Genomic DNA, 72,089 nt, shown 5'->3' with positions numbered 1-72,089 from the left:
ATAAATTCCCATTCTTCTTTGAGGACCCATTTTTGTGCGGTGAGGTGGAGAAATGGGTACATAAATTGCACATCCGAACGTCCTTATATGGGAAATATTTGGTACATGGCCGCAAACCAGTTGAATAGGGGAGAACTTATGATAACTAGTTGGCATGATGCGTATAAGTGATGCCGCATGTAAAATTGCATGTCCCCATGTCGATGTAGGAAGTTTAGAATGCATTAGTAATGGTCTTGCAATTAATTGAAGGCGTTTGATTAACGACTCAGCTAAACCATTTTGTGTATGAACATATGCAACAGGACGTTCAATAGTTATCCCAATCGACATGGAATAATCATTAAAAGCTTATGATGTAGATTCTCCAACATTGTCAAGTCAAATTTCCATAATTGGGTAATCGAGAAAATGTGCCCTTAGGCGGATTATCTGTGCTAGTAATCTTGCGAAAGCGAGATTACGGCTAGATAACAAGCACACTTTTGACCATCTAGTTGACGCGTCAATTAAGACCATAAAATATCTAAATGGTCCACATGGTGGATGAATTGGTCCACATATATCCCCTTGAATTCTTTCTAAAAAAAACTAGGACTTTCATACCCAACTTTATTCAATGATGGACGGGAAATTAATTTTCCTTGAGAACATGCAATACAAAACAATTCATTAGCTTGAAAAATCTTCTAGTTTTTCAAGGAATGTCCACTTGAACTTTCAATTATTTTGCGCATCATAACTGATCCGGGATGGCCCAACCGGTCATGCCAAACTTTGTAGATGTTATCATACCTTTTATTTTCAATAACATGAGATTCAATCATTCTAATATTTGTATAATACAATCCGGAGGACAATACGAGTAATTTTTCCAAAAGACTTTTCTTACCCAAAATCATTTTTGTAATATCGAGATACTCTTTATCACCATCATTGGTTGTTTCAACATGATATCCGTTGGACCGAATATCCTTAAAACTTAATAAATTTCTTGATGATTTTAATGAAAATAATGCATCACCAATTGTAATTATTGTCACTTGTGGTAATACTATATTCGCTCTTCCGGAACCTTCAATCTTAGTGATTTAGAGGAAAATAATGCATCACTAATTTATAATTAGTGTCCCTTGTTGTAATATTATATTCGTTCTTCCGGAGCCTTCAATCATTTTTGCATTACCTGTTATTATATTAACATTTGCTTCTTTAATTGACAAGTAAGCAAAATACTTTTCATTATTAAAAATGCTATGTGTTATTGCATTGTCCTCAAGAAATATATCTTCATTATTTCTTTTGCGAATATCCATGTTTCTTTTCAATAAATAAATAATACATAAGAAACATTCGACTTAGAGAAATAAATTCATATTTTATTAATCTGGGAAGATTGTGACGAGATCATTTCTCATGAAACGAATATGACATAAAAACATAATAAATGTCATGAAACAAAAACTATACATTATTCTGATAAATCACCATCCATATCACCACTTGTACCTTCGGGGTAGACAAGAAAATCGACAACATCCAAATGTGTCATTTCTGGTTGATCTTCATGAATATCACTTTGAATAAAATTGGTTTCAATATTTTTCTTTATATTTTAAGAAGCTTGATAAAGATCAACAAAATGTTTTGGTAAGCGATACAAGACCAATGATTGGTCATTCCACATCAGTGACAAACATTTTCAACTTTTTTTTTTGCCTTGACCACTTTTATCATTAGGATGTGGATTTTTGTTGTTTTCCAACTTCTGGTGGTTACTTGTAATCTTGTTATTTTTATAATAATTATGATAACCTCCACGACCTCGGTTAGACTCTTGACTATTATGATTATATGAGTTGCATTCACTTCAGGGAATGTACTAGAACCGGTCGGGATTGATTGATAATTTTTCATCAATAACTCATTGTTTTTTTTAGCCACAAGAAGACATGAGATTAATTCATATTTATTTTAAACATTTCTCATGATATTGCTACTGCAGGAGCATGTTAGTAGTATGAAAAACTAGAGAAAGTTTTCTCTAGCATTGTTTTCCATAATGAAAATAGAAATCAAAATAAAGACTTGTAATGTAAGGAGTTGTTAGTTAAGAAATTCCATAAAATAAGTTGTAAGCATTGTACATGTAAAATTATAAAAAATACATACCTGAAAATGACAAGACCAATAAGGAGTTAGAGCTATATGGTAGAGTCGTGCTGATAACGTGTTATGAAATATGATCAAATAACAATATAAATTATATAGTAAAGAAAGACAAGAGTAGAGAGAACTTTTATTTCAATACTTGTGATGAAATCATCAAACTTTACAATACATAACATTCACTATTTATACTAGACAAAGAAGATGAAAGGTGATGTATGATATGAATGCTCATTATAGTGGTGCATAACTACACTCATAAAACTCATAATAATGTTTGCTATAATGTTCACTAATTATGGAGAGTAATGGGGGGAATATGGAGAATCCAATAGTCATTCACTAAATAATAATTCATAACACACACACACACACACATATATATATATATATATATATATATATATATATATATATATATATAGGGGACGGTTTACTTGAGATTAAAAAAAAAGTATAGATCTTGAGATTCAACCTTAGCCACATATTTCTCATTTGTCGCTCTAATGCTCCAACGTATCGGCAGCAACGGGGTATGCATAATCATAAATGATTATACATATATGTTTGTTCACAGATTGAGTAATCATAAATGATTATGATAGTTGGTGGCAGAAGAGGTGGTGGTGACAGAGGTGGCGGTGGTATAAATAACGAAAATAATAGTGGTGTGGTCGGTTGGTGTCAGAGGTGGTGGTAGTGGTGGTTATGGTGGTGGGGATGGTGGCAGAGGAGAAAGGAATGAGTGGCGTTGTATAATCATTTATGATTATACCAGGCCTGCCGCACCAGTACGCAGGAGGCTTAGAGCAGCAAATGTGGAATACGTGGCTGATGTTCATTCTCAAAATCTCTATTTTCTTTTTAATCTCAACGGAACCTCTCTTTCTCTCTCTCTCTCTCTCTCTATATATATATATATATATATATATATATATATATATATATATATATATATATATATATGGCTTAGGGAATATTTGACTGTTATGTACCTAATATTAGGTATAGAACCCTCAAAAACTACATAGTTTTAACAAAATACAATCAAATCTCTCTACCATCTTTCTTGTATCCTCTATAAGACTAGATGATAGGCTTTGTACATATTTTTATGGAGTTTTAAATATTTGATTTTACACCATAATCCATGTATAAGATTACATTATCAACTACCTATAAGTCTTCATATCCAAATTTAATATAGAAAACAATAGTGAAAGATTGAAATTGTTCATTAAAATACCAATAAATTTTTTCCCATAACACATCAAAAAGAACCATACAAGCATATATATGGTAGGTGTCAAAGAAAGTTATAAAGCTTACTAGAGATCTAATAGGCATTCGAAATATGTTAGGGATAAATTATAATCATAAGAAGCTAACAATGGATGGTGTTCATTCTTTAACTTACGTGGAGTTGGTTTTCTTTCCTCCTCCACACCACCTCAATTAGCTGCGTCAAATCGAGGCACTGTCTATTTTCTCATGCTTTTCCGTTTTCCCGTCACCTCCTCCTGCTTGGTTTTGCGCACCAACCACTGGGTTCAATAAACAGCATCATTTGGTTGTTGATGAAGGTACCTACCTGCTTGCTTCAAGTTAGCTAGGCGTCACGATGAGGCAAAAGACTTGGCTGTGGGTTTTCCTTCTTGGCGGTGACGTTCCCCCCAAAGTTGCTTACCTTTTGGATCCCCTTTTACCACCACCTCCCATTGATTGTCGCTGAGTCACCCGTTTGACTTCCTCTTCATGCCGACTCCATGTTTATTCTGTATTTAAGGTTCGTATAATTTCACATGTTTATTGTTAGTTTTTTTTTTACAATTTAATATTTGATTCTTCTTTCCCTACATAATCGGTTTGTTGTTGTTTCTCTCTTAATCATTTTGCTTCATACTCACATCTCCTTGCCATAATGTTTCTAACTCCTCAATACATCTCAATTCCTCTTTCTCTCTTTAGGGTTTTGTTGCTTCATGATTGATGTTGAAGAGGACGAAAGGGAAGGCCTGATGAAGACAGGATTTAGCCTAAAGACCGTTACTAATGACAAATCGATGCCATGGAACCTTAAATTAAGGTAATAGGTTTTTCTCATTTTCTCTTTCTCGATTACTTATTGACGTGCATAATATCCACCACCATGACCAGCTTCTATTCCTACTCTCACCTTTTGTTGACTGTTAGATAAAACAAAATTTCCTTTTTTTTAATAATTTAACATATACAATGACTTTCTTGATTCTCTTTTGATTTTAGTAATCGTACAGAAAAAACCATCATGAACACCTTCAAAATGTAGTTCTTTTAGCTCTGGGTTTGCTGGATCTATTCTCAATGCTAATGATGTTGAAACAGGGAAATAAGAAATGGTTTGGGGTTCAAATTTGGGAATTTGTTTGTCAATTTTTGTGGTAAACTTTGCTGTCAGTTGGCACTGATTGAACAAGGTATGTTCTTATCTAACACTAAATTTATTAATCAGATTTCTAATATATCTACATGCCCTTCCAAATCATCTTTCTTGATGTTTTTTGATAATCGTCATACCCATGGTATTTGTAGTCTCGTTATGGTTCTACTTAATTATGATTTAGAAGATAGGTGTAAGACACATTTGTGAATCAAGGTAATGGTTTCAATTTTAGTATGCCCTTTAAAAGCAAAGTTGTTCTTGATCAAAAAATAAGATATCTCAATAACCCATTTATAGCAGTGTCATCCGAAAATATACAACAATGGTAGAATATCATTCCATCTTAATGTTTAATGGCTATTGATTGCATGTGTATCATCCGAATATAAACGTCATTGATGTGCTAGAAATTGAAATTTAGAATGACTAACAATTCTTGGAGGCTCTTGAAACCTTTTTAATTGTGTGGGTTGAAATTTTGCATTGTGATTACTTTGTTAACTCAAGTTAGTGTGCTAGAATATGGAGATTTGACTGGAGACACGTTTCTGAACCTTTAGATATCACTCGATAGATTTGTCGGGGATGAAAATATACTTGCAGGTAAGGATATAGTATCTCATTATATGAGATATAATGAGATTATGATGAGGACTTATTTGTGTTGAGAATTTAGTCGCATTTTCCCCAAATGTTGGTGGACTAGCTCCAAGCTCTAGCGTTTCATGATCTTTTAATATTTTTGTTAGGTTAAAACTAACAGTTTATTTGTTATTTTCATCGAAAAAATGAAAGGGATTATTTCTTTAAATCCTTTTGCGAAAATGAGAAACCTAGATTGCAAGTCGATCTCAGACCCTGTGGACTCATCAAACACTTGCACTACTCCGTTCCAAAACAAAATACTTCTATGGAGGTTATTTTCCAAACGCAATTTGATTCAATTTTTTGGGTTTTGGAATTTGACTTACTATTATCTGATATGGGACGGGATCAAGGAATATAAATAAGAGTAAATACCATTAAATTTCTTGATTTTAAAAAGAATGGATCTTGGTACTAGCATAAAAAGATATGAAATTTAAAGTTGAATCCTACTTTAAAGTTAAAAAAAAATGGCAACCAAGATTAGTAAGTTGATATTTTCAAATTTAAAGTTTGAATTTATGTCTAATTGGAACCTGAAATCACAACCTATTTTTATGTTGTTAAAGATTTGAAAGGGTTGTAATTGAAGTTATACGTGAAGAGCTTTTCCTTCAACTTGCATCTCAAACAACGGCCCATGTTTCTTCATTTCTTCATTAATGCTCTAGGTGATCAACCAAGGTTGTTGAGATCTTATAACCTTAAAAACTAATGTTAGCGAGTAATTGTGATAGGGGAATGAGCATTGTACTTCCAAAGGTTTTTGGCTTCAAGTTGTTAGGGACATAAAATAATGGTGTAGAAGCTATTCATTGCGCTTTTTGACAGTCACCCAAAGGTTGAGCTTTATACACGAATAAATATAATTATTATATAATTTACTTTATAAATCAATATCTTATCTTATATGTTGGAGTTCTTTTATGTATGCATCATGGTAAGAGTTGCTAAGGTCAGCATGATTTTGATGTGGGTAAATCAAGAGCAAAAGGTAAGACCATTAAATTGATTTAGGTTAAGTTCTTGTTTATGATTTTGTGAAACTACAATATAAAAGTTAATATTTGATTTTTTTCCTTTCTTAAGCTTTTAGCATTGAATTTTTTTTTTCAGGAACATTTTATGAGAGTTCTATCTTTTTTTTTGGAAAAATAATTAAATGAGAAATAGGCCATGATTATCAGATTATGTGAATACTTTATTTTAATCTTTGGACAAGCAACTTGTGTAAAAAAGATGCTTTATTGTAAAAGAAGTTTTTTTAGTCGCCAATTGCAATATAAAAAAATATAAGAGGAAAATTGAAAAAGCTCCATTTTCTTAAAATTTTGCTGGATAAACCAAACGTTTTTTGATTTGAACACTCAACCAATAGACATTTTGTCATAGACGATCCAGAGACATGTTGTCATACAGATGATCCAGAGCCAAGATTGTTACTAAGAAATAACTAGTAAGAAAGTAACCAAAAATTAAATATACCCACAAATTTCAATGCATAGAAGATGGATATCATTTCCGTAACTTCATATTTTTCCATGTGAGAGACCAAATGGCTCATCCATCATTGCTAAAACCAGTTATTTAAGCACTCGATTTCAGGGTTTCCAAATTTCAGCTTATTTTTTATTTTGTTTTAGGGTGATGCTAATAAAACACCTCTTAGATATTTTATTGACCCCTTTATAAAAAGTCAATCTATAATTAACTACTTATAATTAGTTTTTTCGGGAAAAAAAATGTAATTTCAATCAATAAAAGTATTTCAAAATTTAATTAGGGTGTCTATATGGTAAATGTAATATCTTTTTAGCCAACCCCACGTTACACCACGATTTTAAATCAAAAGAGAAATTTCAAGAACTGACAAATTTATTCACTCTATCAATAACCGAATCGGTTTTATTATGTTTTTATGCAAGAAGGTCAGATATCCCATTTCTATAACTTCATTTTTTTTCCATGTTTGTTTAGGGAATTAATTATTGGAAATTGATATCATTTTAAATTATAACCACCTTTTTCAAAAAAAGATGTCAATTTAAATTTTTAGAAATCCGACAAAATGTATCAAATATGGTTTTATAAGCTTTTTTTATAGCATCTGGAAATTAATAAACTTGTTTCCCTTTGAAAGTCTTGAACATTTCTTTTAATAAACTTTTTTCCCTTTTGGAAGTTATTGAGCATTTCTTGTTATTACTTCTTTCTTAGTCACATTAAAATAGTGCAAAATGTGTTTTAAAAGAAATATATTCATTTGTTGCATAAATGATGATTTATGGGTATTGTTCATAAATATATGTTAGATATTATTTTACTATTTTTTCAGCTAAATTGTATGTTGGTGTAAGTCACACTTCACAATCCGCTTTATTTTGATGATTAACAAACCGAAAACCATAAGTAAATTAATTTTTTAGCAAACAACTCAAAGTTTGCTGCATTCTGTAAGAATTGATAAATTTAAAAGGTCGGGTGAAAAATTAAAGTAAAAAACCAATTCGAATCAAGACTTTGATATACCAGTTAAAGGAATTTCATTATAATAAACAAGTTATCTAATATTATTTCAAGTTTTAAAACACAATCATTTTATATATTATGTCTCATCCAAATAAAAACATCATGATCTAACATTCCCAATAACATTTACAAACGTTAACATTTCCAGGAAATAGTGATTCATGGAAACACTCTGCTGCAATATACGGATTATGTCTTTCCCCACAAGCATCCTAGCAGTCCACCGATACTCGTGGCCCATCACACCAATTCGGCTGCATCGGTATTAATTCAGAGCATGCTTTACGACCCATTGTTGGTGTCATCATTTCGGCTACAAAATTAAGTAAAAGAGTAAATATTAGGTTTTCAAACGCTTTTTTATAATTAATTTCTTTTGAATTCTATAAATAATTAATGTGTTAGATATATTTAGAATCATAACGATTATGCATTTGAATAGATTATTAACATGTTTGACACAAATGACATTCTATTTTAATCATGTTTTTTACTTTACTAATTTGACCCATGAAATAATAATAACTCAAATCAATACCTGATAAGACGAGGGCCACGAAAAGCACCACATTAAACAAAACAATTGTCATGGATCGTGCCGTTATAAGATCGTGGAATAAGAAACAAACAAATCAATTAAGCTAATTCGAATAAATATTGAAAATGTCTCAATGAATATATAATGAAAAATTAAATGTGGCACGACAATTTTTAATTAATGATATTAAACTTATATTAATTTGTCAAAAACACACTTTTACGTTTTATTAATAAATTGTCCATATTTAAAGCAATTAAATCATGTTAAGAGTTTTCAATTAATGTGATCAGTTTTAGAATTTTTAGTTAACTCAATCATATTAACATTTTTAATATTTTGATGAATTCAAACAAAACACTTTTTATGGATCTTAAAGAGCAAAAAGTTAAAGGACCAATGACACTAGAATACCATATAAAAAGAATTAATCAAAACAAAAGGGTTCTTAAAATACGTAAGAAATCTTGTAGTATTGTGACCCTACTACAAGATATATTATTAGATATATCTTAGATATATTATACTTATTAATCACCGAGTTGGCTGAGTTTTACTACACTGCTCGCTTCAGTAAGGGGCCGATCGAAAAGTACTCGGATTCTGTAACTCGCTTCGGTTAGGGGCGGGTAGGGAGTACTCGGACGAGTAATCATCCAAATCGCTGAGTTTTACAACACAGATAACAAAACACAAAAAATTTTCCTTGGTCTGAACATGACACGATACCGTGTTTTTCCTCAAACATGAAAACGTCCCAACTATAAAAACGACAAACACGGCAACACAACAAAAATAAGATTATATATATATATATATATATATATATATATATATATATATATATATATATATATATATATATCATAGTATATTATAACTAAAGTATTTTTCCTTTCACCACATTCATTTGAAACCCCTATAACTTTTCAATTTATTTCTCATAATAGTTATAAGTGTGTTAATAAGGTTAAATAAATATCAAACCTAAACCTAAAGTGTAATCATATATAAGCTAAATTTTGATATTAAAATAATATATTTACTTCTACTTATTAAGTGATTTTTTAAACTTTTAACATGTTATCACTACAAAAAATGTCATTTAGTGGTATACAAAAAGTGCCATTAAAAGCTTCTAATGGAATCAACATCACAAATAATAAATGTCACTAGAAATGTTTCCACTAAAACCCTTTAGTGACACTTTTTGCTTTTATCGCTGCAGTTTTTAGGCTTTTGGTGACACTTTTGTATTTGCCACAATAAAAGAAAAGTTTTTTGTGGCACATATTTTGTCACTGATAGTACAAAAACATGTTAAAATCCCCTTCATCAACAGATGGTACGACAATTTAATAGCAACCTCATGCTTCCTTGATTTCAAAAGGATATTTGGATCATCATTAGTACATTAATTTTTTTTTTTTCTAAATATTTTCTAACTCGAAACCAGGAACAAAGGCTCAGCAGAAATACATGACACCATTAGTTGATCCAAGAGTTTTATATGACTGGAAAAATATATCCTTTATGAGGATATCAAACCCTGAGCATAACATATATATAGTAAGTAGTACTACATGAATCATAAATGCATATATTATATCGAGCACATACCAATTGTTCGATATAATGCTCATGACAATTCTATTTCCTTATGATCTCAATTTTAATAAACCTATACATATACTTTGCAAGAAAGGGAATGTTTAGGAGAGTGAGTTTTCTCCACAAGTGATCAAAGTATTTATGAATATTATTTGTGTTTGCTTATCTAACTGTTGGTTATCTTCATTTGACTGAAGTGTGTCACGTGTAATTTTGATACCTGTAAAAAGTTTACATTTTGATTACTTTTTTTTACCTTAAACTTTACTGCTCATAGAACATACAAACCCATTTCATTTAGAGCTTCAAAAAAACGCAAATCGAGGAAGAAGATGCATATGGGAGAAACTTTCAGCCATTAAAGGCAACTGTGGAAATGGACTTGTTCTTGATGAATTTGTTGTAATTTTAAACATCATGAATACTTAGAACTATTAGGTTTTGCTGGTTTTGATGTTTTTCATTTGACTTTGGCCAAACATCCTCCCCTTGACAGTGGTTGTTTATAGCATCCCCTTGACAGTGGTTGTTTATAGCAAATACCAAGTTGGTATATAGAAATTTAGATATTTATTATTTGTATTTACAGTTTATTTTCTGTATTTGATTATTCGTTTGATCAAATAATTCTGATGGTAACTGACAACAAATTCAAGTTTCATCTAATATCTCACCCTCAGCCAATGCACCTTTGCAAGATTGTCATTAACATCAAATTTAAAGTATCTATATACCCACATAACCATTATACCCACATAACCATTATACCCTCGCAGTCTACCTATATTGTCTTATTATAATAGTACATTGAAAGCATTTTACCTCATACTATTTCAAGAATTTAGTGTTCAAATATAAATCTATAAACACACTCCAAATTACCAAAATTGTCCCTCAACCACACTAAAACGCCACATCAAATCAAGTCTCATGACATATAATCACCATAGCTTTCAATCTAACAAGTCTTGAAAGCATAGGTTACATTTTCAAACTACACTGCATAAACAAGAAAAACAATCCATAAACAAAATTCCATATATCTCTATTTTACACGCATCTATCCCCAAATTATTAAAATGTAACTTTCGAAATTCCCAAATTACCCTTCACGTGCATGGCCCTCCTAACTTCACTAGTATATATATCCGTTAGGAACTTAGGATATTATAGTTTTCGTTTGTTTTTTTTTAATTTATTTCATATATATTCCGCGAAAGGCCGCAATCGTTACCTACAAATATGATATGAACGTTAGCGTCACCATAAACCCCAGGGCATTCAACTAGAACGCTTATAAACCCTACCTTTCCCCCAAATTTCCAACTTTATATACCCTAGAAACATACCTGAGGAAAACGCCTTCCATGGATAAGATCGAAAAGGCTCCGAAGGAGGTAAATCTATGTATTAATATGTAATTTGTAACAATATTTGCTTATCATATGGTCCTAACTCGCAGTTTATTCACCTCTTAATACGAAAATGGAGCGAGCATACTATTCCTTTTCATAATGTAAATTCAAAATTGATCTACTAGAGAAAGTTAAAGTAAGAATCAGATGTTCATGACGCTTCCTTATATCTAAACTGTTAGGTTCTGATCGACATTGTGAAATTGGCACAAAAGCGTGGAATGAAAGGCAGTAATGGAGTCTGGAAGGACTTTTTGACTGTTTATGACAAAAAAGTTGGTGTCAGCTTGAGTGATCCTGCAAGAAGGTCTCCTGAAGCATTGATTGCTTTCTTGTATACATTCAGCGATGCTGATGATTTGAAGGTTAGTGGTTTCACTTTTTAATTTCATATTTTCATTCTATATGTAACCAAATGCAATGGAGATTCTGATGATAACAAAGGATTTTTTCCCCCAGTTTTTTGATAAAGTGGTGGAAAAGCATGCCAGCATTGAGCATATCCTGAATAAAACAGATAAATTGTCCCTTGAACAGGTTTGTTATGATTTTTCTCCATTGTCTTTATATGAAATGCTTATGTCTAATAAGATGAAAAAAAGTCAACTATAATTTTTGTTGACTTTTGTAGGTCAAACTTGATGAACTTGTTAAGCCTGAAAAAGCAGTTGCTGATTATAAAACTAATATAACTGGAGTTTCTGCCAAAGATTTGAAGTTACTTGTTCTATACAAGATGTACAGGTGAGAGGGTAAAAATGTAAATTTGTAAAATCGGAGACTATATGGTAATTTACTGTTTTGTCCCTGAATCTGATGTGTTTTTCAATAGGATTCCATGAAGAAGTTGCTATCAAGAGGAACAATTTTGATTGGGCATAGTTTAAATAATGATCTACAAGGTAATAATAATAATAATATATATGAGTGTTTCTTTTTTATTTAATTAAGAAATTCAGGCTTTTTACGAATTTACCCTTGTGTAACTTTTTTATGCAGCATTGAAGATAGATCACACAAGAGTAATCGACACCTCTCTTGTCTTCAAATACTGGAGTGGCTCCAATTTCAAAAGACCATCTTTGAATGATTTGTGTAAGGCAAGTCTTGAAAAAGACATAAATACCCTTATTCTTTTCACAACACATGACATATTGTACTATGTTCCTGATACAAAATTTTAATCTTTTTTCCCACCCAAAAAAGGTGGAACAGGGGCTTGTTTGAGCAAAAAACGAAAATGCCCTTCCATTTATTTTAAGTTTTCTTTCCATATTTTGCAGTCACTTTTGGGATATGAAGTACGTGCAGCAATGAAACTTGTACTTGCCAAAATAGAAGTGGGGTTGATAAAAATGAAACTTGCTTCCTATATTTATTTATTTCCGAAAATACCCTTTGATTTGATTGATTCATCTATTTGCAATACATTCACGTGGTTGAAACAGATGCAATGAAGTTACTTTGTCACCGGATACCAATTTCCATTACTGAAGAAAAATTACTTGAAATTATTCCTGGAGATTTCACAATTGAAGTAAAGATTTGTTAAATTAAAATAAATAATTATTATTTAAAATATAGGGCTAAATGTGACAATTTGGTTGCAGGAAAATAAGAAAGGTAAAGGAAAGAGATATTCGGTTGTTTTCAAGAATAAACAGGAGGCTGATGAGGTGTACAAGGGTCTTAAGGGTGATGAAATTAAAGTAAGTATGTTTTAAAACATAAATATCATTTTTTTTTTATATATAATTTTTAATTGAATATATAATAACTTAGTGTTGTGAAACCGTTTTTATCAGGATTCATTGGGGCGTCCACAGAAGTTAATTTTATTTAACCTGGATTCAGGTCTAGCTGGCAGTTTGTATGTCCGAAAGATGGTCTAAGCTGGCACTGATGTCCAGGTGGCATCGAAGATGAGGTGCCAGCTCAGCATAAGAAGGTAACGACACAAAGAAACAGTTGTATGTCAACAATTAGGTATTTGACTCCCACAAAAGGTGATTGCTGTTGAATATTGGAATTTTGTTTAGATTTTGATTTTATGGGTACTTTATTAAGTTTATTTTATTTTATTTTAGATATGAGGATAGTGGGAATTATATGAAGATAGTGTTGTTTTTTTTTTCTTCAAAAAACCACACTATAAATACAAACTATCTATTACTACATTTTTTTCACACACAAGCCACCTTCGATTTATACAATTTTTGAAACCTTTGCATTCCAAAAATGAATCCAAACAACCCACAATTTACTGCTCGTAGTAAATCGCGTGCAAATATTCATCCGATTGAAGTGTCACCTTGACCCCAACAATTTTTCTACCAAGAAATACCACAATAATTTTACACGATGCAAACTCTCAGCACAACCACATTTCAAAAATTTCCTCCGCTCCCCGAATATGTTCATTTACCGGAAGTCGAATTTGTCAGGGAAACTCAACCCGATCTCGAATCGATAGCCAAGCTTGATCCCGAAATTGTTCGGAAAACCCAACCTGAATCATCTAATCCCAAAAACGCGGAAAAGCAAAAACAGCGGTTCGAAAAGAGAAGATGGCGTCTCAACAATGGCAACCGGACGAAAAGATGGTTTTAGCCCAATCATGGGTCGCTATTTTGGAGCAGTGGCGGAGTTGGGGGTGCTACAGTACCCCCAAAAAATTATTTTATATATATAAAAAATATTATTTATAACCATTTTTCATTTTATTGTACCCCAAACTAAAAAAATTATAACATGTTTTTTAATGTCCGATATTTGATAACTACATATAATATATATATTGACAATGTTTGTACCCCATATCAAAATTCCTGGTTCCGCCACTGTTTTGGAGGATTCCAAAAAAGGCAACGTGCAAAAAAGATGATCATTTTTTGGCGATGCATAAATGAGCGTTTTCTTAAGGTCATGAATTGTGGAGAGTGCCGCATTAAAAATTAATGTACTAGCAAGTTTCACGAGATTAACATATTTGTTACTAAATTTAATGGCATTTACAACAATTTGTTAGTGCAACGAGGGGAAGGCGGTGAACAAATTTTAGAGACGACCCTTAAAATTGATCTTGTTGATAGTAATAAGAAGTTGTTCAAGTTTCTTGATGTTTAGAGGTTTTTATCCAAGTCCTCAAAATGGATAAAAGAGTATGGTAGAGAAGAAGGTGGTTTGAAAAGAACCAAAGTTTCTAAGACGTCTTACACTACTTCATCAGATGCGTATTTTGGGGTAAAGTTCACTATCTAACTCTGTTAAGTTTCTATTCTAAGATTCTTATTACATGATGTGACTGGGTCACGTGTGTATGTTTAAGAATCAAAGGAAAGTGAAGAAACTTAAAGGAAATATATGTTGATTCTGATCGTGAAGATGGATTTCGATAACATGGTTTGGTGATCAGAATTTTGAGTTGTTACTTAGGAGTTATGATATATTGCTTGGGAATAGATAACAACAAGTTTTTTCATATGCTTTTGCACTGTAAGGATAAGTTTTCTGCAAAGTTTTAAAATAAAATGGGAAAATTTTTGATTTTATGTATTTATTTTAGATATCCTTACAATGGAATGTGTGAAAATTGTTGTTTATATGATTCCATTGATAACAATGTTGGAAAATAGATTTGATTCTTTCTTTTGTGGTAGTGTCTAAGTTTACCACATAAAGAAAGATTCTCATCACCTAAGTTTCAATTGGACCGAAACTTGGAATCATGCAATTTGTATAGTATGATGAATGATAATTTCCATCTTTGGAAAAATTAAGATTTATTCCTTGTTCACATGTATATGTGAGTCAAGTGAAGGACTAAGGGATTAAGTGCACATACTTGTGCACTGATCAAGTCCACCACAAAAGATCATTAAGACTATTCGTCATGATTTACTAATGTTTAGTAAATATGGTTATACTTACAGGCTTAAGTATAATTATGAAACATTGAAAAAAGTTTCAATGTATGACAGAACGAATGAGAAGAATCAACTTAGGCAGAAAGATAAAAGTCTCTCAAATCTGAAAAGATGGAAGAGTACTTTAGTATCATGTTATATGATCATCTTAATGATTAAGAGACTTTATCACAATTCATCCTCTAAGTGCATTCTGATAGCTAAGAAGAGGAGTTATGAATTGTTGAAGTGGTTAAATCAAGAAGATGATTCATACTTCGTTCCAAAACAAATCTTAAAGTCATACTCCAATATTGTAACTTGAGTGACACATCTGAAAGAAGGTTTATAACACTTGGAAAATGTAAGAATAAAAGTGTCCTTCTGCTGCTGCCAATCTACGACAATTGACCTTTTTATGGCCCTTCTGATTGCAATGAAAGAAAATCAGGTCTGACATTTGTATCGCCGGAGTAGGGGCAATACAATCCCTGCCGAAATGCCCAACCTTGTCACACTTATAGCAGCCTGAACCCGACCCAGTGCGACAAGCTCCCTCGTGTGACCGACTGCATTTTCCACAGCGGTCCCGCCCTGACTGGCCTTTCGGCCTACCATCGGATCCCTTAGGTTTCTTCCCCGAAGCCCTCGCCGTTTGCTTCTCCTCTGCAATCCTCTTCCGGATGTGATCCAGATCAATCTCCCTCTCCCTAGCCCTAGCAATCATGGAATCCATGGTAGGGCAAGCTGAAAAACTGACATGCTCCCGGATATCAGCTCGTAGCATGTCGTGGTAGCGGGTCCTCTTCATGTCCTCATCACCCGCATACTGGGGCACCAACAAAGCCCTTTCCCGGAACTTGGCGGTGATCTCCGCCACAGTCTGTAGTCTGTCTCATATCCAAGAATTCCCTGGCCAGGTGCTGAAGCTCTACAGCTGGCGCAAACTCTGCTCTGAACCGGGTCATGAAATTTGACCATGTCATAGCCTCAACAGTCGAGGCTCCCAGAGAGTCACCAACCGACTCCCACCAATCCCTAGCCCGGTCCCTCAAACACCCTGGTGCAAATCGTACCTTCAACCCCTCGGGGCAGAAGCTGTTCAACTATGCAGACTCAATGTCCGCAATCCATCGTCTGGCAACAATGGGGTCCTGTGCCCCGTGGAAATCTGGCGCACCACTCCCTCTGAAGTCCTTAAAGGACAGTGTGCGTAGTCCTGACTGGCTAGTCGCCATGTCACTCCGGAACGCCCTGAGGCGATCCTCCATCAGCACAATGATCCCCTCCTTGATCGACCCGAAGATAACCGGCGTTGCATCAAGGATACCCCTCGTGATCTCGGACGCAATGAACTCGCGTAACCCATCATCCACATGCTCGGATCCTGCCCTCGAGCCCGATCCTGACCCGGATCCTAAACCTCCTGCTCCATGTCGCGTGAACACCATTCTGAAACAATAACATACGAATGTTAGGGTCACATATACTTTCTGGAGATCTCACACACTTTCCAAGCTTCCCGGTTCCATCCAGGCCCTCCTTGATTCGAGTACGGATCCTCTGCTTTTAGTAGTATGGGCCCATACTACTTTCCACATCTATCCGTACTTTCCTCAAGAATTGCTTCGACTTCACCAAGTCCCTTTTACGATACCCTTTCCACTGACCTCATCCTAGGCTTCCCTAGGGCACTCTCCGACCTACTCTCCGCCATCAGCTACACTAGGAGTCCCCACCACCTCCCCTAACTAGCTCACGGATACTGTTACATATTTGCTCCTTATTTAGTTGAAGTTGGTCAGAACCCCCATAGCACAAAGCAAGCAGCATTCGCGCTTTAAGTAACCAAACCAGGCATAACCTACACAGGTCATCCTACAGTTGACTAAACATTCCTAGCATACAGCTCATACAACAGGCACATAAAGCATCCTTCCTAGATCCTTAGCCCTAACTAGCATGCAATTCTCAGAATCATATATCAGGCACACAAGGCATCCTCCTAGATCCTTAGTCCTATTCTAGCATGCAGTTCTCTGAATCAAAACCATATAACATAACATAACAAGTATGGGTATCTTGGGGAAAACTTACTTGAGTCCGGTCGGTCGTACACATCACATACTTCGTCTTTCTTAAAAATTTCGCAGTTTAGACTTTAGAAAACCATTTTTCCTTAAAAGATCATTTAGTCCCTCGGTTTGAGTCCAGACACCCCCGAGGGTGTGTCCGAATCCCTCAAACTAGGGCTCTGATACCAACTTGTAACGACCCAATTTTCAAGGCCAAAAAATTCATTTTTGAATTAACGCATTTAGCAAACATTTACCAAAACATTTTCAATAAAACATTCATTACAAAATCATAATGTTGTATTTCAAACCATAAGATCATAAGTATTGAAAATCATAGTATAGTCCCAAAAACTTCTTACGGAAACTTGTGTGTGTGTGTGTGATGCGCTGCTACACCGCCAACTCTTTCCCCTTCGACGAAGAGGTACCTGAAACCAAAACCAAAATTGTAAGCACAAAGCTTAGTGAGTTCCCCCATCATACCACATACCATACAATATCGTCGGCATCTTTCAACCGGTAACCGTCATCGGTATCTTTCAACCGGTAACCGTCATCGGTATCTTTCAACCGGTAACCTTCATCGGTATCTTTCAATCGGTAACCTTCATTGGTATCTTTCAACTGGTAACCATCATCAGTATCTTTCAACCGGTAGTCAACATCGGTATCTTTCAATCGGTAACTATGGACTATTTCACCCCCTACTACTAGCATACAATCAACAGATATAAGCATACAGTCATGCATATCCAGGTACTAACCTACCCTTGGGTCCTAAGGACCACTGACACTGTCAGGGAAACTAATCTCTACCACACACATAACATAAACCCAGTTAAACCCCATAACCAACACATAACCAGACCAAGATAATTATCACGAAGAACATTATCTTCTAAATACCCCTTTTTGGTGGGCCGACATTGTGGCCTTAGACCCACCCCTACTGGAAGGTAACTCACCTCAAAGTCGTGCAGTGTCTGAACTATCCTTGGTGCACAAGTCGACTCCCAACAACTCCTTGATCCCTACACGACAACCTTCGAGTCAACACATATCATATACAACCCTAAACAGGGTTAGCCTACATTCAGCCAAAGTCAACATTGGTCAAAGTCAACATTCAGTTAACCTGACTCGTTGAGTTGGCCTACCAACTCATCGAGTCCATGCTTCTCTAATCCCACAAAAACCCCGGCTCCACTCGTTGAGTCTAGCAAAAACTCAACGGGTTCTCCTTCAATCATAACATCGGGACCATCTTCATCCGACTCGTCGAGTTCCTTCTTGAACTCGTTGAGTTCATCTCCAACTTAAGACTTGTCCAGTCTATGACACGCCGATTTGTATGAACAACTCGTCGAGTCCATCTTCAAATATTGGGAGATTGCTATGGAATCGCCGAGTCTGCTCATACCACTCGTCGAGTCCCATGACTCCCAGGTCCCTTTTTCACGTCTAAACCCACAAGGGACTTCCTTCCTAACACTTACCCGTTCACATAAAGGGTTTGGTGCATAATGGTCACCAACTCGCCGAGTGCTAAGAACAACTCGCCGAGTCTGACCTTGACCAATTCCATACAGTCGATTTAAATGAGGTCTAACACACCAAAACCATAGATCTGGCCTCCTAATGTCCATTTTATACGTAAAGTTCCAAACTTGATGCACATGCATGGGGTTTTTAGCTCAAAAATCCATATAAATTGTCCTACAATGTGCATAGGGCTCTCATGGCCCTAAAGTTGGCACCTTTATGCCATGAGACCCCTCTTAAGGCCCAGATCTGAAGGCTAGAGTCCACATAACACTTCTTAAATCCGAAAATGGCTTGAAAGCCCTAAATGCACCCAAGATCTACAATCTAAAGATGAACAACCAAATGGAAGACCAAAGAAGGAGCATTTTACCTTGACTAAGTTGAAGATGGAATGATATTTCTGGATCCACAAGCCCCAAGTCGAATACTCAAGCTCCTCTTCTTCCTTCCAAGCTTCACAAGTCAACAAAAGCACCAAAATGACCTTAACACACACACACACATAATCGGCTAGGGTTTCGATATGCAGCTCTAGGAGAGTCTTAGGGACATGGGAGGCTGAGTTAAGGTGTTTATATAGGGTGCAAACCCTCATATTAGGGTTTTTATCCAGACAGCACAGACTCGTCGAGTCCGGTCTCTAACTCGCCTAGTCAGCCACTTAACTCCCGTGTCCAATCCGCTTCTACTCGATGAGTTGGGCTACCAACTCGCCGAGTCCCAGGCCAAAATGCAAAATACTTAATTTAAAAATACGTACCAGGAACCAAGTGCTACACCCTTATAGATCAGCTTTGTGAATGAGGCCTACTAACGGTAAGACTAACCATGTTCTTATACATATATAATAATTAATCTTTTAATATTACTATATTATAAGGATTGAATTTTAACTTTTAAAACTTTCTGGGTTTTATAATTTAAATGTTTCAAAATTAAACTTTTAATCAAAAATTTAAATTCCAAAACTTGAGGGCAAGTTTTCAAACTTTTCAAAACATTAGATAAAATTTGAAAAATAACTAACTGATCATACAGTTTATATTTATCACATAATTTGACCTAATTTATTTTCCTTCCAAGATAATTCAAATCAAAAATACAAATAATTAAATTTATCTTATAAAACAAGTAATTATCTTATTTATGACAATTATCTTCTATTTGGGTTAGGATAATCATCCCAATATAATAAAAATTAGATTATATCAATAAAAAGACATTTTTGGCAATTATCCCAATCCAAAAAGATTCAAAGTCCCGAAAAATCAGCCACCATACGAGCCGACTCGACGAGTCACAGACCTGGACTCACCGAGTTCATCTGGTGACTCGACAAGTCAAGTAGTGAGAGGCTAGATTTTTTGAGTTTTGAGCTTGAACAAGTTACCAATGCATTAAATACAAAAGAGAAACGATATAGGCTCTAATACCACTGATGGGTTATGAGGAAAACAATATTTCTATAATGTTTGTGCAAACCCTATTTGCTTGGATCTAGTTTTTTCTATTTGTACATGCATAATTGTCCAAGACTTACAAAACCTAATCTAGCATACAATATAATTGAAATCTACGTCTAATGAAGAGTTAAGATGATACCTTTGATTGTTGCTTGAAGATCTTGAGCTTTTGAGAATCATAGCACCCCAAATGTTGTGCCTGTAAAGAATCACAAACACCAAAGCAACTGGAGAAGGCAAGAGAGAGAGGGAAAGATAAAATCGGCTCTAGAACTCTTAGGGTTAAAGGTGTAGCCGATTTCTTATGCCCAATGGTCCTTTATATAGGTGTGAGATTAGGGTTTCAATCATAGTCCTTATCCGGTTACTTAGCCACCAAGCATCCTATAAGAATATTCTGGAACCCTACTTTGGACGAAATCTTATGGACTATCCATAAGGATATCATCCACCCTATACCTAGGGTTTCTCAACCTACTTTGCAACTATCCAATAATTACAATTCAGTCCCTAAAGTTTAATTAATCTCTTTTGTTCACAAAATTAATTCTTAATTAATTCTTGACCAATATTAATTAAACAAATATGATTTCTCCTTTAATATATTATCCATATAATATATTAATAAACCATAATAACCTTTTTCTCTATTATTCATTCAGTCAAGTTGCTCTGGTGTAGCCAACCCAAAAGGACCATGCTACAACTAGGTCAAGTACATACCAAATATAGTTATCGACTTAGACACTACTCCAACATGTATAACGGGCTAAGTCCATTTATATGTTGGCTTGGGCCCATATATTAGGAAGGGCTAGGCCTATTGTATGTTATGTAGGCTGCTAGCTATCTCTGCGACTCTTGTATTTGTATGTCGGGCTGGGCCCATTGGCTTGGAAGGGCTAAGCCCATTATGGTAGGTTGGGCTCAACGTGAGGGCTAGGCCCAATGATATGTATGGTATGTGGTATTTTGGGGAACTGACTAAGCTTTGTGCTTATGGTTTTATGGTTATGGTTCCAGGTACTTCCGATACGAAAGGGAAGGGTCCGACTTGATCGCAACGCATCCACCTATGTTTCCGCAACTTTATGATTTTGAGATAGTACTTTGATAACTATTTTTACTTTGATATACATTTGAATGATTGAAAATGCTAAATGTTGTTTATGGTTTAATTAAAAATGAAAATTTTACCTTACAATTTTTGGGACGTTACAACAATATATTAAAATATATAAAAAATACAAATAAATATGTAAAAAAATATGTTTATACATTTAAAATACATAAACTATGTAAAAAAATTTATATAAAAAACTTAAAAATACACAAAATATGTGAAAAATGCTCCAAAATACATAAAAGTGCGTAAACATACTTAAAATTTTATATAAATACATAAAAATACATTATATATTTAAAATACATTAGAAAACATAAAAGACCTATATAAAAACTTTAAAAATTACATAAATACGTAAAGAAATAGATAAATATGCAAAAATACTTTACAAAAATACATAAAAATACGTTTATACATTATATACAAATTTTGAGAAAAATATGTAAAAAAAAGTCACATTATTTTGAAAAAATTAATGATTTGGTCTCATGACCTGCTGAATAGATCAAAAAGAGACTAAAGTGAATAAATTTGTCGGTTTTTTGGGCTTTCTATTAAATAAAAAGGGACTTAATAATTAATATTTAATAAAAAGGTTACAATATTTTTTTGAACGGATGAATTTTATAAAGAAACACAAGCAAGAAGCTATAAATTTACAAAGATAAAGCAAGGAAAGGGTTTAACAACCAATGAACCCATCTAGCGGGAACATTAGAGTTTCTAAAAATAAAGCAATTAAAAGAAATATCAACTAAGTTATCAAAAATCATATCCCTTTTCGAAATATTTTCACAAAATATCAAGTCATTCCGAAATCTCCATATAAACCAAAGCCACACAACAATAATAGATTCCATGGTATCTTGTTTCTTCACTCCACCTGATAAGTCATAAATCCAAGCAAAAATATCCATCAACGTCCACGAATTCGGTTTCACTATATCACACCATTTAAACACTTTGGTCCATAAGCTAGAAGCAAATTCTCAAAAAATAAGAAGGTGATCAAATCTTTCTACTGCCATCGGACAAACATGGCATAATAGGGAGTGGACTTCGACCATTTGAAGGCTTAAATTCCATCTAGTAGGTAACCTGTCAAGTAGTCCACGCCATAAAAAAATATTAACTTTCTTCGGAAGAAATCGATTCCATCTAATGGGAGTATTAGTTTCCGGAAGCGTAACATTATCAATATATCTTCAAGTCGTGCACACTTTAAAGTCTTCTATGTCATCTATATTCTATTTTCAGCAATGACTATCATTAGAAATTTGAAAATCACCAATGAGAAGATTTAAATCATCCAGTTGAGACTCATCAACTCCCCTTGTAGTCTGTCGAATCCAAGCCCAACTATGACCACTAACTACGTGATCATGAACTAAACAATCTTTTTATAGTCTCCAATTGAAAAAGTCTATGAAAACGGGACTTTAGAAGTAAATCACCAATCCAAATATTAGATCAAAAACTCGTAGATCTCCCATCTCTAATTCGTATTTTAAGGGAGGATAAAGGAATAATACCTTTCTCATGCATGGTATTAATAGAACCAACTATACATGCCCAAACACCACCACCGTGAATAAGACTATCATCAAATGGATTTTTATTATTTTTTGAAATAAGTTTCACCCATAAAGAACCAATCTCGTAACAAAATTTCACCTCCATTTCAACAATAAAGCATGGTTTAAAGCGTCAAGACTACCGATTTGGATTCCACCTTTTTCTTTATAAGCAATAACCAAATTCCAAGAAATCCAAGGGATTTTTATAGAATTTTCTTCTTCTCCCCAAAAGAATTTAGATGTAAGGGTTCTAATTTTTTCTTGACTTGAATAGGCATGCAAAAAGGGACAAGTGGTAAGTACCTAACGAGCCCAAAACCGAAATAATCAATGTAGCATGACCTCCCATGGAAAGCATATCTATCTCCCACCTGGATAATTTAGACTTAAACTTGTCAATAATGAGATTCCAATTTCGAATCAAAGACAGAGAAAAGCCCACTTGATAATTTAGACTTAAACATATCAAAAAGTTTACAATAAATTCAAACTTAAAATACGACTTAATAAAATAAAACATGAATTCATACTTAAAAACATGACATAATACCTAAAATTTAAAATACGCCTTGATACTCGACTTAAAACTAGATTTAAGACATAAATCTTACTACTTATCACTATTATATTGTTTTACAATCTTAGTATTTTCATTTGCCATAATCCGACGATCTTTTTCGGGCAACTTCACTTCATTTTGGAAAAAAACGCTTTACCACACGATTCATTTCTCTTTCCTTTCCCCGTTCCAAATATTTATCAAGCTTATTGTCCAACGCTTGCATCCCGTTCCTCATCGCCTTCATTTCACTCGATGAACTTTGAACACCTTTTAACTTCTTCTTTTTTGTTTTATCTCGTCCCATAGGACAAGTTGACACTTCATATGGATCATCGTTGTTGAGGTCAATCCCAATATGCGCATCAGAATATTGGCTATGGGTTGACTCGGAAATTCTACGTCATTTGGACATACACGCAAAATATTAATGCTTTTTGGAGCAAGTCATTTTGGTTTGTTCTTCACAACTTCCTAAACCACCTCATTCGCAAAAGCTCTACCGACTTTTATCTTATAAAATTGACAAGCATTTGCTATGACATCCACCTCGTTTGCACCACTTTGCGGGTTGCAGATCGCATTCATGTAGATACCATTGAACTTCATTGGATTTTTGTTTGTGGTCCTCCATTTCGAGTATACTTGATTAGTAGAGCGGTACTCCTTATTCATTCGGGCACAAAACTTTTCCAAACTCCAATTTTAAATGTCACACCACTTTGGTCGTTTTTCTATCGTCGGATCCTCTGATACATCAAGTAATGCTTTGCACCAATGCCTTTTCTTCTTTATTCGTCTATCCTTGGCATTTTGTTGTTAGCTGTTCTTTACCTTTTTCTTTTTGGGTCAACTTCGGTTTCTTGTATGGGTTGAAAATGTCCTTCATCGAAAAAATCGGTTGACTTATCGACTAGGCGGCGAGGTTTGGATTGGAAATGTGTTTGGGGTTGGGATTGGAATAAGGTATATGTTGAGATTGAAATCGAGAAGAGTATGGATAGAGTGGATACAATTGTGGAGCTATAGTCTATGATAGTAACTAGGTGTTGAATGGATGAGTTGATCGAGTAAAGGTCGATAACAAGTCGATGATGAAATGCTTGATGGAGATGTGTTGTTGGGGTTTGAAGGGTTTTTTTTTTTTTTTTTTTTTTTTTTTTTTTTTTTTTGACTAGGTGAAGACATGATGTTTTTGAAAAAAAAATTTAGAGATAAAAGAATGTATTGTGTGTGGTGAAATGTTGAGATTTAAGTGTCTATTTATAATGGTTAGAATAAATTTTTTAGATTTGATTTTTCTTAAACGGTTTTTTATATAAAAAAACATTGAGTTATAAAAAAATGTGGTCCATAAATGCCTAGGTCAAAGTTCAACCACCTTGTAACCATCACCTAAAAAATGGTTATGTTTCTTTTTCCACCACCACCTACGACATTCCCACTTTCCCCAACATTGTTGCCACTATCACCACCATCATCACAATTAACACCTCAATCGCATCGCCACCGTCTTTTATTATCATCTAAAATCAATATGGTTAATAAGTGTACGTACATCTAGTTTGTCGATTTTATATCGTTTATGATCAATATAGTTTAATATCATTTATACCGCTTCTCGATTTAAAAATAAAAAGTCTCTTTTTCACAAACTATACATTTTAGGGAGAATTTCATATATGCCCCTCTTAAACCTCAAAATATCATATTTATCCAGCTTAATTTCTTAATATCGTATTCACCCTTTATAAACCTTCAAAATATCATATTTGCCCAAATCCTTTCTTATAATGTTTTTAATATTTTATAATCATTTTTTATAACTTAAAATTACTTTAATAATTAAAAATTTTAACGATATTATCCTTCCGTCTATAATAATGGAATGTGAACTTCTAAATTGTTGAAATGTCGTCCTCTTGACAAATAAAAATATTCATCTTCAACCCTCTCTATGAAATGTATATTTTGATTGTTTAGTTTTTTTGTTGATTATATTGTAGATGAAGGATATTTTAGATATTACCATTGATATTTTGATGTTTAAAAAGTGCATATGCGATATTTTGATATTTAAGAAGGGCATATATAATATTATGATGTTTAAAAAGGACATATATGATATTTTGAAATTTTATAAATGGTAAATATGATATTTAAAAATTTTATGAAGGGTAAATATGATATTTAGAAATTAAATTGGATAAATATGATATTTTGATATTTAAGAAGGGCATATATGAAATTCTCCCTACGTCGATATCATATTCTATAGACATTGGAAAAAAAATTATGGATATTTTATATTTTTTAAAATAAACAACACTTAAATCTTACTCATTTAAGCCATCACATGTTGATTACCATTAATCTGTACTCATAAACTTATATCTTTTTTTCTACTATAAATTTTGAAACCCCAAAACTAAAAAGTATCCTTTTGTTAAAATAGAGTTAGGTACTCTTTTAGTTGGTTGCTTCTGATATTTCAAGTATATAATTTAACAACCTAACAATTATTTTGTCACATAAAAAGTTATCCTTACCGGATTGGACAACAATGGCGGCAAGATCTCTAGCAGACTTTCCCACTAACCGGAACATGGCCTTTCAAGATAAGGCGCAGTTAACAACGTCCCTCGGAAATGATTTTCTTTATTTTTATTTTTATTATTTTTTATTTTTTTATTTTTCCATGAATCATCATCGCCCTTCTGCTCTGCTCCCTCATAATAGGACCACGTCATTTTCCCGCTAAAACTTTATTTGACTGACACGCTGTCACCTTCCCCTGCTGCCACCTCTCCTATAAGAATCTACCTTCTAGAATTTTAAATAACCTCATAAAATAAATTTTGAAATTAAAAAAATAGATAAATAAATAACAGAAATGAATCAAGCTTCACTTCTGAACCAAAATCATAGTCAAGTTCATATCAATTCAATCTAACAAATCTCTCAATGTGATTTATTTATTATTATTTTCTAATTCTAATTTTGTATGAACTTCATGGTGAGCCAAAGCATGGCCAGATTCAATATAGTCTTCTATTTCACAAAAACCACAGCCAAATTCATTTCTTCAATTTCATCGGTTTCAAATGATAACATGTGATAAAAACTATAAAATCCTGGAAAAAATAATCAAATTAGTTAATTTTATTAATTTGTTAAATGATTAATCGCCAACCTGATTCTAACATATTAAAGCCAAAGCTGGCAGGGGTGGACGCAAGAATTTATATTTTGTGTTGCCGAGTTCAAGTGAGTGTTGCCAGTGCAGGAAAAAAAATATTAAAAAATTGAAATTTTTTCCACTGTGTACAAGAAAAATAGACGTTGTCTGTGTCACACCGTGCAACCACTACAAATCCGCCCCTGAAGGCTGGTCATGAGGAGGTGTCGGGGGTGTGATCTGGTACAGGATCCGCATCATGAAGGGGCCCGAAATTATAAGTCATAAATTCATCACTAATCTGTAGCTAATATATCTCTTATCTATCTATAATTCGTTGTAATCGTAGCAATTTTGTTGCTATATGTTGCTAATTCATAAGTATTTGTTGCTATTTATCGGGGTTCTAAAATTCTATGAATCTATTTTTACTTTTCGTATAGAACCTTTAAAATCAACAAAAATGCCCTCCTTTAAACGTAAAAAAATCTATAAAACCCATGGATCGGTTGTATATTTATACTATATTTTATATGTGTTAATTGTAAAAAAAAACAACAAATTAATGTTTTTCTATTACTATTCATAAAAAGTATTTTTATTTTTACATTTTAATATAATAAACTTTCCTTTTATTATACAGTTTAGTCATTCGTGTAACGATTTACGTGACATAAAAAGATTTAATTTTTTGATTTAAATAAAAAAGTTGATATTAGTTATATATATTTTTTATAATAATAATAATAAATAACTTTTTTGCATATATTTTTTTTCAATTTTACTATACGTAGGTGAAAAGTTAGTCTATTTAAAGCCAACGGGATCCCTTTACGTCTTCACAGCCCTATTCTTTTCTCCTTCATAACAATGGCGACAACAGCTGCAACTACGTATGCCTTTCTCTTCTGTCTCATTTTCTCTCAGACGTATTCAACAAGTAACATCTCCGGTGAATTTCGTGTAGAGAAATCGCCACCTAGTAGGACAGAGGAGGAGATCAGGAGTACGTACGAGTTGTGGCTGCTCCGCCATGGAAAAGCGTATAATGCGTTGGGAGAGAAGGAGAAGAGGTTTCAGATCTTCAAGGATAACCTCAGGTTCATCGATGAACACAATTCTTCCGGCAACCGGACTTACAAGGTCGGGTTAAACCAGTTTGCTGACGTCACCAACGAGGAGTATCGTTCCATGTATTTAGGCACGAAATCTGATCCTAATCGTCGGATTGCTAAGGTGAAGAGAGGTGGGATTAGCCAACGGTATGCGGTTCAGGAAAACGAGATGTTGCCGGTGGAAGTTGACTGGAGAAGAAGTGGCGCCGTTGCTCCGATCAAAAATCAAGGAAGCTGCGGTATGATTTGTTAATTAATTAATTAATCTGAGTTTTTTTTTTTTCGATTTTCATCCAATTTTCTGTAATCATGTTAACCTAAATGATGTTATTGTACAGGGAGCTGTTGGGCGTTCTCAACCGTTGCGGCGGTGGAGGGAATCAACAAAATAGTCACTGGCGATCTGATTAGCTTGTCGGAGCAAGAGCTTGTTGACTGTGACAATAAATACAACAGCGGTTGCAATGGCGGGACGATGGATTACGCCTTCGAGTTCATCGTTTCTAATGGCGGAATTGACACCGAATCTGACTATCCTTACAAAGGTGTAGGCGATAAATGCGACCCGATTCGAGTAAGTAACTGAATTCCATTGACAACATTACATGATGAATACATCGATTTGTGATTTTTGATTTGTCTATAATCATAATGTTGTTAAATTGATGTGTAGAATAAGGCAAAAATTGTTAGCATAGATGGGTATGAAGATGTTCCGCCTATGAACGAGAAAGCTTTGATGAAAGCAGTAGCTCATCAACCCGTTAGTGTCGGAATCGAAGCTTCTGGAATGGCTTTTCAGTTATACACAGAGGTTAGTCGAATCCATCTGCAATTCTGCATGCGAAACAGTTTGATTTATTTATTTATTTATTTTGTTTTTGTTTTATTATTAAGATACTTCCACAACATCTTTTTAATATATACCATAAAATGGATTAAGTAATCTCAAAAATTTCTTTAGTATTTAAATATATCTAAAATTTCTTTAGTATTTAAATATTTTATATTATAGTTTTCGGGTCATTAAAAACTATTTATCTAGATAATTTTTTTATTTTTTGGATTAATTATCTAGACTTTGATTTTTTTTTTTTATAAACAAACCTTTATAATATTTTGAATTCTATAAGTTGTTTCACTCCTTTGAGACAAAGGTCGAGGTTTCAAAAAAATCAGATTACATTTATATTTTATAATTTATCAAAAAAACATTGTCATGCTTTTTTTTTTGATACAGCAAAAAAAATATTGTCATGCTGTTTTTCTAATCTTAATATATCTTTCTCAATATATGAATATCTTTAAGATATGTATTTTCTTTTTTGCATTTTGTCTTGTATTATAGGCTATTGAAAAGTTATCGGATAGTTGAAAAGCTAGCAACTAATAAAAAACTAGTTGATAGCTGAAAAGCTATTGATAAAAAATAATATTTAGTAAAACTAGCTGAAAAGCTAACTAAAATATATAAAATTATATAAAAGCACATGTAATAATACTCGTTTTTATAATTAATTAAAGGGTGTATTTGGAAAATTTTATAAAATCTCTTAAAAAACCTACTAAAGTAGCTTTTTAAAAAGCTATCTACCTTATAAACTAGTTTTTGGTTTACCAAACGCAACAACATAAAAAAGCTGTGGTGCGCTAAACACAACCTTTATCTTAACTTTCTCAATATATAAATATCTTTTTCAACCGTTAACAAAAGATATCACTATTTATACAAATTTCGCAGGGTGTATTTACGGGTAAATGTGGGACTTCATTGGACCATGGTGTGGTTGTGGTGGGATATGGTTCCGAAAATGGGAAGGACTATTGGCTTGTTAGGAACTCATGGGGGACAAATTGGGGCGAGGATGGCTACTTTAAGATGGAGCGTAACGTGGTTGGGACACGCAGTGGTAAATGCGGGATTGCCCTGATGGCTTCTTACCCGGTCAAATACAAAAATGAGAACCCTAGTATTTCAAACAGCGTTAACAATGATCAGATAAGCAGTATCTAGTTAGGAACGATTTCATCAATGGATACCAAAATGGAGCGAATGAGTTATGTTGGGGTGGATAAACATGCATCCTCTCAATTGGTGGCTTATGTTAATATCAATGAGCTCATGGCGGGTTCTTGATATTTATCTATTATTATTGTATTGTGATTTCAGATAGTTTGATTGGTTTTTATATGTATGTCGGAAAGTAATTTTTATATGTATGTCGGAAAGTAATTGTATTTCTCTTGTGGCAAAATTAGATATAAATATAGAATATGTTTGAATTGAATGATTGTTTTTTATAAGTACAGTAGTACCATGACAATGTTTATAATCACAAAATTTTGTGCTTTGTCGAAATGTAAGTTTAGACTTTAGATTCAACACCAAATTCGGTGTTGTTTTTACTTTTCTAAAGTCTAAGCGAGAGACAAGCAAGTGCTAGAATCTATCTTAAAAATTAAAGAAAAAAGTTAGTGTGACTGGTGTTGTTTTTTGAAAAGAAAAATTAAAAATCTAGTGTCAAAATTGAAAACTTAGTGTCTTGTACATTTTTCTTAAGTGTTGAATAATGGTCAACATTGCAACAAAAAAAATAATTATTTCCATAAATTTTGTGCTTTTTTTACCATATTTTTTTATTAGATTAAGAGGAGTGGGGATCGCCACTTGGCTCGCCAGTGATCAATGAACACCACCCCTAGCTCTCGCTAAGACGCCACCAGAGCCTCGTTACAATTTTGGCGAGAAGAGAGAGAGAATAAGGGTTGAATTTGATCAGGGCTTGCAGGAACGGATGAAACATGCAGTGATAAACCAAGAAAATGATGAATCATTTTTGTAAACCATCGATTTGTGATCGTTTGCAGAAGATGAGAAGGAAGATAGGATTAATGTTTCCAAAATTCAACGGAAGAGACACATGCCTAGTTCTTCCTTCGCTGCCGCCCACATATCCAAAATAAATTGGGATTAGGTATTTTTTAAAGGCTTTAGGGGTAGGCATGCATAAAAAAACCGGTTCAAGATCCGAACCGGTCAAAGAATCGGTAAACCGGTTTATGCTGAACCGATCCACAGTGAACCGGACCACCGGTTTACACCCATTCGAGATTTTAGTCGTTGAAACCGGTTTAGAACCGGTTTATATCGAGTGAACCGGTTTGGAACCGGTATGGAACCGAACCGAACCGATTGAACCGGTTTAGAATCGGTGTAACCAGTTTAGATAGGTTCGACTAATGTTTTGAACGAACCAGTTTGAGGCTGAACCGGTTTTGCTTGGATAAGAAGTGAACCGAACCGATTTAAAGAACCGGTGCCTAATTGGGGGCGTTAATGGGTTGGCTATTGGGTTTGGATTACTTTAGTCTTTAGTTGTTAAACAATTAGAAATTATGTTAATAAATTTGTTATTAAAATAATATGTTTCGTTTGTGCAAAATAAAGCTTGGCCTTTTGTTTATATGTCTAAGTTTTGTAATCAAACAATAACATAAATTAAATCAGTGTTTTAAATTATTGTAATTCTTTTTATTTAATATGAGCGTATCATTAAAAAAAACTAATATCATATTAATTAAATAAATAAAATGTTTGTGTAGTATTAAAAAAATATTTGTTTATTAAAATAAAGTAACTAAATTAAATTGGAAAAATAAAATAAAAAAATGAAGTGCTAAGGGTGTTACCACTCTTTACCACATGGTAAGATTATGTGTTAAACGAAGAAAAATAAGATGACACTCAAAAAGTTGACATGATAATGTGTTAAAAGTGTTACCACTCCCCTTAGTCTTAGTGTTATAATTATTTTCATGTCTGTATTATATAAGATAGAAAATGACTATAATAACAATTTTTAAAAAATCACCCGAAAAATAAAAATGACCAAACTAGCTACAGTTTTTGTAGGTCATCATCTACATAAATGTATTTTTATTTTTGAGATTTTGGTAGGTCGACATGTATAAAAATTTTGGTTGACTGCAATTTTTTTTTTGTAGGGTCATCTTTATGATTAGAAGAACCTAAATGACATGATGACTGTTATGAAGTTTGTATATAAAAACAAAAATGTATTTTTAACATGTTTTGGAGATTATTGTAGGACACCATTTTGATTAGGAAAACCCAAATTGTATGATGATTGTTATCAAATTCGTATGCGAAATATATGAAGTTTTTTTTTCTATAATTTTTACTGAAAAATCTGTTTTGGAGTTAAAAAAAAATGATTCTTCAATATCTAAATTTGAAGTCTAATATGTCCATTAAAATCCCTTATTACAAAGAATGATTGAAGTTAAGCTTTTTTTCATATTTTTCAACTAGCTTATTTTAAAACTAAAAAAGTTATGTATTTTCGACATCCAAATTTAGAATGTAATATGTCCATGAAAAATTTCTAATATAAAAAATACAATGGAAAAAAGTTTAAGAGAAAGAGTATTTGTATGAAAAAATTATGAAGATTTGAAGTATTTGAAAAAAAAAAAAAAAAAATTATTGCAAATGCAAAAAATCTATATTTCGCAATGACCCAATTCAAAAATTATAGATATTTTGGTCATTTCCTGTTAAAGGCTAATTTTTTATTATTTAAAAAAGAGTAAATTACACGAATGGTTCCTATGGTTTAGGGTAATTTGCACGTTTGGTCCCTAACTTATTTTTTTAACTCGGAAGGTCCCTACTGTTTGTTTTTGTTACGCGCTTGGTCCCTGTCTTACTTAAAAAATCTATTTTTCCCTTTATTTTTTAATTTATTTAAATAAACACACCCCTAATCTCACCCTTTTCACCTTACCTTACGTACTGCATTATTTTTTTCTATTTAAATAATAGTCTTTTTAGGTATGACAGGGACCAAGCGCGTAACAAAAACAAACAATAGGGACCAGACACGTAATAAAAACAATCAGTAGGGACCTTCCGAGTTAAAAAAATAAGTTAGGGACCAAACGCGCAAATTACTCAAACCATAGGGACCATTCATGTAATTTACTCTTTAAAAAAAAAATTGCGGGTCGGGTCGAAGCCCAGCGCTAATAAAATAGGCATACTCACAGACTCATAGGTCGACCGGTAAACGTGGAAGAACAAGAACTTACAGCCAAATTGAACCCGAAAACCGGTTTTCCCGATCCATCGTCGGAGATACATGCCGTGTTGCCGGAGACAACCGTTCTACCAATTCCGCTTCATTCTCTGCCGTACCTTTGACTCTTGCTTCCATTTCGATCTGCAAATCGGATAAAAGAACCATTGAGGCTCACGACTGATACCGAGGATTTTGTTCGATCTATGTGAGTCATCAGATCCCTTATGATCTACTACATTCATTTCAAATGCTCGCATCTCCTTAGAAATCCGTCAGATTATCTCGTTTTTTTCGTATGATTTCGGTGGTTTTGAGTTATGTAAACAGGAGACATTGATCGAATCACTATCTTACATATGACATTACTGATGACTACTCTATAATATGATGTGCATTTCTAGCAGAATCACGCGTCGTAAATTATGAACAGTGTTCATTTTGCGTGAGATTTTGTTACCAGAATTGAACATATATTGAGTCATGCGCTAGCTGCTTGTTTTAAATTGGAAAATAACATTCATCAGACGATGAATGCTTCCATTTCATTTGTTTTTTTTTCAAATATGTCTCGTCAAATTCAAACATTGATGTTATATTTCTCCATTTTATAGTATCTGCTCCAAGCTAGTAATGAAGTGTTACAGGAGTAACGATAATTGATCAAATGGATGCTTAAATTTTATTGAAATTAATGGATGCATGACACCTGTTATTGATATTCAATGGAGTTATATATGTTCTAACTGGAAAATGGAAAGCATTAATCATTTGTGGGACTTTGTTCATGTGCAGAATGGCTTCAGAATCCAACTCATCATCATCTCAACCTCCAACAGAAGTTACCAATGATAAAACTTCTACAACCACCATCTCTGAGCCGACTAATAATGCTACAACTGAACCATCTTCCATGGAAACTCCACCTGTCATATCATCCTCAGATGCAGTTCCAAATTTCCCCAAACCCACAACACCACGACAAAACACTTCACAATCCCAAAGTCACAACACTGGAAAGTGGGCCATTGCACGAATCGCCAGTGGGTTTGGTTTGCAATTTTCTTCAAAATCCTCTGCTCCAAATGACAATTCTACCCTATCTCCATCTGCATCTTCACCTTCAGCTGTTCTTCAATCTGTTGGAAAAGGTTTAGTTGACGCATCTTTGGGTGCAGTGAAAGTAGTTCAAGTTAGAGCACGCCATATGGTCTCCCAAAACAAACGAAGATACCAAGAAGGAGGGTTTGACTTAGATTTGACTTATATCACTGATAACATAATCGCAATGGGGTTTCCAGCTGGCGATATGAGTTCTGGTCTTTTTGGTTATTTTGAGGTAAACAACCACTAAACTCAACCACAAGCTTAAACAATCAACTTTTTTTCATTCTTTCTAATGAATGTCTTAAAGCTAAAATGCAGGGATTCTACAGGAATCATATGGAAGAAGTGATCAAATTCTTTGAAACTCATCATAAGGTAACCCTTAACCCTTAACCCTTTTCAGTATCATCAAATCCCATAACCTCAATTTGCATCCCATATGGAAGAACTTGATATCTAATTTTGCTTTACAGGATAGATACAAAGTGTATAATCTTTGTTCAGAAAGACTCTACGATGCTTCACTATTTGCAGGAAAGGTATATGCTGTTTTCCATGATCAATATGAGAAGGGCATTTACGTCTTTTTCACAAACAAGAGATCATATCAAAGCAGACAACTGATCTTTCAGATTTACTGCAGGTTGCATCTTTTCCATTTAATGACCATAATTGCCCTCCAATTCACTTAATACCATTATTTTGTCAAAGTGCTTACTCATGGTTAAAGGAGGACATTCTGAATGTTGTGGTTGTTCATTGTAAAGCTGGAAAAGCAAGAACTGGTTTAATGATTTGTAGTCTTCTTTTATTTCTAAAAGTAAGTTTTACTTTTTAATCTTTTATTATTTCTATTTTACACATATCTTTCATCAAAGCTGGTTTCTTTTTCTCCTTTTATTAATCAAACACCTTCTACAGTTTTTCCCAACATCAGAAGAATGTATCGAGTACTATAACCAAAGAAGATGTGTAGATGGGAAAGGATTAATACTTCCAAGCCAAATTGTCAGTTATATATATATATATTTATTTTTCTTAAATTCTTTTGGGAATTATAAAAATAAACAATTAATAATTAATGATATTTCGTTTTGTAGCGATATGTAAGCTACTTTGAGCGGATCTTGAGAGATTTTAATGGCGAAAGTCCACCTGGCAGGAGGTAAATAATAAAATAAACAACTCTTTTTATTCTTTTTTACTTATTTATTCATGAAATAATAATTACTGAAAGTTATTCTTTTTCAGGTGTATGCTAAGGGGATTCCGGCTTCATGAATGCCCTTATTGGGTCAGACCTTCATTGACCATATCTGATCATAATGGTATGTGTAATATGTATGATTTTTTAATGATTAAATTAAAATAAATAAAAAAACAACTTACTTATATTTATCTGTTTATTATAGAATCCTACTTTCATTTTTACTTTTCATTACAGGGATTCTATTTACAACAAGAAAGCATCCAAAAACAAAGAATCTTATGGTAAGAATAATAATTTTGTTAATTTTATAATTATTCTTGGATTTATAAAAAGTAACTAATTTTACAGCCAGAAGATTTTTGGATCCGTGCACCGAAAAAAGGGATTGTGGTTTTCGCGCTGCCCGGGGAGCGTGGGCTGACCGAGCTGACCGGTGACTTCAAGATCCAATTTCATGACAGACAAGGAGATTTTTATTGGTCAGTAAATATTAAAAGTTTGAGTAAATTACTGAAATCGTCCCTATGGTTTGGTCAAAGTTGCGCGTTTGGTCCCTAACTTTTTTTTTGCACTCGGATCGTCTCTATAGTTTGATTTTGTTGCGTTTTTCGTCCCTTACATACATAAAGTTAGGAACCAAACGTACATTTTTGACCAAACCATAGGGACGATCCGAGTGCAAAAAAAAGTTAGGGACCAAACGTGCAATTTTGATCAAACCATAGGGACGATTTCAGTAATTTGCTCTAAAAGTTTAAAACTAACTCTTTTTTGAAATCGTTGACTTTTTTGTTTTTCTAATTTTTTTTTCAGTTGGCTAAATACAACAATGATGGAGAACAGAGTACTTTTGCAGGGTTCTGATTTGGATGATTTTGATAAGGTATATCTATTTGTTGGATGTAAGGGTAAAAGCGTCATTTTGTTTTATTCAGACGGTTTCTCGGTCAAGAAATGAAGCAAACAATAAGTATACAAGAGTTTATCCACAGAGACATATGCACAACATATATTTCTTTTTGGGACCGAAGAAACCAGGAAATGACGATTTTACCCTTTTATATATTTGCAGAGAAAGTTGCCGGTTCCGGGGTTTAAAGTGGAGATAGTAATGATCGATTACGATGGTACGATTCCGGAGAAGTACAAATCCAGTGACAAACCGATGTTAATAAGCTCCAATGATTCCTCACCTTCATACAACAATCCTTCCAATTCCACCCGGAATAAGGATTCCGATGAGAATGTGTTTTCCGACAGTGATGATGATGATGATCAAAAGGACGAGGACAAATCTACTGTTTCTACCACACTGCCACCTGGCAAAATAGAATCAGAAAAAACATCTTTGAACAAAAACACCCAACAACTTTCCTTAAATAGCAAGCCCACACTTGTAAAAAATGAGGCTGACAAACCCATTCCAAATTTGAATCCCGGTGATATTAAGGCCATTGCTGCTGATGCTTCCGTTTTTTCATTTGGAGATGATGAAGACGATTTAAGCGATTGATTTTTTTTTTTTTTTTTTTTTTTTTTTTGTTTAATGATGTTGTCAAATTGACCATGAAAGATTGTTGTTGACTTTTGTTTTTTGACTTTTGATGGGACTTTCCAAATATTGATATAACATGATAGATAAGAAATAATCTGAAAATACAATTGTTATAATAAATAATAAATTTGAACAACATTTGACCCAAAATTTCAAGACGCCAAAACAAAATTCATATGTAACCAAGTCAAAGTCAAAGTCAAACTCCGGATTGTTTTCTTGCTTGAGAAACAATAATCTTGTGTAAAGTTGATATTTCTTGATCTCTTTCATGTAATTTTTTCTTCAAGCTTTCAATCTCTTTCAAGTAACCATCACAATGTTCACATACAACTGTTTGTGGTTTTAGTTCCATCGTCTCATCTTCTGTCTTTAGCTTCTTGTGATGCTGATCTGGCACCTCCTCTTCGGCTCCCCGTTTATTCGATGCTGCCACCTGGACGTTACTACCGCCAGGTTGGACCATCTTCCGGACATACAAACTGCCACCTAGACCTGATTCCAGTTTAAATAAAATCAACTTCTGTGGACGCCCAGATGAATCCTGAAAAAAATTATTACAAAAATAAGTTGATTATTTAATTTAAATTATTTAATTTTAGTAGCTTACTTTAATTTCATCACCCTTAAGACCCTCGTACACCTTATCTGCCTCCTGTTTATTCTTAAAAACTGCTAACGCTGAATACTTGTCTCCTTTGCCTTTCTTATTTTCCTACAAAAAATATTTTCATTAATTTGTTTATATGAAAAAAAAACAAATTAATTAGAATAAAATTCATTTTTATCAAACCTTCACTTCAATTGTGAAGTCTCCAGGAATAATTTCAAGTAATTTTTCTCCAGGAATGGCAACTGGTATTCGGTGACAAAGTAACTTCATTGCATCTGAACCTTCAACCACCTGAAATTGCAACTAAATTATCAATCAAGGGCATTTTAGGAAATAAACATTAAAAAAAATAAAAAATAAAAATAAAAAAACTCACGTTATTTTGATTCAAGGGTATATTTTTATCAACTCCAGTTTCTATTTTAGCAATTACAAGTTTCATTGCTGCACGTGCATCCTCCAAACAATCATGTGGTTCACCATCTTTTCGAAGTTCATATCCCAAAACTGACTGCAAAAATGACAAAGGGCATTTATGTCATTTTGCACACACAATAGAACAAGAGTGACCCTTGTTACACACTTTTTTGGGTGGGCATAAAAACTACAGTTTTGTCTCGTTGAAACGTTACGTGACTCATGTCCTGCCATGTGTAACAAACGAGGGTATTTTCGTCTTTTTGCAAGTTTCTTCACATAGTGAAGAAAGAATCTAATATTTTAAAACTATAAAAATATTCAAAATAGACAAGATTGAACTGGCTTTCTAAGGCAATTTTCAATGATGGAAGTGACAAGGGCATTTACGTCTTTTTGAATATTCGAAACTTGCCTTACACAAATCATTCAAAGATGGTCTCCTGAAATTGGAGCCACTCCAATATTTGAAGACAAGAGAAGTGTCAATTACTCTTGTGTGATCTATCTTCAATGCTGCATAAAAAAAAGTTAAACAAGGGTAAATTCGTAAAATATCCAACTTTCTCAATTAAGTCAAAAAGAAACACTCATATAATTATTATTATTATTACCTTGTAGATCATTATTCAAACTATGCCCAATCAAAATCGTTCCTCTTGATAGCAACTTCTTCATAGAATCCTAATGAAAAAACACATCACGTTCAGGGACAAAATAGTAAATTACCAAATAGTTTCCAATTTTACAAAAATTTACTTTTTTACCCTCTCACCTGTACATCTTGTAATGAACAAGTAACTTGTTCCAAATCTTTAGCAGAAACTCCAGTTATATTAGTTCGATAATCAGCAACTGCTTTTTCAGGCTTAACAAGTTCATCAAGTTTGACCTACAAAAGTCAACAATAATTATAGTTGACTTTTTTTTTTTCCAAATTTAGTTACCACAATTAATTTTTATTTTTACCTTTAAATCACGATCCACAACACAAACCCTAACCAAAGCATCACTTCCATCTTCACATAACACCATTTCACAATCAATTGCAATCATTGCATTTGATCGATTTGTTTTAGCCTTTTTTCTCTCCTTTGTGATTATCCACCCCTGTAACAACACTCAAAAAGTTTAAATTTTTATAAACCGAATTTTTTTTTTATATGTTGGAAAGGGTATATATGTCAAATCAATAAACCTCCTCATATGATGGAAATGAATAACTTTGTGCGTATTGTGGATGACCAATAGTCTTGTAGACAAGCTCCTGAATTTGGCACACATTAAGAAGACTTGAGGATTAATATTTTTTCATATGTGAAAATTTCATCTGTTTATTAAAAATAAAAACCAAAAATCGTCCTTATGCATTTATTCATAAGTCATAACAAACCTGTTCTGGGGATAATTTATCTGTTTTCTTTTCGATATGTTCCAAGCTGTAATGTTTCTCTGCCACTTTATCAAAAAACTGATGGAAAAAAGAAAAGAAAAAACATTTATTATCATCAGAATCTCGATGGAACTTGGCTTCATTGAAAAGAATGTCACTAACCTTCAAATCATCAACATCACTGAATGTATTCAAGAAAGCAATCAGTGCTTCGGTGGACCTTCTTGCTGGATCACTCAAGCTGACCCCAATCTTCTTGTCGTAAACAGCCAAGAAGTCCTTCCAGCCTCCATTACTACCTTTCATTTCTCGCTTTTGTGCCAATTTCACAATGTCGACCAGAACCTAACAGATTAAAATCAAGAAAGCTCCATGAACATCGAGTTCCAAATTTATAAACAAATTTGAATCTACTTATGGAAGGAATAGCATAGCCATTCCAATTTCGTATTAAGTTCGAAGTTAGTCGATTGATAATATAAACTCAGAAGACGGTGATTGATTTTTCTAATTCATAAACAAAATAACTAATTGAAAGAAAACAATTACTTAAAAGAAGGAAATTTTACCTCTTTTGGAGCCTTTTCGAGCTTATCCATTGAAAGCGTTTTTTTCAGGATGCTTAGCGTGTTTGAAGTTGGAATTTAGGGAGAAAATATTTAGGGTTTATAATTGGGGTAGGGTTTAAAAGAGATTGTGAAGACTGGTAAGGGTTCTCATTCTTGACGACGACATCCTACATCCTTAATTTATGGGCTTCACTGATGGGGCCTATTAGCCCAATATGTCTTTTATTTCGTTTTTTAGGCCGGTAATTCTTTTTGGATCGGGTAAATATGATATCTCTCTTAAGTAGGCGTGCAAAAACCGGTTTTTTTTATGAACCGGACCGGTTCAGAAAACCGGTTCGGTTCAAATCCAACAAGTCAAAACCGGTTCACACCAAAACCGGTTCGGTTCCAATCCGGTTCACCCCAAAAAATATTCGAACTTATTTAAACCGGTTCGGTTTGTTCAAAACCGGTTCAACGAAAACCGGCTCAAAAAACCGGTTCAGATATAAGGGAAAAAACCGGTTCGGAAAAGGATAAAAAAACCGGTTCAAACCGGTTCGACGCAAATAAGGTTTTATAATTTTTTTTTTTTTTTGAGCTAGTAAGTGTAAAATAGGAATGGTTTTTTTTTTTGTTTAGAGTATAAAACTCTTTTGAGCTAATAAGGTTTTTTTTTGTTCAAAACCGGTTCGACGCAAATAAGGTTTTTTTTTTATGTTTGTGTATATGTAGAAAAACATAATGTATGTAAAAAATTGTTCAATTTGAATCAACACATTTTTTGGAGCAATTTTCAACCTATTTTTCATTTTTTTTTGTTTTTTTTATATTGGAAATACATAATACAACTTCAAACATAAAAACACAAAACATCTAAATTGTCAAACTAATACATCTTCAAACATAATCAACACGTTTTTTTATTCGTCATCCGCCATGTCGTTGCGTAATCCTCTCTCATACTCGATCTCTTCTAGGGTGAGTGGCACCGACATTCCCATCGCTACTTCTTCCTCATGTACTTGTGGTTCGGCATGTAACGATGTGCCTTCTCGTAGTTCAATGTCTTGTATCCTTTCCACGCCATCAAGGTAGCATTTCAAGCAAATGCACACTTCCACCGACAAAGGGGTTAGTTTTGTTCTTCTTGGTGATATTACCCTGCCACTAACAGAAAAAGCCGATTCCGAAGCTACCGTAGAAGCTTGGGAGCTTAGTAGATCACGGGCCATAGCGGCTAGAATCGGAAATTGGGTTTCCTTTCCTTTCCACCAAGCCAAGATATCAAAATTTTCAAACTCTTGAATACTCATTTGAGACAAGAAATCGGAACCAATGTACCTCCCGAGCTCGCTACTTGGGGTGTTAGACCGAGCTCGTTTGGAATTTTCATTCCTCAAAGTATTATAAAGCCTAATTGTTTCGTTATTTTGGTGAGAAGTGGATCCGGATGCCCCCATATTTTGCATCATGTCATGAATGTTTGTTGAACCATATTTTGTTAAATAAACTTCAAACAAATTTTGAAAAACTTTGTTAAATTTTGAAACTTCCTTTGATGCATAATCCATGTCATCATCCATTAAACCCAAATCGTAACAAATATTTTCAATTAAAGTCTCAACCCCCCCCCCCCCCCCAACATTTAGAGCCGGATTCAAAGCGGCGGAACAAGTAATAATGGGAGACATTTCTTGAAAATATTTTTTTAACTTTGCTTTCATCGGTTTCATCATATTAGCAAACATTGTGCTCCTCATTTCAAACTCATTTATTTTCGCACACATTAAAAATATTTGGTTTAAAACTAAACAACTTGTAGGATAATAAACACCCGATAAAAAAATAGTTGCTTTTTTAAAAACATCAAGCATGTCCGTAACAAGTTTGATAGTATCCCAACTTGATTCCGGATAAGCCGTAACCTTATTACGGTCCGCAAGGTTGTCATGGAACATTTTTAAAGTATCTTTTTGACGTAAGGCACATTCAAACATTTTGCAAGTGGAGTTCCATCGGGTGTTATTTTCCCAATTCGGACCTAAAAAGAGGGCATTCGCATCGACACAAAATTGCATATAATTATGATATCGAGCGTTACTAGAACTAAAAATATCTTTTAGCATGTCTTTGAAACCATCTTTTATAGTTTCAATGCTAGTTAGTCCATCTTGCACAACCAAATTAATGATATGTGCAACACATCGACTATGAAAAAAAACACCATCGCAAATTGGTTTATATTTTAGTTTTAGTTGTCCAACCGCGACGGTGTTGTTTGAAGCATTATCAAAAGATATAGAAAAAATCTTTCCTTCAAGTTTATAAGTTTTGATCACACAATCTAAAATTTTAAATAAATTTCTACCGGTGTGCGGGTACTCAAACAATTCAAACGTAATCGTACGCTTCATCATTACCCAATTAGTTGGATTAATCCAATGAGCGGTAACACAAAGGTACGCATCCGGTGAACCGTAAGGAGCCGTCCAAACATCACAAGTTAAATTCACACCGGTTTCTAAAGATTGAAATCCTAAAATCAATTCATTTTTTGCAAGTTGCCACATTTCAATACAATCACGTCTAATAGAAGTACGACTCACATGGCAATATCGTGGTTGGAGAGTATCTTGGATGAGTGAAGTCAATCGTTTGTTGTCGAAGTGGTCAAAAGGCAAACATTCTTGAATCACGAACTTCGCCATCCTATCCCGAACTTTATTCAAATCGTAACTCCACAATGTTGCATCATTCGCCATTGTTGTTTGATTATGACCCGGCCCAAATTTCACCGCGGGGCATCTTTTTGTCATATGAGTTTTCAATGTCGAATTCCCTTCTTCATTAAAAAAAACACCACATTTCTTGCATCGCACTCTTTTTATACCGTTCGACATTACACACAAATCAAAGTTGCACCAAATAGCCGGATTTCTATTTGTTTCTTTGATGCTAACGACGGTAAGATTGTTTGATGAGTCTCCAATACCAACGGAAGCCGAATCCATTGTTTGAATTAAGAGCGTTTTTTGAAGTAAGAGAGGTTTTTTGAGGTTTGGTTAACCCAAAACATGTAATAGGTATTTATACTATCAAATATTGGGGAATATGGCCAAAAGGGACCAAAAAACGAGTATCTAACAGCCATAAACGGCTATATAGCCGTTAGAATAAGACAAAAAAACGGTAATATGAAAAAACCGGTTCAAACCGGTTCAAAAAACCGGTTCACATTCGGTTTACGCATAGGTTCAAAAAACCGGTTCAAACCGGTTCAAAAAACCGGTTCAAACCGGTTCAAAAAACCGGTTCTTAACAAACCGGTTCGAAACCGGATCACACATTAAAAAGGGCGAATTGGTTAGGTCCGTAGGTTCGGTTCTTCGTGGGTTCGGTTCATGCATGAACCGGTTCGGGGGAAAACCGGTTTCGGGTTCACCAACCGGTTCGGTTTGTGAACCGGTTTTTTTGGGCACGCCTACTCTTAAGTTTTAACATTTTATTAATATAAAAGTCCTATGAAGACAAAATTACAAAAATGGTAATCCTTAATTATTTAAAAATTAGAAAAATAGCCCAACCTACCCCACCGTTCTCTCTTTCTACTCTCTCGTCGGAAAACAGCCAACACCAGTTCCCCTTCTTGACTAGATCTACATCAAGTGCCCAGAATCATATCCAATTCCTCAAAAATCACACTCGGTGCCCAGATAGTTGCAAGGGTTACTCGGACCCACAAATTAAACCCATATCATGCCCAAAACAATTTCATCAATTAAAATCAGAAATCAATGATGAAATCAAAACCCTAGAAACAAAAATTTACAAGTGCACGAAGCTTGAATCATAACCTGAAACCCAAAAGAAACCTAACCAGGACCTACACATTTTTTATTTGATTCACATTTCAGAGAGTAAAGAGGTGAAAAAGACGATGGTGATAAAATTGCAGGTGGGAGCTGATGAATAAGCATGGGTAGGGTGGTGTTTGTACCAAAGAAGTGGTGGTGGAAGATCAATCACATCATTATAGTTCACATGTGGACCTAAATCTACTGTCATTAGAGTTTGTTAGGGTGGGAAATGATGAACAAGAAGGGACGTTGTGTTTCTTGTAGCCAAAAGAGCATAACAATTGTAGCATCTGGTTCCTGGTACCTATTCCTTGTATCTAATATTTCTTAAATGATACATTTTGCCTTGGACTCGGCGAGTTGAAGGACCAACTCGCCGAGTAAAAGCGGGATGAGGCACGGGGTCTAAGCTTTGGACTCGGCGAGTAGACCCTGTTTGGGCAAAAACCCTAACCCGGGTGTTTGCACCCTATTTAAGCACTCTAACTCGGTCTCCCTTGTCCCTAACACTTCCAGAAGAGCTGTAGAGCGAAACCCTAGCCCCCTTTTTGTCCTTATGAGTGATTTTGGCCTTGTGAACGAAGTTTGAAGCTTAAGAGAAAAAGAAGGAGATGGAAGAGTGCAAGGAGGAGAAGTAGATCCGACATCTACCCCGCAAGAGGCTTCCATTAAGGTAGAAAAGTCCCTACCTTGATCACTAGTTCATTAGATTCCCTTTTTGTCCCTAATTGGTGGTTTTCAAGCCCTAAAACACCAAACTCCATGTGTTTGTGCTTTATGATCCGAAAGGACTTCAGATCTAGACCTTATGGACGTATTAGAAGTATAAAGTCTATGTGGTTAAAGTGATTGAGGTCCCTATTGAGTGTATGACCTCATAAAGAGCTTGGATTTGCCTTTTGGAGCTTATAGGGCCATGCATGCACGTAAAGTTTGCAACTTTACGTGATAAGCATGCCCCAGGAACATAGATCTATGGTTTGGAAGCGTTGCATGTCTCAGATTTGGTTTGTATGGGAAGTGGGTTGAAGGTACTCGGTGAGTCCCAAAGTAGAACTCGGCGAGTTCTATGAAGATGGTCTTAGACTCGGCAAGTTGGATGAACAACTCGGCGAGTCCTATGAAGATTGCCTGGAACTCAACGAGTTGTTCTTCAAACTCAGCGAGTCATATGAATTGTTACTGAGTAAGAGGGGTTTAGGTGTTGAAGGTCCAACCCTTCGTATCTGCACGCGAAATAAGCAATTTAACGTGTAGCAATAGTCCTAAAAACCCAAATCCTCATAAAGGATGCTCTGGTGAGGATTTGGAAGCGAGTGGGAGATCTGCTCGTGGGGACTCGGCGAGTTGTTCTTGGACTCGGCGAGTCGGATAGCGAGTCAGTTCGTTCGTCCCAAGTAGTGAGTTAAGGGTGAATCAGTTAGTGAGAAGAGGAACTTGTCGAGTAGGACCGGGTTAGTAGGAGAAGGACTCGGCGAGTCTGTGCCATGACTCAGCGAGTCCAGTCAACTGGAAGTTGACTTTGACCAAGAAGATGACCTTGGACCATGGGTGGGTCAGTCATCTGACCTAAGGGTGTTTATGAGTGGCTAATCTATGTTTATGATTTATAGCCGGAGGATTACCGATTCAACAGTCAGGCGCTTAGCAAGCAGACTTTCAGCAGCTACTTTTCGAGGTAGGTTATCTTCCAGTAGCAGTGGGTCTACGGCCACAATGTCGGCCCACTAGTAGGAGTTGTATGATTAGATGATTGTCTTTGTGATATTCATCTAGGGTTGCTACTACATGTGATATGTTTATGTGCTAGTATGATATGATGCTATGTGTTAGTGACAGTAAGGGGAGATAGTCCCATATTACCGGTCGATAGGACCGAAGGGGCAGTCATACCCAACCATGCTAGATAGATTATGTGATACGTGTTATGTGGTAGTGGTAGGGGTGAAATAGTCCCCAGCATCCGGTCGAGAGGACCGAAGGGGAGACCAGCACCCAGGTATGCTAGTCAGTATCCGGTTGAGAGGATCGAAGGGGAGACCAACACCCAGATATGATAGTCAGTATCCGGTCGAGAGGACCGAAGGGGTAGGTCGGGCACCCATATATGCCTGATAATATATGTATGTTATGTGGTTATTTGGTATGTGGTATGGTGGGGGAACTCACTAAGCTTCGTGCTTATGGTTTTCAGTTGTTGTTTCAGGTGCCTCTTCAGCGAAGGGGAAGGAGCTGGTGCGGTAGCGGCATATCACACACACGCTCTTTGTTTTCCGTACTACAAGATATTCTGGGATTTGTACTCTGACACTATGGTTGTTTTTATGTTTTGGTTTCGGACACGAAATGTGTGTATGAAATGATGATTCAAAGGATGTTTATTCACAAATGTTTTCCAAAGTGTTGATTTATAAATGAAAATTTTGGCCGTGAAAATTGGGTCGTTACAAGTTGGTATCAGAGCCCTGGTTTGTGGGATTCGGACACACCCTCGGGAATGTCTGAACTCAAATCAAGGGATTAAGGAATTTTGAAAAAGAAAAAGTTTTCTAAAGGATTAAGTAAAGAGTTTTAAGAAAGAACGAAGTGTGTGATGTGCGCGATTGGCCAAGCTCAAGTAAGTATTCCCCAAAGTACCCATACAAGTTTATGTTATGTTTAACAGTTTCAGTAGAACAACATGCTAGAATAGGACTACGGATCTAGGAGTGATGTCTTATGTTCCTGCTTTATGTGCTTCAACTTATGAGAATTGCATGCTAGTATTTGGTAGATAGTGGTAGGATAGCCTAATTAGGTTATGCCTGGTAGTATGAGCTTAGCATTATGTGCTAGTTCAGCTTCTCATGTTGAGGATAGATTTGTTTGGTTAGATTTTTTTTTCCTTTGTCCGAATGCTGCTTGCTTTGTGCATTGTGGGATTCTGAGTGATGGGAGATAGCCATTAGGTGAATACGTCACGTCACATGTGATCAGGGTTGAATAATCTCAGAGTGCTGGATTTGGCCCTATTGCGCAACTCTCGTCTGAGTCTAACCGTTGTAGGGACGAGTCTTCTATTCGAAGGATTATATGAGCCTCATCACATGTAATGGTATTCAGGTGATGGCTAATTGGCATCACAAGGAGGCCTTCAACAGCTAAGGACTGGTTTGAGTTGAGTCATAGGTTTCCTAGGGTAAGCCTAGGATAAGAGTAGTAGAGATCAGCAGTGGTAAAAGGGATCTGGTGGAGTCGAGGTAGTCCTTGAGGAAGGTATGGATAGATGTGGAAGGTAGTATGGGCCCGTACTACTGGAAGCAGAGGATCCATACCCGAATTGAGGAAGGCTAAGACAAGATTGGGGAACTTGTAATAGATGTGATCCCTTAGAGGTATCAGTATCACTAATGGTTGCCTGTGTGTATTGCAGAATGGTGGTACTACGTCGGAGGCCAGTAGGTGGCAATTCTGGAGAGGGATCGGGTTCGGGATCAGGTTCCGAGCCAGTAGATGAGAGGCTACGTGAGTTCATCGCGTCAGAGATCACCAGAGGCATTCTTGAGTCGACCCCCATCATTTTCGGGTCCACTAAGGAAGGGATAATTGAGCTGATGGAGGACCGCCTCAAGGCGTTCAGGAGTGACATGGCATCTGGCCAGTCAGGATCTCGCACACTGTCCTTCAAGGATTTCAAGGGAAGTGGTGCGTCGGATTTCCATGGGGCGAAGGACCTTATTGCTGCCAGACGATGGATTGCGGACATCGAGTCCGCACAGCTGACCAGCTTCTGCCCCGAGGGGTCGAAGGTGAGATATGCAGCAGGGTGTTTGAGAGACAGAGCTAGAGATTGGTGGGAGTCTGTTGGTGACTCATTGGGAGCCTTGGTTGTTGAGACTATTGTTGGAATAGTGTCTAAGGCTATAACTATATTTGGTGGTGCATGGTCCTTTTGGGTTGCCTTCACCATAGCAATTTGAAGGATGATTTGTTAAGAGAGAGTAAATATTATAAGGAATAATATTTAGCTATTTGATTAATATAAGTCATAAATTAATTGGTATTAATTTGGTGACTTAAAGAGATTAATTAAATAAGAGGGTATAAACTGTCAATTGTTTGATAGTTAGACTTTAGACTATAAATCCATTAGGATGGACTTTGGACGGATTCTAAGAGCTTTAGGATAGCTCAAAATCGTCCATAAGGATATCTATGGAATGGATTTGGATAGCCTTAAGTGAAGATTATCCAATTAGGGTTTAGGGTGAAACCCTTAAGGAGTCTAAAGGTATAAATAGGCCCTTGGGATGTGGAATTCGTGTACAACCTTTCAGAACCTAAAGCAAGGAACCTCTGGTCGAATTCCATCCCCTCTCCTCTCTCCTAAATCATCTTGCTTGCTATTGGTGTTTGTAAGCCATTAGAGGAGTGACAATTGTGACTCTAGAAGCTCCAAGACAAGAAGATCAACAAGGAACTCAAAGGTATGATTCTAGATCTGTTTTAATGTTGTTGTTTAACCTAATTAGCCATTAGAAGTCTTGGATTCAAAAGCATGTTTATTAGAAAGCCTAGATCCAAGCAATAGGGTTTTGCATGCGCACATAGGAAAGTTCTTATGGCTAAAACCCAACAGTGGTATCAGAGCCTAGATTGGTTTTCTACAAATTGTTGCTTGAATAACTGAAACAAACCTGCAAAATTCAAATTTTTGGGTTTTGAGTCACTGACTCGTCGAGTTCCAAGGTGGACTCGTCGAGTAGGCCTGACTCGTCGAGTCCCCTTGTGCACTCGGCGAGTCCAAGCGTCAGGAATGGCCAAATTCGGGATTTTTTCATAATTATCTTATGGAAACTTACCTTAATCATATTAGATCAGTGTAAATCCGATTTTTTGATAAATATGACTGTTATCTTGATCTAATTAAAGATATTTATCATCTAATAAAATATTTAATTTCCTTATATGATAATAATTAATTATTTTTGGTAATTATCTTCAAAGAAATCAAGATAAATCAAATAAAGATAATTAGTATATTAAATTGTTAATTGGAATTATTTGTTATTTGATCCTACATGTTTTTTAAATGTTTAAAACCTACCCTATAGTTTTGAAATTTAAATTTGTGATTAAAAGCTTTAATTTAGACAACTTAAATTTCAAACCCTAGATTTTGAAAAGTTTAAAATACAACCCTATACTTATATGATATTATTAGAATAATATATATATGTATAACTAAATGCTAGTCTTACCGCTAGTAGGCCTCATTCACGAAGCCGATCTATAAGGTGGGTATAAGGTTGCGGCCTATAAAATGGCGCTTAATGGGTGTACACTCACACCCACCGCTTGCTTGATTGGTGGAGGGTCGTTAGCCGAACGGGTAGGATAGGGCAACCTCATCCTCTCATTAAAAGTATAATAAGAAATACGAAGTAACTAAATTTTTTTAAATTTCCCAATCTTAGTTACTTTAGGAAAAGTGAATTGATGCAATCCCATGAAATTACACTTTGCACCTTGCTAAGATGTTAGTGGAGCGTGTGTGGTTTACCGGCACACTAATTGGTTCTAAGCGAAGGTGGCGAAGGGTGATTCATTGTTTATCATAGTTCGATGAAGCGTGTGTGGTTTACCGGCACATCGAATAGGTGATCGTAACAATGAAGGCACCATGTAAATTTGCATGGTAATTCACACCCGCTTTGTGATCCTCGGCATCCCAGTCACAAACAAGAGGGGCATATCGAGATTTAAACATGCCATTGAATAGTTCAATGAATCTCATCCGAACCTAGGAATTCTCAAAAACACTTAGGACTAAAAGTTTAAGTTTTGTGATGGAGAATTAGTGAATCGTCATTCACTTACCTTCAATTTATTTGCATGTTGGATTACGGCATCCCTTTTCTAGTATGTAAATGTTATTGTTGGATCCTAGCCCTAATTTTTCTTATTGGGTGATAATTAGGGATTCTTGTCTATCTTTGTCCTTTCTATAGATGTCAAACGCAAACAACGCTGCTGCTAGTTCTTTCACGTTAATGAGCCTTTGCCAAAAGGTCACCTTCGATGGAACGAACTTTGGCGAATGGATAAGATACATTCGCACCATTGCTCGCTATGAGGATAAAGAGTATGTCCTCGACGAGAAGCTCGAGAAAATCAACCCCGAAGTTGCTACTCCCGCCGAAATCACCGCCTTTGAAACCCATGAGCGAGATGCGACGAAAGTACATTGCATCATGATCGCCACCATGAACTCCGAGTTCCAAAAGTCCTACGAGGACATGTATCCATACGAGATGCATCAAGACTTGTTGGAGAGGTACCACCAAAACGCGAGACAAGAGCGTTACGAGATCTTCACTAACATGATTTCCGCTAAGATGGGTCATGGAGAATCTCTTACCGTGCACTTGCAAAAGATGCAAAGGTATGTCGACCGCCTTCGCAAGTTAAATGTTGACTTCGGCGAAGACTTGGCGATCGACATGGTGCTTCACTCTTTGCCTCCGATGTATAATCAATTTAGGATGACCTACCACATGAACAAAGAGGAGGTCACTCTAAGTAAGCTCCAAGGTCTCTTGAGGGTTGCTGAGAGCAATTTCAAGGACAAGTCTGTTGCACCAACTCCCAATCCGTCTGCTGCTCCTGTCTTGGCTATTGGTCAAGGGAAGGGAAAGAAGAGGAAAGCTTCTTCAAATAACTATCGAAAGGTGAAAGCCCGAGATGGTTCCTCTTCTAGTGGGACCAAAGTTGATCCCTCTAAGCCCTGCTCTAACCCGAAGGAGGCAGAGTGCCACCACTGCCACAAGATAGGACATTGGAAGAGAAGCTGCCCGGATTACCTGCAAGCCATCAAGGAAGGAAAGATCAAGCCATCTTTCGCAGGTATATATGCAATAAAATCTAACGATTCTAATCATGCTATTTCTTGGGTTCTTGACACCGGTTGTGGTTATCACATTTGTTCTAATGTGCAGGGACTAAAAAGAAGTAGGGATGTGGAGCAAGGAAGGATCAATCTAATCATGGGGAACAGAAGATCGTCGCCTGTGACCAAGATTGGAGTGTATTCTTTGGTGCTTAAGAATAGTTTAGTTTTAGATTTGAACAATTGTTGCTATTCGCCAGAAATGGCTAGAAACATCATTTCATTTCATGGTTTATATAGACAAGGTTTTAGATTTTCTTTTAATAATGAGAATGGTTCTATTTTGGCTTATCTAAATGGTGTCTTTTATTTTGAAGCTATACCATGTAATGGAATATATGAAACTGTTATGATTGTTGATAACTTAGGAAATGATGTTTTGAATATTGATTCTTCCACTAGTATGGATAAAGCATCCTTGTGGCATTGTCGTCTTGGACATGTCAACAAGAAACGCATAGCCCAACTCCAAAAGGATGGAGTGTTGGAGTCATTCGACCTTAGGGAAGATGACACATGCGAGTCTTGTTTACTTGGAAAGATGACTAAGTCACCCTTCACGAGTACTTGTGAAAGGGGTGAGGGACTATTAGACCTAATACATACCGATGTATGTGGACCTTTTAGATCAACCACGAAGGATGGGAACCGCTTCTATGTGACCTTTACCGATGATTATAGTAGATATGGGTATATCTATTTAATCAAGCAAAAGTCAGAAACCTTTGAAAAGTTTAAAGAGTTCAAGAATGAAGTGGAGAATCAATTGGGCAGGAAAATCAAGATGCTTCGATCCGATCGAGGAGGAGAGTACCTAAGTCTTGAATTCCACGATTATCTCAAGGAGTGTGGAATAGTTTCGTAATTGACGCCTCCTAGGACACCGCAATTGAATGGTGTGGCAGAAAGGCGTAAATGAACCTTATTGGATATGGTTCGCTCTATGATGAGTCGTGCTTCATTACCTATCTTCTTTTGGGGGTATGCCTTAGAGACTGCCGCCCATATCCTTAACCGAGTCCCTACCAAGAAGGTTGCCAAAACACCTCACGAGATGTGGACGGGGAAAGCTCCCTCGTTGGCACATATCAAGGTTTGGGGTTGCGAGGCTTTCGTAAGACGAGATACTCACGACAAGCTTGAACCTCGAAGTGAGCGATGTATTTTCATCGGCTACCCGCAAACTTCCTTTGGATATCTCTTCTATAGACTGAAAGATAATGTTATCTTTGTTGCGAGGAGAGGAGTTTTCCGAGAGCGAGAACTCATAAGCCAAGGAGACAGTGGGAGGCAAATCGAACTTGAAGAGATTCAAGAATCGATAGATGAAGGAACCTCTACCGCTGGCGTTCAACCCGAGGAGGAAACTCCGGTTGAACCGATTGACGAATCCTTACCTCTTAGACGTTCCGATAGATTTAGAGTTCAACCCCAGTTTTATGGTTTTCATATTACTACCGAAGGGGACACGTATATTAGTGATGGTACACTAGTAAATCTTGATGAACCTAATAGCTATAGGGAAGCCATGGCAGGCCCGGAGTCTGCGAAATGGAAAGAGGCGATGGATAGCGAGATCCAATCCATGTACGATAACCAAGTTTGGAACTTGGTTGATTACGTGCCCGAACGTAAGACTGTAGGGTGCAAATGGATCTTCAAGAAGAAGACCGATGTGGATGGGAATGTACACACATACAAAGCACGATTGGTTGCGAAGGGCTTTACTCAAACTCCCGGAGTTGACTATGATGAGACCTTCTCACCAGTTGCGAAGATTAAATCTATTAGAGTGATGCTAGCAATTGCCGCATTTCATGATTATGAGATTTGGCAAATGGATGTCAAGACCGCTTTCCTTAACGGAAAGTTGGCTGAGGATGTTTACATGGCTCAGCCAGAGGGGTTTGTGGATCCGAAGCATCCGAATAGAGTGTGTAAGCTTGAGAAGTCCATTTATGGACTTAAGCAAGCGTCTCGCAGATGGAATCTTTGCTTCGATGAGAAAGTCAAAGAGTTTGGATTTGTACGAAGCGAAGACGAATCTTGTGTATATGTCAAAGCCAGTGGGAGTGTAGTAAGCTTCCTCGTTCTATATGTCGATGACATATTACTCATAGGAAACGACATCCCGACTCTGCAGGAGGTTAAGTCCTGGCTCGGGAAGTGCTTCGCTATGAAGGACCTCGGAGAGGCTTCTTACATTTTGGGAATAAGGATAGTAAGAGAAAGAAGTAAGAGACTAATTGGACTTAGTCAGAATACTTACTTGGAGAAGGTACTAAAATGTTTTAGTATGGAAAACTCAAAGAAGGGAGAACTACCGATACAAGGAAATGCCAAGTTGAGTAAGACTCAAAGTCCGAGTACCGAAGCCGAGATAACAGAAATGAGCCGAGTACCATACGCTTCTGCAGTTGGCTCAATCATGTACGCTATGACTTGTACTCGCCCTGATGTAGCCTTCGCTTTGAGCATGGTTAGCAGATATCAAGGGAACCCTGGCAAAGCACATTGGATTGCGGTGAAGAACATCCTTAAGTACCTACGGAGAACGAAAGAATGGTTCTTAGTCCTTGGAGGGAGTGATGACTTGAAGGTGCGAGGGTATAGTGACACCAGCTTTCAAACCGACAGGGACAACTATCGTTCGCAGTCGGGCTGGGTCTTTACCCTAAATGGAGGAGCAGTGACATGGAAAAGTTCCAAGCAAGAAACCGTAGCTAATTCAACGTGCGAGTCAGAGTACATCGCAGCAAGCGAAGCGTCGAAGGAGGCAATATGGCTAAAGAACTTCATTGGTGATCTTGGAGTTGTACCGGCCATAAAGGAGCCCATGGAGATTTTCTGTGATAACGAAGGTGCGGTTGCCTTGACCAAGGAACCGAGGGATCATGGTAGATCTCGACATATCGACAGAAAATATCACTTCATTAGACATCGTGTAGAAGAAGGACAACTCGTAGTAAAGAGGATATCATCAGAAGATAACCCAGCAGATCCGCTTACGAAGGGACTGAGTAGGGTTAAGCACTTACAGCATGCTAGGAGTATTGGGCTGAAGGATGATATTAGCATAGATTAGATAGTATTAGAAACGTATAATAGATAAATGTAATTAACATTTGATGATTAAATAAAGAAGTTTTATTTATGAGTAAAGTTACTATCACATGTTAGTTGTTTAACTATTGTTTCACTTTGCATGTTTTGACTTCCAGAATAATTGAGTTTATTAGGAATAATCGAATTATTCAAATGGTCCACAATCGTTCATATGTTGGGAGTAGATATGAATGAAGATTGTCGTGAATTGGTGTGTAGAGTGTCTAAATGGTGTTAGACATAGCAAGAGTTGCTGCAACGTTCATGAGTGCTTATGAACTGGTTTTGAGCATTGGAATAAACCCGCGCTTGCTGGAATCACCTTATGGAATACGATATAAAAGGTGATCGCAAGACAATAATATCATATGGTCTTAAAACCTAGATATATGGTTTATTATTTGTTAATTGATTGTGCATTGATTGTGCATTGATAATGCGAAAACGCATCAGTAACTTGATGTTATAAAACGCATTGTTGTGTATAGTTGGTTAATGAATAAGTAAATGCATATAAGTCGAAGTTTATTTGTAAATTTTATCCTAAGAGGGTAGAAGAGATATCTTGGCCACTCGATGATTTGATTTGACTTATGTGCCGGGCCCGGTCAGAACTGAATTGATGTGTTTGATTAAGTTCTATGTCAAATAAATCGAAGATCGAGAAATCTAAATGCTAGACTAACCATTCCATAGGATTGTCAGCATGATATCTAACAGAGGACTGTACGATCCCTTATCTAAAGGACAAGATTGATTAGATCAGTGTTGACAGCGTCTTTGAGAGCTACAATTGCAAACCGTATTATACTTGTATAGTTACTAGACTTATCCAAGTGGGAGACTGTTGGAATAGTGTCTAAGGCTATAACTATATTCGGTGGTGCATGGTCCTTTTGGGTTGCCTTCACCATAGCAACTTGAAGGATGATTTGTTAAGAGAGAGTAAATATTATAAGGAATAATATTTAGCTATTTGATTAATATAAGTCATAAATTAATTGGTATTAATTTGGTGACTTAAAGAGATTAATTAAATAAGAGGGTATAAACTGTCAATTGTTTGATAGTTAGACTTTAGACTATAAATCCATTAGGATGGACTTTGGACGGATTCTAAGAGCTTTAGGATAGCTCAAAATCGTCCATAAGGATATCTATGGAATGGATTTGGATAGCCTTAAGTGAAGATTATCCAATTAGGGTTTAGGGTGAAACCCTTAAGGAGTCTAAAGGTATAAATAGGCCCTTGGGATGTGGAATTCGTGTACAACCTTTCAGAACCTAAAGCAAGGAACCTCTGGTCGAATTCCATCCCCTCTCCTCTCTCCTAAATCATCTTGCTTGCTATTGGTGTTTGTAAGCCATTAGAGGAGTGACAATTGTGACTCTAGAAGCTCCAAGACAAGAAGAGCAACAAGGAACTCAAAGGTATGATTCTAGATCTGTTTTAATGTTGTTGTTTAACCTAATTAGCCATTAGAAGTCTTGGATTCAAAAGCATGTTTATTAGAAAGCCTAGATCCAAGCAATAGGGTTTTGCATGCGCACATAGGAAAGTTCTTATGGCTAAAACCCAACAACTATGACATGGTCGGATTTTGTGACCCGGTTCCGAGTAGAGTTTGCGCCAATGGTAGAGCTTCAGCAGCTAGTCAGGGAGTTTTTTGACATGAGACAGACTACGGAGACTGTGGCGGAGATCACTGCCAAGTTCCGGGAGAGGGAATTATTGGTGCCCCAGTATGCGGGAGATGAGGATATGAGGAGGACCCGCTATCATGACATGTTACGAGCTGACATTCGGGAGCATGTTAGTTTTTCAGCTTGCCCTACCCTAGATTACATGATTTTCAGGGCTAGGGAGAGGGAGATTGATCTGGAGCATATCTGAAAAAGGAAGGCAGAGGAGGGACAGGTCACAGGGGCTTCGGGGAAGAAGCCCAAGGGATCAGATGCTGGGCCGAAAGGCCAACAGGGGCGAGGCCGCTGCAAGAAATGCGGCAAGGCGCACGATGGAGCGTGCAAGCTGGGATCGTCAGGCTGCTATAAGTGCGGCAAGTTGGGGCATTTCAGCAGGGATTGTACCGCCCCTGCACCTGTGATGCAAACATCTGAGTTGCTATGTTTCCACTGCAACCAGAGGGGCTACAAGAAGGCTAACTGCCCCCAGTTGTTAGCAGTAGCGCCAGTGAAGGTGCCAGCTCCAGCAACCCTGCAGATTATTGATGGCCAGAAGGTCAAGGCAGAGGCTCCAGTGGTGAAGAGCCGGGCGTTTCAGCTGACTACCGAGGAGGCACGCGCCGCACCCGATGTGGAGACGGGTATGATTATTTCTCTCTATTTTATTTTATGATGTTATGATGTTGATATGTACTCTGTGTATATGCATTGGGATTGTTCCATGTGAACGGTATCCCAGTTTAGGTGTTGTTTGAATCGGGTGCCACCCGATTGTTTGTTTCTCTTGCGCTTAGCAAGAGGTTTACTGAGTCTTCGGGCATGTTGGATTACTCTTTAGAGGTAGAGATTGCCGATGATCGATCGGTGCGAGCATCAGCAGTGTTCAAAGATTGTGTTCTAAAGTTGTTTAAGGAGCGCTACTTGGTGGATTTAGTTCCCATTCCGTTGCGTGGGAACAAGGTGATTATAGACATGGATTGGTTGAGCCCTAATAGGGCGGTAATAGATTGCGCACAACAGCTGGTGCGGATCAGGACCCCAAGTGGGGGAGAGTTTGTGATCCACAGTGAGAGGCTACAGTGTGGACCCACAATATGTTCAGCAGCGAGAGCTAGGCGCTACCTTCAGCGGGGTTGCGCGGGATATGTTGCATATGTTATCGATACCCGGGAGGCGGGTAAGGCAACGGTGAGCGAGGTTCCGGTGGTACGAGACTACGCTGATGTGTTCCCAGAGGATCTTCCTGGAATACCTCCAAAACGATAAGTAGAGTTCAGGATCGACCTAGTCCCTGTTGCGGCTCCGATAGCCAAGGCACCATATCGGTTGGCTCCTCCCGAGATGCAGGAGTTGTCTGCACAGCCGTAGGAGCTATTAGACAAGGGATTCATTAGACCAAGCAGTTCACCCTGGGGAACCCCGATTCTGCTTGTGAAGAAGAAGGACGGGTCGCATCGGATGTGTATAGACTATCGGGAGCTGAACAAGGTAATAGTGAAGAACCGTTACCCACTCCCGAGGATTGATGATCTCTTTGACCAGTTACAGGGAGCCTCTTGGTTCTCCAAGATCGATTTGCGTTCAGGTTATCATCAAATGAGGGTCAGAGAGGAGGATGTGTAGAAGACCGCGTTTCGGATGCGCTATGGCCATTATGAGTTCATGGAGATGCCGTTTGGGCTCACCAATGCTCCTGCTGCGTTCATGGACCTCATGAACCGTGTGTGCAGACCGATGCTGGATCGGTCTGTGATAGTTTTCATTGAAGACATCTTGGTTTATTCCAAGACGCGGGAGGAGCATGAGGGGCATCTTCGAGAGGTGTTGGAGACCCTGAGGAGAGAGCTTATATGCTAAGTTCTCCAAGTGTGAGTTTTGGTTGCGCGAGGTGCAGTTTCTTGGGCACCTTGTCAACCAGGACGGGATTTCAGTAGACCCGGCCAAGGTGGAGGTCGTGATGAGATGGGAGGTTCCGAAGTCTCCATCCGAGATTCGGAGTTTCCTGGGTTTAGCGGGTATTATCAAAGATTCATCCAGGATTTCTCGAAGATAGCCGTAGCATTGACCAGTCTAACAAGGAAGGCCGTGGTTTTCGTTGGGGGCCTGAACAGCCGACAACGTTCGAGACACTGAGACAAAGATTGTGCGAGGCGCCAATCTTATCCCTGCCAGAGGGCATGGAGGATTTTGTTGTGTACTGCGATGTGTCCATCTCAGGTTTGGGCCCGGTATTGATGCTGAGATGGCATGTCATCGCCTACGCGTCGAGGCAGCTGAAGTCTCACGAGGCGAATTAACCGACGCATAACTTGGAGTTGGGGGTTGTTGTGTTCTCCCTCAAGATTTGGCGTCATTATCTTTATGGGGTTCGTTGTACCATTTACACAGACCATAAGAGTTTTAGGTACCTCATGGATCAGCCGAATCTAAACATGAGGCAACGTCGGTGGTTGGATGTGGTAAACGATTATGATTGCGAGATCCTTTATCACCCAGGGAAGGCCAATGTGGTGGCCGATGCGCTTAGTCGCAAGGCAGTGCCAATCAGAGGCGTGTGCATGAGGATGACGGTGGTGACTCCGCTATTAGAGCAGATTCGAGAAGCTCAGCAGGAGGTTATGAAGGAGGAACATCGACAAAGCGAGCGGATAGTGGGTCAAGTTACCTCCTTCGATTATGATAGCCGTGGATTATTGACACTACACCGTAGGGTGTAGGTGCCATATCACGGGGGCGTGCGCCAGGTCTTGATGGGGGAGGCACACAAATCCTGATTCTCCATTCATCACGGGGCAACGAAGATGTATAGGGATCTTCGTCTAGACTATTGGTGGCCCTGCATGAAGCGAGATGTGGCTTGGTACGTTGAGCAATGTTTGACCTACAGGAAGGTCAAGGCTGAGCATCAGAGACCGCACGGCAAGATGCAGCCGTTGGACATCCCGTTGTGGAAATAGGAATATATTACGATGGATTTTATCACGAAGCTTCCCAGGACCGCGCGAGGAGTGGATTCGATATGGGTCATCGTGGATCGATTGACCAAGAGCGCCCATTTTATTCCAACTCAGGAGAGCATATCGGCCGAAAAGTTGGCCGACATCTATATCAGGGAGATAGTGGCGCGGCACGGGGTGCCAGTATCCGTGATTTCATATAAGGATGTGTGTTTTACTTCCAAGTTTTGGAAGAAGTTTCATGACGAGTTGGGCACTCGTCTGCATTTTAGCACCGCCTTTCACCCGCAGACATATGGTCAGAGTGAGCGGACCATCCAGACTCTTGAGGATATGTTGCGGGCATGTGTGCTAGACTTCGATGGTAGTTGGGATACCTATCTTCCTCTAGCTGAGTTCTCATACAACAACAACTACCACGCGAGTATTGACCGTCCTCCCTTCGAGATGTTGTACGGGCGGAGATGCAGGACCCCGATATGTTGGGGTGAAGTTGGCCAGAGGGTCATGGGGAGCACTGAAGTGGTGCTCAATATGGCCAAGAAGATTCAGCAAGTTCGGAGCAGGCTTCAGACTGCACAGAGTCGGCAGAAAAGTTATACCGACAAGCGCCGTTCAGACTTGGAATTCCAAGTCGGGGATATGGTTCTTCTGAAGGTGTCGCCATGGAAAGGCGTCATCCGATTCAGAAAATGAGGCAAGTTGGGCCCAAGGTACATCGGGCCATTCAGGGTTGTAGCCCGGGTGGGCAAGGTAGCGTATAGGTTGGATATGCCAGCCGAACTCAGTTAGAGCCACAACACTTTCCACGTCTCTCAGTTGCGGAAGTGTTTGGTGGACGACTCGGTAGTGGTACCTTTGGAGGATATTCAGGTCGATGTCAGCCTGAATTACATCAAGCGGCCTATGGCAATCCTCAACAGGAAGTCGAAGGATTTGAGGAACAAGAGGGTGGAACTCGTAAAGGTGCAATGGAAGCACCGGAAGGGATCGGAGTGGACTTGGGAGCCGATGGAAGAGATGATGGAGCACTACCCCGAGCTGTTTCAGGATTGAGCAGCAGACTTTGAGGAAGAAGTCTAAAATAAGTGGGAGAGATTTGTAGCATCTGGTTCCTGGTACATATTCCTTGTATCTAATATTTCTTAAATAATACATTTTGCCTTGGACTCGGCGAGTTGAAGGACCAACTCGCCGAGTAGAAGCATGATGAGGCACGAGGTCTAAGCTTTGGACTCGGCGAGTAGGCCCTGTTTGGGAAAAAACCCTAACCCGGGTGTTTGCACCCTATTTAAGCACTCTAACTCGGCCTCCCTTGTCCCTAACACTTCCAGAAAAGCTGTAGAGCAAAACCCTAGCCCCTTTTTGTCCTTGTGAGTGATTTTGGCCTTGTGAAGGAAGTTTGAAGCTTAAGAGAAGAAGAAGGAGGTGGAAGAGTGCAAGGAGGAGAAGTAGATCCAACATCTACCCTGCAAGAGGCTTCCATTCAAGTAGAAAATTCCCTACCTTTCGAGGTGAGTTACCTTCCAGTAGCAGTGGGTCTACGGCCACAATGTCGGCCCACTAGTAGGAGTTGTATGATTAGATGATTGTCTTTGTGATATTCATCTAGGGTTGTTACTACATGTGATATGTTTATGTGATAGTATGATATGATGCTATGTGTTAGTGACAGTAAGGGGATATAGTCCCCAGATTACCGGTCGATAGGACCGAAGGGACAGTCATACCCAACCATGCTAGATAGATTATGTGATACGTGTTATGTGGTAGTGGTAGGGGTGAAATAGTCCCCAACATCCGGTCGAGAGGACCGAAGGGGAGACCAGCATCCAGTTATGCTAGTCAGCATCCGGTTGAGAGGACCGAAGGGGAGACCAACACCTAGGTATGCTAGTCAGCATCCGGTTGAGAGGACCAAAGGGGAGACCAACACCCAGATATGCTATTCAGTATCCGGTCAAGATGACCGAAGGGGTAGGTTGGGCACCCAGATATGCCTAACAATATATGTATGTTATGTGGTTATTTGGTATGTGGTATGGTGGGGGGAACTCACTAAGCTTCGTCTTACGGTTTTCAGTTGTTGTTTCAGGTGCCTCTTCAGCGAAGGGGAAGGAGCTGGCGCGGTAGCGGCATATCACTCACACGCTCTTTGTTTTCCGCACTACAAGATATTCTGGGATTTGTACTTTGACATTATGGTTGTTTTTATGTGGTGGTTTCAGACACGAAATATGTGTATGAAATGATGATTCAAAGGATGTTTATTCACAAATGTTTTCCAAAGTGTTGATTTAAAAATGAAATAATTGGCCGTGAAAATTGGGTCGTTACAACGATGCTTAAAGCCATTGCAACGATCACCACCGAATACCATCACCGTCCACCACAAACATCCAATCCCACCCTCACCCCCATCTTTCATTCCTCGGACCTGATAAAACTTCCCCACCCATTCTTCGTCGCTCACTCTTTCTTGTGTATGATTCGAACCACCACAATTGTCGGATTCCTATCATACTTCACCATAATTAATCAACGAAAACCCTAAATCCTTTGGTGCAAACCCTAGCTCCGTCTCATACTATGGTGATGGAGGGGAATAGTTCACCAGTGAGAAATTTGCAATTTAGATGGTTGGAGGTGGGATTATTGTCATCGTCGGAGGCAAAGTCGTTGTTGGAGGTTATGCGTATTCAGAAAGTAAAAAAGAAAGAATATCGAGAGATGGGGAGGGATGGATACTGAGCATGATGACTTATGTGAGGTTGTGTGGGTTTTTTGTAGTTTATTTAATTAAAAAATAAGAAATCTTAAAAAAAATAGAGAAAAAGAAATTAAAAAATAATTTTAGGGGCATATTCGGAATTTCAGTTTGGGTGTGGACTAAAATCACACAAAAATGTCAACCATAGGGACTAAAACCACACAATGTATCCAAAATTGGACCATTGATGCACCATCAAACATTTTTGGACCAAAAACATATAATTTTGACAAGCACAAAGATCATATTTTCAATTTTGTCTCCTATAAATTAGTTCATAGCATTATGTAACTTGTAAGAATAATAGTATTGAAAGACAAGATCATCCCTTGATTCTTCCACCAAATATAGTTGGAAATCGGAACCAAAATTTTTGGCAATTCGGTCTCGTTTATTTCTCTGGACCCCTTGAGGTTCCGATTCTGATAGACCCTCTAGAGTTTCTGAATTTTGACCTTCATTACTGTTAGAAATCAGATCCTTTGGTATCAGGATTGATGTGAAACGTATTTCATCGAAAACCGTATCACGCGACTCAATTGCAATATTTAACAACACTGAATCATTAGGATCTATTACACATAACCTGTATGTCTTGGAATTTTAAGCATACCCAATGAAAATACAATTAATTCCTCTTTCTCAAAAAGTATTCCTTTTGGACTCGAGTAATTTTACAATCGCCTGACAACCCCAAATTCGAAAATAATCCAAATTTAGAGCCTTTTTTAACCAAAGTCTGATGTGTTTATTTTGTTCCGTTTGTTTGGGAATCTATTCAATACATACCAAACATTGCCTCTCCCCAAAATCTTTTATTCAAACCTTAGCAATACAACATCGAGTTGACTATTTCTTTCAAAAATCGATTTTCCCGTTCAACAGCAGCATTTTGTTGTGGTGTATATGGAACCATGGTTTCATGGATAATTCCAACTAATTAGAAATAAGAAGGATTCATATATTCACCTCCCCGATCAGTTCTAAGACATATAATTGGATTTCACAATTGCAATTTCATCTCGGTTTTGTATATTTTGAACTTTTCCAAGACTTCATAATTGGAATGCAACAAATACATATAGTAAAATCGAGTTGAATCGTCAATAAAAATGATCACATACTTTTTTTTTATCAAGAGAACGAGTGGAATGAAAATCACAAAGATCGCTATGATATATATCCAAATTTCATTGTAGCACTTGTGTCAACCCGCCATGCACAATCACCATCTTGTACATGAGACGCTTGACATGATCAGTCCTTTGACATCTCCAACAAACTAACTCGGTAGGTTTCTTATTTAGTTTTTTCATGGAATTATTTAATGCACTTTTCGTTATGGTTTCAATTGTTTTTATTCACTTACACCATGTGGACAACAAGTTGTCTAATATCGGTTTTCCCTTTGTGTTTATCGTTTTCTTGAATATTGAATGATTCCTTAATCCATAGTGACTTTCAAATTGCACCATAAACAACTCTTCCTTTTGAAGTCCTTCCAAGATGGTGGTAACTTGTCAATCACACTCGACACAACAATGCCTTCATACATGTTCATCATGTGCTAAGTGACTTGGCCCAGAATGTGAATGATTTTGTAACACCCCGACTCACAGGTATAAGTTTAAAAGCATTTTGTACATGTTTATATACCTACTCGACGAGTTAGTTGACCCAACTCATCGTGTAAAGGTGGGATAGCCCGCGTGGATTATTGGACCTACTCGACGAGTCGGAGGACCCGAACTCGACGTGTCCAAACTTATTCCTACTCGTTGTGTTATCCCTCTTGGACTCGACGAGTTAACCTTCAATTTGCACATTATCTTTCCTTTATTAGTATTCCATATTATGGGTGTTACAACTCTCCCTCAATTAAACTGGACTTAGTCCTCAAAGTCCGCTACAAGCATCTACCCCACAACATCTCTCACATCACACTCGCAACTCCCACTATTTATCCTGCACTAACTGTTGCCTCCATAAGTGCTGACACCTGCTCTCTTGTGGGCACAACCATCCATCGTGCAATCAATGGCCTTCCCAAGGCAACTGAACCCCAACTAACAGGACTCTATTCTAAACCATAGGAAAATGAGCCTTTCGCTTCGATCGCAAAACCTCTATTGCCTTTTCGAAATCTGAAATCTTTAGCGGTCTGTCTCCCCGAAAAATGGCCCACGCTAGAATATCTCCATGCTGGAACCTCTTAAATAACTGACCAATCACAGTGCTTCCAACTCTAAATATCTTGTTGCTATCACTAGAATAAAATCCTTATCCATAACCAGCTGTAGAGTACTTATACTTGACAGAAGGTTCAGATAATCCTTTGAGTAGAAGATTCATCCCCGAAATGGTTAGACTCTAATGAGAGTTGCGCAACAGGGTCAAATCACGTGCTCTGAGATTATTTAATCCAACTGTAAGTGTATTAGCATCTTCAATCAGTAACTATTGATTACACAAGAATCCCCACATCACTACCTCTATCTGAAGATCATGTTGTCTCTTGTCCACTTTCCAAGCGAATCGAGACCACCCTGGTCCCAACTTATTGTTCAACTATCTGAAGTACCGGATTCCACCCGGTTACTGAAACAATGTACACCCTCTCATTCACTCCCAGCGACTTCCGAAGAAAACTTCAGTTATCGAAACTGCTCTATCCACCTTTCCATTATTGGCTATATAAATCCTGGAATCCCCGATCCTATATATCGACCCCTAAGGTCTCTACCAGGTCCTACCTGCCTCGCTATGCTCGCATGGGCCTCACCCATGGGCTCACCCAAACCACACTACGGAGTGGCCTCTCCCCCAAGTCTCACCTATCTAGGGCTACGCATGTACAACTCTACCTCAAATCTTACTTTTGAAGATTGTCGGAACACTTCCCGGGTTCCAATCACACTTGGTACAGCTACCGCATCCTGAGAACCCACTATATAAGAAGGCGACCTCACACTACTACACTAAGACTCATAGCATGCAGATGACATATAACCCAAACATAAGCAAGAGGTAGAACCCCAAGATACAATCACTCATATGGATACGGGGCAATAGCAATAAAATCATAAATAAAAACTGATAGGAAAGTAAAAGGTACGCATCTGCAACATCAGAAAGTGGTTGTGTCTCATCTGTAATCAGCTGGAAAGCCCTGCTCCTCGCTACAGGCGCCTCTACCCGGCCTTGACGGCCATCGGTGATCCTCAATGTCACTGGGGCAGGTGCTAACACCTGTCCTGGTGCATTCGAACTCGGACATTGGGCCTTCTTGTGGCCTCTATGACTACAATGAAAGCATATCAGGTCTGATCTCTGGGTGGTGGTAGCAGTATAATCCCTGCTATAATGACCGATTCGGCCGCACTTGAAGCAGTCAGAATCACCACCACTACTACTCCTACACACACCCTCGTGTGTCCTACCGTACTTGCCACAACGACTGCGGCTCTGGACATCTCTTGATCTCGAATATGATACCTTGGGCCTCTTATCCGCACCTTCAGATGTCTGAACCTCGTATGTTTTCTTCTTCCTCTCTGCCTCTAAGTCAATATCCCTCTCCCTGGCTTGAGCGATCATATCCTCCAGCTTCTTGCAGCTGTACCAACTCACAAACTATCTAATGTCGCTCCTCACCATCTCGTGGTTCCAAGACTTCTTCATCTCCTCGTTTGCCACATACTGCGGAACAAGAAGGACACTCTCCCTGAACTTGGTGGTGATCGCCGCCACCGTCTCCATAGTCTGCTGAAGATCCTGGAAATCCCGTGCTAACTGTTACACCTCAATCACTGGTGCAAACTCGACCCTGAAACTAACTGAGAAGTCACCCCATGTCACCGCATCCAACGCGACATCATCCCCAATAACATGTGTGACCTCCTCCCACTAATCATGTGCTCTGTCCTCTAGAAGATAGGAAGCAAGTCGGACCTTATCCCCCTCGGGACATCAGCTCGTACGAAAAGCGTTGGCGACATCTGCCAACCACCGAGTGCTAGCAATGAGGTCCCGAGCCCCATGATAGTCTGGAGCTCTGCATGCTCGGAACTCCCTGAATGTCAGCATGCGCGACCCCATCATGGCCGCCACTTTGGTGCGGAATGCACTCAATATCTCATCCAAAAGCTCCAAAAATTCCCTCTTTGATTGTATCGAAGATCACATGAGTCTGGTCTATAATAATACGTGTAGTCTCATCTGATATAAACTCTCTCATCTGCTCATCCAGCTGTCCGGCTCCAGAGCCCGAGCCTGATCCTTCATCGGCACCTGGACTGCCAACTGGTCTAGTGCGTAACGTCACCATACTGCAACATATCATAACAACCATCAGTATACACATCATAACTCGAGGGATCTCATATACTACAAGTTTCCTGGGTTCATCTCATCCTTCCTTGATTCGAGTATGGATCCTCTGCTTTCAGTAGTACGAGCCCATATTGCTTTCTACATCTATCCGTACTTTCCTCAAGAGCTACCTTGACTCCACCAAGTCCCTTCTACTGCTATTGTTGTTCTCATGTTAATCTCATCCTAGGCTTTCCCTAGGGTAATCACTAAACCACTCTCCGCCATCAGTTGCATAAGAAGTCCCTACTATCTCCCCCTAACTAGCTCGCGAATACCATTACATATCAATAAGACTAGATAATTATTCGAATGAGAGGTCATACCCTACAACGGTTGGACTCAAACAAGAGCTGTAAAATAGAGCTAGACCTAACCTTATGAAATTATTTATTCCTCACAATATGCAACTTAACATATTCATTTACCAGTCAGTAAAAGATAACTAGAACTCCTAAAAGCACAAAGCAATCGGCATTTGAGCATTGAGTAACATAATCAAGCATATTCTAATTTGGCCATTATATCACTGACTAATTTATACTAGCATGCATTTTATAAAGCTGATACACATATAACAGGCACATAAGACATCCTTCCTAGATCCTTAGTCCTAATCTAGCATGCAGTTCTCATAAACATATCATATCATAAACTTGTAGGGTAATTTGGGAGTACTTACTAGAGCTCGGCTGATTGCATGCACCACATCCTTTTCTCTTTTCAAAGTTCTTTTTCTCTTTTCAAAATTCTTTTTTTTAAATGATTTTCTTTGAAAATTTTCATACCAATTCCTTAGTTTGAGTTAAGACACACCCGAGAGTGTGTCCGAATCCCTCAACCCAAGGCTCTGATACCAACTTGAAACATCCTAAAAATAAGGTCCAAAATTTTCATTTTAAATCATTAATAAAACCATAGTTATCAAAACATTACATAGAGTCATAAGTCATTATTCTCAAAACATCATAAACATTTGTTAAATATATCAGAGTAAAAAACATCACAGGCTAAAATAATGGTTTGTGCACTGCAGTCATCCCGAGCTCTTCCCCTTGCTACTGGAATTACCTGAAACCAAAATTGAAACTGTAAGCACGAAGCTTAGTCAGTCTTCCCAATCTACCACATACCATACACATAATCACATAGTCACATAGACGGGGCCCCCACCCATTCTTCGGACCCCGCCTGGCATCGAGCCCCGCTCAGTATACAAATTTGTTTCTACCAGGCCCCGCCTGTCTCTGGGCCCGCCCGCAATATAGATACAAACAATAATATATAATCATACTAGCACATAAAGAATCATACACAATACTATATATTCTCGTCCTAAGGCCTCGCATATCATGAGCCCCACCCTTACTCTGCTAATGGTGAGATATGGAACCCCATCCACACTCAGCTAGTGATGAGATACGGGACCCCACCCACACTCACATCCCTACCAGACACATACAAGTATCATAAAGACAACACGTATAACTAAACATGCATTCCTTCATCGGGTAACACCCGACATCGAATCGTAGTTCGGGAACATACATATAACCTTCCTCCGGGCCTGCCCGACATCAGACTTTAGTCCGGAACATACTAATACCATAATCTACCCATTCATAAACATACTCAAATAATACTAAGATACGGGCCTAGCCCACACTTAGCTACTAATCATAAACAAGTCTAAGATAAGAGCCCTGTCCACACTTAGCTACTAATCATAAACAGTTATAAGATACGGGCCCAGCCCACCCTTAGCTACTCTACACGGGCCGACATTGGTGCCTTCGACCCGTTCCTACAAGAGAAAACTCACCTCATAAGCTGACTGCAGAATCCCACGAATAAACCTTTCGCTGCTAGCTGATAGATCCCCGAACTGCTAATCTCTCGACTCCCAAGCTACTGATCATCATGCAAAATAGATAAGTTCGGGATTCTTATAACTTAACCATAAGTCCTCAATGGGGTAGAAGACCATTCCACCCCTCACATACTCTTGTCCAATATGGACTCTACTCAACCCTTCTGAATCCTTTCCATACTTCATAACCCTCTAGGGTCAACTCTGGTTAAAGTCAAAGTCAATGCTCGAGTTGACTCAACTCATCTAGTTTACCTTTCAACTCGTCGAGTTCCCATGACTCACAGAGTCGTGAAATCACGATCTAACTCGTCGAGCTCTCCTCCAACTTGTCGAGTCCTTCCTTATAACAGAAACGAAACTTTTCCATACAACTTGTCAAGTTCCCTTGTGGACTCGCCGAGTTCCATGAACAGAATCGGGAATATTCGACTGAACTCGTTGAGTTCCTCTATGAACTCGCCGAGTCCCTTGCATTTCTAGACTATACAACTTTTACTTTAGAGCTAAGGTTCCAGAATACATATCCATATTGTTTCCATAACCTATTTTTGTAAAGTTGACAACTTGATAGTTTTGCACGCCTCAAATGGACCCAAACTCGAGATATAGCAATCTACTTTCATGAACATGGCCTTTTCTTGGACAAAAATGGGTTTAAGACCTTTTTTATGATTCCAAGAGTCATATACTACTGAAAAGTGGGAATCCTTAACATACAATCCATGGAGGGTATCATTTTTCCCACAATGGGGTCAAAAAGACCCATAAATCAAAACTAGAAGAGATTTAAGCTATGAATCACCAAGTTAAGGAATTTTTACCTCAGAAAGCTACCAAACATGGAAAACATCCTAGATCTAATGCTTCTTCTTTAATCCCCAATCTTCTCCTTCTTCCACAATCTTCAAAACACACAAGATTCACTCAAAAATAACTCACAAGTTCATCCAAAGCATTAGGGTTTCGTGGATTAGGGTTTGGGACTTGGAGGCTGGAAATGAGGCTGATAAGTGGGGATTAAGATGCTTAAATAGGGTGCAAAACCCCGAATTTAGGGTTTTCCAAACCCAGGCCAACTCGTCGAGTAGGTTTCTCAACCCGCGTCCAAACTTATTCCTACTCGTCGAGTTATCCCTCTTGGACTGGACGAGTTGACCTTCAATTTTCACATTATCTTTCCTTAATTAGTATTCCGGATTTTGGGTGTTACAACTTTATTATTGTGTGGGTTGAAAACCCTATGTACTCACCAGGTTTCCTAACCTAACCCACTTAGTTTATTTGTATCACATGTGTTGATACGAAACTACATTACACTGAGAGATTAAAGGAGATGTAAATCACTAGTGTAAATGAATGTAAGGCCTGTTTATGCTTATGTTTCTATATTGACGATGACATCCCAAAGTTTTTATATAAACAAAATACATTTCTTTAGAAATGTTTTGATAATATATTCATCATGTTTTCTGGGAGCAAATTCCGCAATATTATTCCTTAAAATGAATACTCCGATTTTCAAATAAGCATAAATAAAAATTTTAAAATGATCGTGAATTTGGGGATATCACACTCCATAACATGCCTTGAGTTTACCATTTTATAATTATTAAAATCGCTAGCAAGAACCTTCTTATTAGAAGCATCCTCAACGATATACTTAGGCTTAAGGGTATTTCACAATTCCTTTGTATTCTCCATGTTTTTGGTAGGTATTAAATAAAGGATAAGACATATTGTTCATAATGTGGTCTCTATAGATGTAGTCATCTTTCTCCCAATTCCAACGACGTCTAATTTGCTCCATTGTTTCATCTTCATGTGCTTCTGGTGCAAAAGTGCTCATAACATGGACCACCTTCATCCGAATTAATTTGGTTACCAAAGATAAGATCAGTCAACATTAAATGTTGATTTTATCCCTTTATTAAGGGTTGATATGTTCAAACTCGTTTTATACAAGTGTATACTCTACACATCCTAACTTGTCTAAAATCAAGACTTGAATTCCATTGGTAATCTATATATTCCACTACACTAGAATGACCATATGACACTAATAGCACTAACAATCGAACATATAAACAATCAAGCGTCGTCTCTTAGCAATCTTACTAAGAGAACTTTTACTTCAAACCTTTAATCCATATAAGTCTTTTTATACAAGTCTTTTGGGAACAACAAAACAAAGTGACCATAACTTCATTCCTCTTGAGAATACATTTTAATCCCTTCATCATACACATGTATTGAGAAATTTAAACATAACCCAAAGCTCGCTTATATACTTTAACTCATAGTCTATTGAGCCTTTATTTTTGCATATGGATTGAAGATCTGGAATAGATAGGAACTACTTCACATTACCTATAATTAGACAAAAATGTTATGTGTCCTCGACCATGTAATCCTATACTCCAACTTTATGACATCGCCAAGTAACTCGACTCCTGCCTTCTTAAGAGCTTGTTTATATTTACTATCTAAACTTGCATTGACATAGGAATACGACTTAACATATGAGAAGCTCCATCCTCACACATACATAACTACTTTTTTGCCATATCCACGTAAGTGCCAATACCATTATTAAGTCCATTAAACCTAGCTAACGTTGCAAAAACCTTATAATTTCCAATCCACAAATAACATGGATTGTGTATCAAAATCTGAACATTTTCCAAGATTAAACAAAGTCGAAGCTTTTACCCAACCTTGATTTCTTCGTTGCGTGCCTTTGCGTCGATTCACAAAGGTCCAACCTTCCTTATTTGCCATACCACACTCTTCAAGAATCGATCAACAAAAACCTAGTAACTGAAGTGATCATGTAATGATTCCAAAAAAGTCATATGATCATGTCACTTAGCCGTGAAGAGAAGTTGTAGATCGTATACAAGCCACCCATGCAGGTAATCAAGATTTTTGCAAGAGTCGTCGTAAACCATATCCTCACTCCCAAGGCCCAAACGATGATCATAAACCTAAAGTGAAATAATCGAAACATTATTTTAATCAAACTTATCGCTTATTCTTATGTAGATCTAAAAATTGCTCCTTTGAACAGACACGTACAAACTAAAAAACAAATTGGCTAAAAAAAGAACTTATTTTCCACTTTCAATTCAAAAAACAAAAATCAAAGTCAACAATCTTTGGTGTAGGTGTGCTCATAACAAACACATTTTGCCTTGTTAAGTGTGTGGTAGGTGTTCTAAAAAGCACACTATGGTGTGCCATAACGGCAAAACACAACTCTTATGTCCCAACATAGTGGTGCTATTAGACGTGACACTGTCACGTACCAATGCGAAGAGTGTCCTGACACGATATGGCATATGGGACGAGATTTTTTTCAAAATGCTATTTCATTTTTTTTTATCAAGCTCAAACCATTAGGTTTTGTTCAACTTTTTATAATTAATTTTTGATATAGCATTAATAATTATGCATTTTCTTTTGCATGTATAAGTTGTTCAATATAACTAAGTAATAATAAAAATAAATCATGATATCTCCATGGCTCGACCTTCGCGCCATGCCACGACTTATGCCATTTAAAACCTTCTCCGCACCAAATTTCTCATTCTGTGACCAAGTTTTTTTTCCTTAATTTCCAACCTCAACAGTCAACCTGAACCAAACAAGCTAAAAATCGTTATGAGCAACTTTTGCATCGATCTTCCAAAAAAAAAAAGACTTCACTTACATAGACTTCATAAATACTATACTACAACATTCCAATCATAAGATTCCCAAAACTTTGCTTTGCTTTAGAGGACTTGTTCAATGACCCTATGTACTACTTAAGAAATTTCCCATCAACACAACATGTTATGTTACACACTTAAGGTTAAAACATACATTGCTTAAAAGTTTTGAACATTTTCAACACATTTTCTCATAAAACCATAACACCAATACTTCATCCTCCCCTTGTTCCACATATAATCAAGTAATAGCAACCTACTTTGATATTTGTTTTAAATCTTACATAACCACCATAAACAAATGACTTACATGTTTTTGGGTGTCAATGTCACTCACACATTGCCATATCCTACTAACAACTGTTTCCATGTGAAGAAAAGAATAAAAAGGACAACTTTGACACCTAGAGTGAACACCACTCTAAATGCTGCTTACAAATTACAATCAAACGCAAATCAAAACAACACCTCAACTCCAGATCAAATTCAAGAAAAAAAGAAAAAAGAAAAAAGAAATCAGATATTAACAACACAACACAAGCTTTTGATCAAATTTTAAGTGTGTTCATGACTCATGTGTTGCTATTACCATTTGTCCACCTTCTGAAAGTGCAAGGAGCAAAAACCCTAACTCCAAAGAAGCCAAACCTGGTTTTGAAGATGGATGCACGACGCCCACTTGAGCTTGAGGTGGAAGATGAAGGTTCGTGTTCACGTTCAGGTTCACCAACAGTTACCTGGCTAATGATTGGGGGAAACTCCACTGCATCTTCTTGAACTCCATCGCTAGCACTTGCATCCACAGCTTCAGTTTCAACTTCACACACATCCAAATTCACCACCAATGATCCTCTTCTAGCTCGTAGCCAATCTCCAACTTCACTAGTCACGTTCTTGCACTTCTTTACCTTGATCTTCACCAAATTAGGACAACCCCAAGCAAAAGCTTCGATTCCTTCATCTGAAACTGGACACCCTTTTATACAGAGCTTCTTCAAAGCAACACATTTTG

The 72,089-nt window shown here is 37.1% G+C and overlaps 4 protein-coding genes and 1 pseudogene across 5 annotated transcripts in view; 3 read left to right on the top strand and 2 right to left on the bottom strand.

Moving 5' to 3' along the window:
* The first annotated feature begins 11,902 nt into the window (after positions 1-11,902).
* LOC145035803 (small RNA degrading nuclease 1-like) lies at positions 11,903-13,410 on the top strand (annotated as a pseudogene). The gene is made up of 8 exons (XR_013678379.1): positions 11,903-11,917; positions 11,961-12,073; positions 12,162-12,231; positions 12,329-12,429; positions 12,613-12,678; positions 12,735-12,870; positions 12,938-13,038; positions 13,135-13,410. The product of XR_013678379.1 is annotated as a small RNA degrading nuclease 1-like (transcript).
* A 14,197-nt stretch (positions 13,411-27,607) lies between these two features.
* On the top strand, positions 27,608-30,017 carry LOC145037034 (cysteine proteinase COT44-like). Its single transcript, XM_078985580.1, has 4 exons — positions 27,608-28,114; positions 28,214-28,449; positions 28,549-28,689; positions 29,617-30,017. Exons 1-4 carry the CDS (start codon positions 27,631-27,633, stop codon positions 29,887-29,889), a joined length of 1,134 nt encoding a protein of 377 aa, XP_078841706.1. The 5' UTR covers positions 27,608-27,630; the 3' UTR covers positions 29,890-30,017.
* A 2,928-nt stretch (positions 30,018-32,945) lies between these two features.
* Positions 32,946-36,926, top strand: LOC145037031 (phosphatidylinositol 3,4,5-trisphosphate 3-phosphatase and protein-tyrosine-phosphatase PTEN2A-like). The gene is made up of 12 exons (XM_078985578.1): positions 32,946-33,182; positions 33,770-34,313; positions 34,400-34,456; positions 34,555-34,620; positions 34,725-34,901; positions 35,003-35,089; positions 35,182-35,246; positions 35,333-35,409; positions 35,526-35,572; positions 35,640-35,770; positions 36,105-36,174; positions 36,364-36,926. The coding sequence occupies exons 2-12, from the start codon at positions 33,771-33,773 to the stop codon at positions 36,802-36,804; spliced, it is 1,761 nt and encodes a 586-aa protein (XP_078841704.1). The 5' UTR covers positions 32,946-33,182; position 33,770; the 3' UTR covers positions 36,805-36,926.
* Positions 36,805-39,995, bottom strand: LOC145037032 (small RNA degrading nuclease 1-like). The gene is made up of 12 exons (XM_078985579.1): positions 39,839-39,995; positions 39,432-39,614; positions 39,270-39,347; positions 39,075-39,143; positions 38,846-38,986; positions 38,652-38,768; positions 38,491-38,560; positions 38,288-38,392; positions 37,836-37,966; positions 37,640-37,750; positions 37,457-37,561; positions 36,805-37,390 (listed from the first exon to the last, which is right to left on the bottom strand). Exons 1-12 carry the CDS (start codon positions 39,866-39,868, stop codon positions 37,046-37,048), a joined length of 1,485 nt encoding a protein of 494 aa, XP_078841705.1. The 5' UTR covers positions 39,869-39,995; the 3' UTR covers positions 36,805-37,045.
* A 30,825-nt stretch (positions 39,996-70,820) lies between these two features.
* The window catches only part of LOC145037030 (F-box protein At1g47056-like), a 2,664-nt gene continuing 1,395 nt past the window's right edge, over positions 70,821-72,089 (bottom strand). The window contains exons 1-2 of the mRNA XM_078985577.1: positions 71,726-72,089; positions 70,821-71,001 (exon numbers count right to left, since the gene is read on the bottom strand). The exon at positions 71,726-72,089 is cut by the window's right edge and continues 1,395 nt beyond it. Of these exons, the coding sequence (XP_078841703.1) occupies positions 70,977-71,001; positions 71,726-72,089 (389 nt within the window). The 3' untranslated portion in view covers positions 70,821-70,976. The remainder of the gene's footprint in view (positions 71,002-71,725) is intronic.

This window comes from Lactuca saligna, chromosome 3, assembly GCF_052625555.1.
Source record: "Lactuca saligna cultivar CGN05327 chromosome 3, ASM5262555v1, whole genome shotgun sequence".
Lineage (NCBI taxonomy): Eukaryota > Viridiplantae > Streptophyta > Magnoliopsida > Asterales > Asteraceae > Lactuca > Lactuca saligna.
Note: the sequence above shows the minus strand (reverse complement) of the source record. Positions and strands in the feature narration are given on the sequence as shown.

What these genes read in the sequence shown, in the direction of transcription:
- LOC145037034 (XM_078985580.1), top strand. Translation starts at nt 27,631, where the DNA reads ATGGCGACAACAGCTGCAACTACGTATGCCTTTCTCTTCTGTCTCATT. An exon ending in CAAAAATCAAGGAAGCTGCG is followed by an intron (nt 28,115 to 28,213) that starts GTATGATTTGTT and finishes GTTATTGTACAG; the next exon opens with GGAGCTGTTGGGCGTTCTCA. An exon ending in CTTTTCAGTTATACACAGAG is followed by an intron (nt 28,690 to 29,616) that starts GTTAGTCGAATC and finishes CAAATTTCGCAG; the next exon opens with GGTGTATTTACGGGTAAATG.
- LOC145037031 (XM_078985578.1), top strand. Translation starts at nt 33,771, where the DNA reads ATGGCTTCAGAATCCAACTCATCATCATCTCAACCTCCAACAGAAGTT. An exon ending in TCTTTGAAACTCATCATAAG is followed by an intron (nt 34,457 to 34,554) that starts GTAACCCTTAAC and finishes TTTGCTTTACAG; the next exon opens with GATAGATACAAAGTGTATAA. An exon ending in AGACAAGGAGATTTTTATTG is followed by an intron (nt 35,771 to 36,104) that starts GTCAGTAAATAT and finishes TTTTTTTTTCAG; the next exon opens with TTGGCTAAATACAACAATGA.
- LOC145037032 (XM_078985579.1), bottom strand. Translation starts at nt 39,868, where the DNA reads ATGGATAAGCTCGAAAAGGCTCCAAAAGAG. An exon ending in TTTGAATAATGATCTACAAG is followed by an intron (nt 38,393 to 38,490) that starts GTAATAATAATA and finishes TTTTTTATGCAG; the next exon opens with CATTGAAGATAGATCACACA. An exon ending in GAATGATTTGTGTAAGGCAA is followed by an intron (nt 37,967 to 38,287) that starts GTTTCGAATATT and finishes TTTTGCAGTCAG; the next exon opens with TTTTGGGATATGAACTTCGA.